Source organism: Phascolarctos cinereus, unplaced genomic scaffold (genome assembly GCF_003287225.1).
Source record: "Phascolarctos cinereus isolate Bilbo 61053 unplaced genomic scaffold, phaCin_HiC Scaffold_3;HRSCAF=262, whole genome shotgun sequence".
Classification (NCBI taxonomy): domain Eukaryota; kingdom Metazoa; phylum Chordata; class Mammalia; order Diprotodontia; family Phascolarctidae; genus Phascolarctos; species Phascolarctos cinereus.
Genome location: NW_027555736.1, coordinates 171411346 through 171483263, shown reverse-complemented (window position 1 = coordinate 171483263; position 71918 = coordinate 171411346). Strand labels below are relative to the sequence as shown.

Here is a 71918-nt window from a genome sequence, read left to right as displayed (position 1 = left end):
CTTCTCTCTTCTCAAAGACTGAGGCTGTATAGGAAAAAATGTGGAAATTTGTTCTTGCTATATCTTTGAAGTAAATATGCCTTTTGTAAAAGCTAATCAATGTTAAGTGGTTAAATGGAACTGGGGCTGACCATTGGCCCCTAACAATAAGGAACACAGGCAGTGGTGGCTCAAGCAAATGGCAATAGAGAAAAGACATTCCACAAATTGCTTAGGGTACCCTAGGACCATGACAGGCTAATGTGGCAGCCTGGCTGTAGGAGAGGTCAGAGCATACTGGTATCTATATTATCTCCATCTTATAAAATGTATTCTCCTTAAGGACAGGAACTATTTCATTTTTATCTTTGTATACCCAGGGCTTAGCATAGTATCTAGGACAAAGTAGGTGCTTAATAAATGCTTTTTTTTATGCATTGATATTTAAGGCAAAGGGAATTTTGGGGGATTCAATTATCTAGATAGTTCTCACTTTTTCTTTTGCATGGATAGATAAAGCCTAAAGAAATTCTTCTACTGAGTCACTGATTTTAGAGATCAAAGACTTGATGTAGACCTATCATTCCTAATGATTTCCAATTTGTGTGAATATATAAACAGCACTAAAAAAGTCTGTCATATAAGTACTCAATACCCTGTTCCCCCACAGGCTCTGTCATGACTATGGCACATGAAAAGCTATAAAGTCTGATAGAAACAAAAATCTTCCTATACCACATGGCAAGCCTGAACATTGAAGGTTGCTCTGATTAACTTCAACCAAATGTTTTGCGGGTTTTTGTTGTTTTGGGGTTTTTTTAAACAGTGCCTGTGTACCCAGGTCATCTACACAGACTTCACTCAGGCAGTTTCAATTCAACCTAATCTAGGTCACAGATAAGGAGCTGGAGCCAGACACCAAGATTCACACCGGCCATCTTACCAAGCCGGCTCTAGCAGCATTTGCTGGAAAAGAAAGGAAAAAAGCAAGATCAGTATTAAAGTCTGCTGCTCCTAATTGTTCCCCTCCTTTAATGCTTCCAAGCCTCTGAGGCAAAGAAGCCTTGCTCAAAATGGTTTTTCATTCATTGCTGCTACTGCTGCAGCTACCAGAGTAGTGGCATATTTAATTAATGGCCCAATAAGTAGAATTTATGCCCACTCTGTGAAGTGAAAACCACTTTAATCAGTCAGTCAACTGACTGTCAATCTGTCAACCAAACAGGTACAGCTCACTTAATGCATTAGTTGGGGGAAAATAGATGAATGGAGATGAACTTAAAAAAGAAATAGAAGTTATGATCCATGATGTCAGGAAGTTTAAAATGCTGTAAAGGAAATAGGACAAAAATGCCAGGAAAAATACTCATCATGAGAACACATAAAGAATACACAAAACAAATACAAACTAACACAGCTAACATAATTAATGGAAAGCGGTTGTATTTCGCCTTTTTGTATTTGTTTGTTTAACCTGATGAAGTGTGCCCCTTTGAGAAAAAGTTCCTACTTGAAGACCAAAATCAGTGAGTAACTTGGACAGTACAGGTTCCATGGAAGGAGGAATACTTGTTCAACAGCCCCCAGAATATGTTTGACTGCCCTGGTATAGTATAAAACAGAATATGTTACTCCAAGTCATGAGAAAGTGTGTAAAATTCTTTGTGAAAGAGGGACTCACCAGAATGACAGAGGGTTACCATAAAAGCATCCCCAAATGAAGTATTCTTCCAAGGGAAGTTTTATGGGTTATTCTGTATTTGTTCCTGGACTCCTGTCAGTTCTGAGCATCATGTGCTCAGATGTTGGGTCTCATACCCAATATCCATACTTAACACTGAGTGCTTTATGAAAGTTGGGGGCCTAATTACTCATAAGCCAAACTTAAATTTTAATTTGAAGATTCATCTGAATTAATTCTAGGTGGAGGCCATGAGCCATAGAAAGAAACTAATCCTCTTGGGAATCAAAATCTGAAAATTCAGCCTGGTCCTTATGAGCCCACAGTCCTTCGGTGGTAGGGGGCAGGTGAAAGGTTACATCTATGCATCTTATATTAACTTCTCTGTGAACACGTTGAATCTCCTTGTAGAATGTAAGGTCCTTCAGAGCAGGGACTGTCATACTTTTCCATTTATATCCTTGGTAACTAGCACAATGCCAGGAATTAAGTAGGCTCTTAAATACATAGTTATTGATCAGTTAATTTTGTGAATTTTAGGTGAGACAGTTGTATGATTGAATTCTGATCTTTTTCTGGTGATGAGAACACTATACCTATTTTTTATTTCTTTAGTTTTCCCTCAGGTAGAGGAAAGGGGAGATCTCTAAATGACTACAGAGCACCATAAGGAAATTTCCTGATTGAGAGTAAAACTAGGATTGGAAGCCCCACGACCTTAGTTCAAAGAGCCTGGGTGGGCTAATTCCAATATACTCAGCTTGGTCAGTGTTCTGAAAGGAAGCTATAATTCCTCAGTTAGGACCACAAGGCTGCTGACCCTTGGTACCTAGCCCAAAAAAACTATCATAGTCCAAGGTTAGCATGAAAAATCTTAGGTCAGAAAGAATCTCTTCTAACCATAATGGGACATCAAAAACGTTAAAGTCAAAAAATTCTGTTCTCCATGGCACTTGGTATTTATTTTGGAATTCAAGTCATTAATGTTACAGTGAAGATTCAAAACCTGTGTGACTTTGGGCAAACCATTTAATCTTTAAGTGATGCGCGGTTGAAGGCAATGATCTCTAAGGACCCTTTCAACCTCTAAATCCTATGATGTCTGGTAGACAGTCACATACACCCATGCCAATGAAATCAATACTCTAGTAGGTCCAACCAAGCAAGAAAGGTTTTAAGTAAAAGACGGTTATGGACCATATATCTATCATTCAAGGACCAGCCTCAATAAGATCCTTGAGATTCACTACTTGCTACCAAGTGATGACTTTTGAATTTAGCCACAACAAATTATGAAGACTATATGCACAAGCATGGGGGGTTTATCCTTTGTGTCGATTAAAGGAGGATCCAATACACACAAAAAAATTATGAAACTACTGAAGCCCTAGGCAGCACTGTTTGTTCTTGCCTCTTAGCCTGGGAGCACAGGACTATGAGTGAGGGGGCTATTCTTAAAGAACAGAAGGAGGGGGAAAAAATAGAATAGGAGGGAAAAAAAGCAGGGAGCCTACTCTTCTTCAGGCATTATAAATAGACTAAAGCAAGCTTACTTTTAGGCTTATTATTATTTCAAGGGTAAGAAAGACAATACCCCTCTACCACTACAAAAAAACAAAAACAAAAAAACACTTCTTCACAGCTTGTTTGAAATTCCTTTAACAAAAGCCAAAGCTTTTCAACCCACAATTAGAAATAAAAGGCTTTTTTTAAAGTAAATACCTAAGAGAATTTACAGGTTGATATTAATGTTGATGTGAACTTCAATGAAAGTGTAAATGGCGTCAGATCCTTTAATGTTCTGAGGGGATGAGATTGGAAAACAAGAGAGTACAAATTAAATGGATGAAGAAGGAGGAGGGGATGCTATCAAGCAGTGAAAAGGTGCTAAAAAGGAGAGCCTGGACACTACAACAAAGTCCTAACTTCACAGTTTTGTCCCCTGCCAGTTCCCTTTGTTTATCTTCACCTGTGTCAAGAATAACAGAAATCGGGGCAGCTAGGTGGCAAAGTAGATAGAGCTCCGGCCTTGGAGTCAGGAGGACCTGAGCTCAAATCCAGCCTCAGACCCTTGACACTTACTAGCTAGGTAACCCTGGACAAGTCATTTAACCTCCACTGCCTCACCAAAACAAACAAACAAACAAACACAGAATAACAGAAATCTTTCCTGATGTAGAACAGCATCTCAGATACAACTATAGTCTTTGGAACATGTAGTAAGCAGCCACTATCACAAGACTCCTACAGTTATATTCTAAGTTCTTATGCATCAATTCCTGCTCCTGCCTCCTCCTATTACCCCCAAAGTTCTCCTCCTCAGTGTTCTTATCTGTGACCATAAGGCCACCAATGTTCTAATCCATAAAAGCAATTATTTCTCTCCCATCTTCTGAACTAGGTTGCCTATACAAGGGAAAATGAAGCTGATGATTGAATTCTTTATTAGATGATAACATTTTGTCTGAACGCTGGACAAAAATCCCTACTATGGAACTATGACTAGTATGCGGGTCCCCAATTCTTGATGGAAAATGCAATGTTCATCAATATGACTGCACAAGGGGGCAGCGAGGTGGTACAGTGGATAGAGCACCGGCCCTGGATTCAGAAGGACCTGAGTTCAAATCAGGCCTCAGACACATAACACTTACTAGCTGTGTGACCCTGGGCAAGTCACTTAACTTGCCTAGCAAAAAAAAAAAAAAAAGAATGAGACAATATGACTGCACAAGCACAAATCCTTCCCCTTTGTCTCAGGCCTCCCAAATAGATTTAAAAAAAAAAGACAGATCTCAAAGTAGAGTATCAAAGCTGTAAGGTTGAGGAATCTCATTCAGTGTTGTCTGGACTCCAAGAGATCATGGGAAATCTCCATCCCGAAAAGTGAGGAGGCCAACCATGCATTCCAAGTTATTACTGAATAAGTTTATGGCTGTGAAGAGATTGGGGCAAAAGACTATGAGGATATCTCTAGTATGCATATATATATGGGGACCCCAAACACACCTGCGAAAGAATTGGACCATTACCCAGTCCTCTGCTACCACCTTGTGGTTGCACCCCACCAATTCACCCTGGCAACTAACCTCAGGTCCTAGGGCATTGACTAGGATATTTATTTGCCTTTATATAGTGCCTCTTTGGGGCAGCTAGGTGGCGAAGTGGATAGAGTATGGGGCTTGGAGTCAGAAAGACTCCTCCTGAGCTCAAATCTGGCCTCGGATATGTATTAGCTGTGTGACCCTGGACAAGTCACTTAACCCTATTTGCCTCAGTTGAATCATCTGTAAAATGAGCTAGTGAAAGATACGTCACGGCTGAACAACCAAGAAAGATGTCTTCTAGCTGTAAAGCTAAATCGTAAGCTAAATCTTACAATTTCTGATTTTACAGATGAGAGAACTGAAGCACAGATTGGTTGAGTCCATAATAACACAACCAATAAGTGTTAGAAGCAGGATTCAAATCCAGGTCTCTATTGATTCCAAGTCTAGTGTTCGTTTTACAGCACCAGTAAGAATAAGTTCACTCATCAGAACCTCAACCTGGAGTTTTTCCAAGCTAGGCTAGCTCAATCTAATGGAGCTAAGCATGAAGGGACATCATATGTAAGGTGACCTGGAATTTTTCAACACAACTACCATTTCAGGGTTGACTGGCTTCAGTAACGAAGTCAGAAAGACTGTGAAAAAATCCTTTGTGCCCCAATTTTTGGCTCAGAAAAAATATGGCAGCCATAATTTATAAGATATAGAACAGGGCGAGGAGGTACTCTACCATTGGAAAAAAAGAGAAGCTTAAGTGGAGGGCAGGGATGGAGGAAGAGTTTCATGCAGACTGGAAGCCACGTATGGCCCTCTAGGTCCTTGGACGTGGCCTTTCTACTGAGTCCAAGTTTTACAGAACAAATCCTTTTATTACAGGGATTTGTTCTGTGAAGTTTGGATTCAATCAAAGGGCTATGTGTGGCCTCGAGGTAGCAGGTTCCCCACCCAGTAAGGTAAACTACTTCAAAACATAGGACACAGAGAACTATTATCACAGAATAATAGAATCCCTGAGGTGGCGGGGCATCAGAGCCCACCTAGGTAGTTCAAGCTACACCAGAGTAGGAATTCTCTGGACTGAAGGCCAAAATGGAATGCTGGAATAGATAATCTCAATGATCCCTTCCAGTAATAAAAATTTGTTATCTACCATCTATGGAGTATTTTGGAAGACAAGCAACTAAGATAGAATAATTAGCAGATTTTAACAGGGCTACAAAGTCTTTTCATGGGAATTGCTACAATTTACTAAATGTCACTTAATTTAAAATCCAGTACTTTTAAGGTATTCAAAAACTACATTCCCTGAAAAATAATCCAAATCCCCTGCAAATATTATAATATAGAGCCATGCTTAACAAAGTTACATGCTTTTACTTTTCACCTTGAAGAGATATTCAGGATAGCATGAGCTACTTTTTCTCGAAATTCCACTATTTCAAATATACTAACTTGTTTGAGATGCCAACCGCATGGCAGTTAAAAATAGATTTAGTACCAGACCTCTTGAGGGAAGAACACCATTTGGATAAATACCTGCAGGGATAATGGCACCACTGTTACAGGTGAGCATGAGATTTGAGCTATTCCCTCAAAGCCTGCACTCCACTGTAGGAGAACCATTATTATCAAGGGAAGACTACTAGACACAAATTCAGAAGACCGAAATTTGAACCCTGCTCTCACACTTACTGGATGTGTGACTCTGGGCAACTTTAATTTTATGAACCTCTGTTTCCTCATCTGTAAAAGGAAGATAACATTTGTAACACTTAGCTCCTAGAACTGTTGTTATGGGTGCTTTGTAACCTGTAAAATGCTATATAAATGTGGGGGTGGGGGGAGGGGTTGTCATTGTTACTGGGAAAGAACAATGTGTTCAATCTACATTACAATATACAGTACAAAATATTATGAAATGTTAGGGGTTTTTTTTTGTTGAACCCTTCTTTTTGTCAGGGGCAAAATGAACACTCAGCTCTGAGCAAAATTCTTAGTTAAGAAGCCTGAATAGAACAAAAGCCTACTTATTGGACCTGGCAACTAATTCTAAGGACAACAAAAACAGCTTTTTGGCTATGTCCAGACCAGAAAGAAAATCACAGAAAGGCTATGACCACTGAATGTATGGGCCAGTTATAATCAAGGGCAGAGAGAGTACAAAGCTAGTCAACTCTTACTCTACTTCTGTTTTCTCTGCCAGAGGTAATACTCTTTTGACTGGGAAGTATAGAATTAAGATGGTTAACAGAGAACTGAAACCTGTGTTGAATCAAATGAGGAGATTGGTAAGAAGTGACTTGAAACCAGGGAAGAGATGGCAAGAGCCTTCAGCTGCCCTTAATGAGTTTAAGAAATTAGTCCTGAATGAACTCATTCCAGGGTACTAAACAAATTGACCAACATCATTGCTCAGCAAGACAGAGATCCCGGGGGGGGGGGGGGGGGGGGGGGGGGGGAATAAAGAAAATGGAAATGCCACAGCGCTATGGAAAGGCAAATGTTATTCTGATTTTCAATAAAGGAAAGAATATGTTAGAAGAGAATCCTGGTTCAAGCCTCACCCTGGCCAATTAAAGGCAAATTCAGGAAATAAGGCAAAAGTTTATATTGGCACACCAAGGCATCAAACAGTTGGAGTAGAGCCAGCCTCCCCCACCCCCACCCCATTACCCCCACCCTCAATTACAACTGTCAGCTGCTTTTATGTACAATGAGAAAAATAATTTACATATTAGGGTAAGACAATCTTGACTTGGTAGACCTAACAATGAGGAGGTAGGATTAGAGTCACCTTAGCTCCTCCCCATTACAGCATCATTGGAAAATGGAATTAGAGCTAAAGAGAGCAGAATAGCCTTCAAGAGATGGGATTAGTCCTATGTGCTGCACACTCTCCTACAGGCTAGCTGAACACAGTACCCAAAGATTAAAACATGGAGGTCACTGGGACTGACTCCATCCCAAAAGCTGCCTTTGTACAATTCCTTCTTTGTTCCAACTATACTTATGGTACAGTACCACAATCAGACCTATATTGTTCCTCTATCTTCAACTGTATTATCCTAATCTCTGCTGCTCATGCCAAATAGATTTGAGTAAGCAGTTAGTGGCTATAAGCTAGGGGGCTTAAACTTAGGAAACAAATGTAATATGGCAAAAAGTGTTAACAAAACTCACAATCACCTGTTTCCTTCAATGTCATAAAAATTGAACAAATAGTTAAAAGTCATAATCTCATATATCCCTTAAGGAGATAAACCTTGTTAAATAGGCTCTATTGGTAGACTAAGTCAGTTTACAAATTAAACCGCTTAGAGGGCTCACCATCTAGTAATTTGAGAAGGGAGATTTATAAATTATCGCCAAGGTCACTGAGAAAACTCAGTAAACATAAATACCATGAAACAAAACAAAACACAAAACCCTGAAGGAATACAATAGTAATCATCAATATTAAATAATATCAAGTCTCCTGGTAACCTAGTAACCCATTCCCAATGTTTATTTAATCGACACATTTCATCTGCAGTCCCAGATATGCCATGTAGTTGTCTGCTCCTTGGAAACACCTTTCCTTGGACATTATGGAATAGGCCTCGCTTGTTTTCAGGGCACCTCTGAAGAGGGCTCCTCCTAGTAGATCTCCTTCTCATGTTCTAAGTCACTTTCAGAGATTCCTAGGCAATTCTGCTAAAATCTGCCAGTAACAAGACTCAATACAATTTAGTACAACCTCCTAAACTTGAAATATTTGAATCTAAAGTCTATTGGTGCTAAGTTGGCACAAACATGTAACTTTAATACATACTGTTTACTAACAGATATAATTTCACAATTTTCATAAGTGATATCCAAACAATTCTTTTATCCATTTTAGAACAAAACATATCCCATTAAATATTTAACAAATTTTCAAACATTTTGACAGCTCAATTCATACTCTAACAGCATCCAGATTAAAAGACAAGTTACTGTTCTTTTTTTTATACTCTCTACATTTATTTATTTATTTGCTTGTTTGTTTTTATGCTCTTAAGTAAGAGTTTATTGACCAAAGCAAATATAGTTCTCTATATTCCCCCCCAAATCTGAAAAGTTATTTTTAAAAGCATTTCTAATATAATGGCTTCCCAAATTTCACAATAGGAAAATTTTTACAATGTTTCTATGTAATACTAATAACATACATAATATCATGTATTTAAAACATGAAACAAAACATTACCAGTCAGATGACATTAATTAGGTCAAATGCATTTCCAGATTTCCTTACATAGAAAATCATTCATCTTATCACCTTTGGCAGTCTATACCAATTTCATTCAATACTTACTGTATACTTAGTACCTACTGTACTAACACTTATATAGTGCTTACCATATGTCAGGCACTGTAATAAAACACTTTATAATTATGTCTGTTTGATCCTCACAATAACCTTGGGAGGTGGATACTATTATTATCTGCTTTATATTTTAGGAAATCAGTAAAACAGAGGTGAAGTAACTTGCTTAAGGTCACACAGCTAATAAATTTCTTAGATGTATTTGAACTCATGTTTTCCAGATCCATGTATTTTCCCAGTATATTATCTTAATGCCAAATAGCAAATATATTTTGCATTAAGTTCTGAGTTACCACAATCATCCTATTAGGAGAACAGATCTCATTGTAAATGAGACCACATTAAGGTTTACTGTCAGGAGAAACTGCAACCAAATAAAATCTGAATTTATAATCACTAATGGCAACATTCAAAATCTCAATTTTCCCAAAGTCCATTAGCTGCCACCAACACCTTAAATTTCTGGGCTCACTGTTTTCAGTTAGCTCACATGCAAAAGAAAAAATTGGTGGCATTCTCATCTCCTCCTAACCTTTAAAATTGCCCAATGAGTTAAATCAATTCCTTTGTTTCCTAACCTAACCCCATCCAGGTACTTTAAAAGAGTGAATAAAGTTCACACCTCACCTTTCTCCAACCCCTACTATTCTTTGCAGTTTTAACCCTAACAAGCAGGTGAAAGATAGGGAAAGGTTTCCTGTGGCTGGCTCACATTCCCATCCCCCACCTTTGGAGCTCACAGTTCTAAGGACTGGGATACACCCTTGGAATGGTCTTTCAAGAACAGAATACTGTCTACCTGAAAATACTAACAGGCAATTTCTCTAAAAGTTTCTCCAGTCTTTCTTATCTCAATGGAATCAAACCATTCTCAAACCTCTTCTTAAAATTTCTTGGGGGGGGGGAGCAGCTAGGTGGCATAGTGGATAGAACTACAGCCTTGGAGTCAGGAGGACCTGAGTCCAAATCCAGTCTCAGACACATGACACGTACTAGCTGTATGACCCTGGCAGGTCACTTGACCCCAATGGCTTCACTAACAAGCCAAAAAAAAAAAATTTCTCTCTGGGTCAGCTAGGTGGTGAAGTGAATAGAGCTCTGGCCCTGGAGTCAGGAGGACTAGAGTTCAAATCGGCCTCAGACACTTGATACCAGCTGTGTGACCCTGGGCAAGTTACTTAACCCCATTGCCTAGAAGAAACAACAACCAAAAAAAGCCAATTTTCTCTTCCTTTTCCTTTTATATCCCTGCAGTGGACTTTAATTAAAGCTTATCAACTTTGAAACTAACCTTTCATTTTACACTGATTCCTCGCTTCTCTTTACCTACATTATTTTCTTAAGTCCATCTCATCTTGCTTCTTAATCATATTCTAATCTAACATTTCATTGCATAGTCTATTTCAATTTAGGTGATTTTGCTACTAATTTACCTACACAATTGAATTATGTTGAATCATTTCACACTAGCTTCAGTTCTGCCTATTCTCTAAACGGCTAAAATCAACTTCTACTAGAACAACACATCTATCACCCTCCAGGAAAGGGAGAGAGGTAAGGTGCTGTTTGCCCTTAATTTTAATCCTAGCTGCAAAACTCCAAAATCCACTAAGGTGTTTGAGCAGTTACCATAATTTGAAAATTCATAGTGAAGATATCATATTTCAGTCACAATTTTAGTCTCTAATTAGTTTGTAATGCCATGAATTTCTACAAACCAGGAAAAAATTTCCTTCCTTTTCTTATCTGTGTTTATCTTTGCAATCTCCAACCTGGGCAAGGTTGGAGAGAACTGAAAGCCTAAGAAAAAGTCAATGAGAGGCCCTGATTAATATTACCAACAGCTGGGAGAGCTGTTTTTGGTCTCTACCTTTCCAAGTTCCCTTTCTGTGCTGCCTCATAGCAGTTTTTTATGGGGGATGAGATGTTCCCCTCCAAAGTCCTCTAACATAAAAGACCTTGTGCACACTAGAGAACTAAAGCCCCCTCAAGTCTACCTCACTGTCATCATCTCTTTCCTGGGGCCCACTAAATCTTTACTTCCTTCTCTAATTATTCCCTATAAAAGTGGTTTCTTAAGAGTGCCATGGACCCTCTCCCTTTCCCTCTCTCCTTCTCTCTCTCTCTCTCTCTCTCTCTCTCTCTCTCTCTCTCTCTCTCTCTCTCTCTCTCTCTCTCTCTCTCTCTCTCCCCCCCCCAGGCTCTAGTTCTTTTTTTAAATTTTTTTTAATTTAAATATTTTTTATTTTTTACATATGCTTTTGAGTTGAAAATTTTTCTCCCTTTTCCTCCCCCCCACCCTCCCCAAGACTGTGCACAATCTGATATAGGCTTTACATTTACATACCCATTAAACATATTTGCACATTAATGATGTTCTAAGTAAAAATTAAAACCAATAGGAGGAACCATCAGAAAGAGGAAACAGAATAGCAATTCAACTTCCATAGTTCTTTCTTTGGATATGGATAGCATTTTCCATCACCAGGCCTCTGGAGATGTCTTAGATCCTTGCATTGCTGAGAAGGATTAAGTTTATCAATATTAGTCATCTCACAAGGTGGCTGTTATTATGTACAATGTTTTCTTGGTTCTGCTCACTTCACTCAGTATCAGACCATACAAGTCTTTCCAGGTTTTTCTGAAGTCAGCCTGTTCATCATTTCTTATAGCACAATAGTATTCCATTACATTCATATACCACAACTTGCTCAGCCATTCCCCAATTGATGGGCATCCTCTCAATTTCCAATTCTTTGCCACCACAAAAAGAGCTGCTATGTATATTTTTGTACATGTGGGTCCTTTTCCCATTTGTTTGATCTCTTTGGGATATAGCCCTAGAAGTGCTATTGCTGGATCAAAGGGTATGCATATTTTTGTAGCCCTTTGGGCATAGTTCCAAATTGTTCTCCAAAATGGTTGGATCATTTCACAACTCCACCAACAATGTATTAGCGTTCCAATTTTCCCACAACCTCTCCAACATTTATCATTTTCCTGTTTTGTCATGTTGGCCAATCTGATAGGTGTGATGTGGTACCTCAGAGTTGTTTTGATTTGCATTTCTCTAATCAATAATGATTTAGAGCATTTTTTCATATGACTCTAGATGGCTTTAATTTCTTCATCTGAGAACTGTCTGATGAGGACTGTCTATATATGGTATCTAAAGCACATATTGCCTGTGTGAGTCTGAGCCTGGGCCTTTCCCCCTTGGCTGCCTCTTCTGTTTTAAGAATAGGTGAAAATTAGCAGGACACCTGGAACATACTGGCTGAACTTCAGGAAGTGTCCCCTTGCTGCTACTACAACTCTTCCAGGAGGAGAAGATGATCTTAAACATCCAGCATGGTTTGCCAAAAGATAGAGAGAGACCTTGAGGGTGCTTGCTGTCCAGAGAATGCAGAACTGAGTTTAAGGTGAACTTGAAATGCCAACTCAACAGACCCATTCAATGTCATGTTTTAAGTATCAGTCTCCCAAGAGAGAATAATAGTGGTTATGAGTTATTGCTTTCGAAGTCAGTTGGCATCTCAAAGTCTTTTGAGTAGTAAGCATTTCTTTTGTGTAGAGAAAATAAGTAGCTGTCCTATGCCTGCTCTAAATTATAGACTGAGAATCTTTCTACTCCCCCTTGTGGAGAAACCTTAAACATAAGTGAAACCTCAGGGGTGTGCCCCTGCACTCTAGAGGGAAAAATGTATACAAGACACTTTTAAGTTTGATCTACATTATCAACACTTTATTTAAGTCTAGACAATAAATCATGCCTTTATAGCATTTCACAATTTCTTCTCCTGATAAGTTGAACTAGCTCCAACACACTCCTGACTTTAATTCTCTCTAGGACTTTGGGTTAAGAGTTTAAAGAGCTAGAGAGTTCAATAAAGGGAGCTTGATTCCTTTCTTTAAAGGCCAGGTTCCCCGAGGACTAAATTCAGTCCATGTGTGAATCCAGAGCTAGTGGTCCCTTCAGAGGAAGTGGCCCCCCCCCCACACACACACACACAGATCCCTCTAGAATCAGTAGCAATTCTGTACTAAATAACTATTTAGAAAAAGAAGCAATGATCACTAAGGGCAATCATGGTTTCATCAACAAGGTCATACTAGACAATATTATACTATGGAGCTATAGTGTTGTCCAACCATTATGAAAAGCAATTTGGAATTATGCTTAACAAGTGACTATACTGTCTTGACTTTGTTCCAGAGAGTATACTGCTAGGCATTTGTTGCAAGGAGGTCAAAACAAAATGAAAGTTCCCATAATCACCAAAGATTCATAGAACCACTTTTTGCAGAAGAAAGAACTGAAAACAAAGTGAATATCCATCAATTGATGAAATCTGAAACAAATTATGACTGTAATGGCATATTATCATAACATAAGAAACAATTAATTCAAAGAATTCAAAGAAACACAAGAAGACATAGAGACTGCTGAAGTAAGCAGAACCAGAAAAATAATGAGCATAATGACCACAATAGAAATGGAAAGAACAAAAAAGAAAAAAGAAAGAACCTGAACACTGTAAATGGAAAAAGCAAACTTGGCCCCAAAGAAGACTGAGAAAATGTATTTCCCTGCCCTCTTTACAAAAGTGGGGGCTATGGGTATATAATACTGTGTATAGTATACTATCAATCAGATATAATTAATGTCTTAGTTGGTTTTGCTGATCTAATTTTTTTTCTCCTTTTTAATCTTAGTTACAAGAGACTGGGGATGGGTGGAGGGAAGAAACATTCAGAAAAGAAAGTGATGGAAAAACAAAAGATATCAATAAAAATAAAGATTTTTTAAAATAAGTCATGTTAGACTAACCTCACTTTCCTTCATGATATTAAAGATTACAGACTAACAGATGAGCGGAAGAATATATATATACATATGTACACACATACACATGCATATAGATAGATAGATAGATAGATAGATAGATAGATAGATAGATAGATAGATAGATAGATACACACACATGGATTTCAGCAAACCATTTTTAAAAGGCTTTCACAATATCCTTGTGGACAGGATGGAGGGACTAGATAATAATACAAATGGGCATATTTGGGGATTGATTAGGCAGGCTCAAAGCCTACAAAAGTTTGCTGGCCTTACATGAAAGGCTGGCAATGTAGCTAGACAGAGGGAAGACAGGGAAAACCCTTGATTTAATGTTGTTCCTGAAGATGTCCCCCTCCCATTCATTTGTATAGGAGAGCAAAAGAGATTGGGAGTTGAGAAACTCAGGAAGCTCCTTGAAACCTTGACAATTCATTGGAAGATTAACATCTAGAAAACAAAATTGAAAGACTTCAGAGATCTAATCAACGAAGTGTCTGATTATAACTTCAAAACACATATCTCACTTGTCATCAAGAAGCAGCAGAATATGGGTGTGGAATGAGACATATCTTGTCAACAACCCAATGTGCTGATTTGTTTTGCTTAACTATTTGTTACAAGGGAAGATGCAGGGAGGAAAGAGAGGAAAGGAGTCATTTGAACTTCACAGCAATGTTTTATTTTTTTAAAAGAGCAACAAATTTTAAAATGCTTTTAAAAGAGTAGGAAAACCACTGGTTTAGGAGTCAGAGGGCTCAGGGTTCAAATCCCACTTTTGATGCTTACTACCTATGTGACCCTGGGCAAGTAACTTAACCTCCTTTAACCTCAGCTTCCTCATCTCTAAAATGAGAGGTTTAGACTAGATGCCCCCTTCCAGCTCTGGATAGATGATCTATTATCTTAAGTTTAAAATAAAGAAAAACTTCCTAATAATTAGAGCTATCCAAAAGCATAATAGGCTACATGAGAAGAAAAGTCTTTCAAGCAAAAGCTGTATAGATGACTACTAGTCAGAGATATTAAAAAGAAAGGATTCTTGTTGAGGTATGAATTGGACTAAATGGTCTCTAAAGATCCTTCCAACTCTGAGATTCTCTGGTTCATTCAGTTGATCCTTCCTTACAATGTCTTAAAGAAGAGATATATGAAGCCACCTCCTCCTTTTGCAGAGGTTGGAGCCTAGGGGTGAGGAACATTACACATAATGTTGGATCTTTTTGATATGATGATCAATTTCACTGTTTTTTTTCTTTTTCTTCTTTTGCTTTTTTAAAAAAAAAGTTTTGTTATAAAGATTATAACAGAACTCTCTCTGGGAGAAGGGAGGAGATATATAGGGTAAATCTGTGACATAAAAACAGAAGATATCAATTTTTTTTAAAGCTACAAATAATATGTAGGATACATGGTACCCAAAATTTGTTTTATACCACATTAAGGAAAACCTTAATGACTTGGAAAATCCAAGGCAGCCAGGTAATGCAGTGGATGGAGGACTGAACATGGGGTCAGAAAAACCTGAGCTCAAATTTTGCCTAATTTATTAGCTGTGTGACCTTAGGCAAGTCACTCAGCTGAGTCTGCCTCAGTTTTCTCCTTTATAAAATGGGGATAAAAATAGCACCTTCCTTCTAGGCTGTTGAGAATGAAATGTTTTTAAAGATCTTTGCAAACCTTAAAGCACACAAAAATGCTAGTTATTATCTTCTGGAATTTCTTAATGTCATGAGGATCATTTCTGAGGTCTGTGGTTGTACTGTACTGCATTGTGTTGTTTTATTTATTCTGAGACTTTATTTGCCTCTTAAACTACTCTTCCATTTTCCAACTACCTATCTCTATGAGGACAGATTTTCTTTACACAGTTGTAAAGCATCTAGTAAGAGTGAGGAGGTCTAGAGGTTTAGGGGCACTGGGATCCCAAAATCACGACTCAGGGGTCCTGCCTGAATGAATTCGATCCAAGCATTCTTTCAACCAGAGACAAGGTTTATCAAAGATCCGCCATATTGGCCAGACTCATAAGGAATCTGAACATTTGTGAGGTATTGGCTAGGTTCTTAAGGAATCTGACCTTTCGGCTACTCTTAAGAATCTGAGCACCTTAATGGAGACAAGACGGATTTATATACAGAAAGGAGAGATCTAGGGATCCAAGGGAGAATGGAGTCTAGATAAGATTAAGGGTGGAAAGAGGCCTAGGTAGGACAAAGGAGGGCTAGTCTAAATTAAGGGTAACTGAGAATTGGGAGATTGGGCATAGTTGATAACTAAAGGCCAGTTGATGGGATTATAGCCTCAGGTGAAATCCAGAGATTTGGCTACCAGGGAAAGTCCTGGGTTTTTGCTTTTTGGAGTCCAGATCCCAACCCCATCAAGACAGGGAATGCAGAAGCAGATGGGAGAATCAAACCAGCCATCTTCTAAGCCAGACATTGAAAAGGTTTGCAAAAATATATAAAATAATGCCACTCTTCTCACTAATTTTTTTTGTTTTGGAAAATGGTTGTTTTTCAAAAAAGACCATTTGTGTTAATATGTAATGAGTTTATTAATATTAATGAAATAATGTTTTAAATTTGTTTTAATATCTAATTCAATAAACATTGATAGATACAATGCACATAAACAAAAACTTGTAGGGGGAAGGGTGCTAGGTCCAAAAACTCTGAGAACCGAAGAGTCACGCTGGGCAAAGCGCACACCTAGCCACTCACCCACCCCCGGGGTTTTCACACTCAAGAGCGCTTTGATGATTGTCTCTGCACGTCCAGAGTCTCCGGACACGCCCAAGGGAGGACAGAGATCAGGCGGATCCCACTACTCCCGGGGTTAAATCAAGAGGCTCCCCCAGGACTGTCTTCCAGAAAATCCAATACGCCGGGCAGCTGCTGCAACGCGGAGAGACAACCACTCCCGCCCCACAGACATTGGTCGTTGCCAAAGACGCCAGGCCAAAAGGAGAACCCCGCTTCTGGTCCGTAACCAAGACGACCGCCACCTGCCATATCCTCGTCCATCGAGTCTTCTTACCAGTATCAAAGATGGCCGCTCCCCTCTGTTTTGTATGATGACTCAGCCCATGGAGACTCCTCTGACTTCATGACCACAACTAAAAGGGCGGCCTCTCGCGTGAAGATTGCCGTCAGTGCGCAAGCGCAACATTGCTTCCTCTGCCCGAGAAGATGGCGGCGCGACGGATGTGTGGGAACTTTGCGGTTCTTCGCCTGTTACGGCCTCGGCGTCAGGTACAGCCCCTTTAGGTCAGGACACTGGCACGCTGCCTAAAACTGGGCAAGCCCAACCTGTGCTGAGAGCTTTGGTGACTTAGGACCCCTGAATAGGGGCGGTATCTAGCTGCTTAGTCTCTCCATGGAGGGGTTAGAAGGTCGTGACCTCCGACCTCCTTGGTGGTTCGGTTTCTTGGAAAGAATCAGACATGAAAGGCAGGAGACCAGAATTTTCAGTCCTGCCACTGCTACTCTTGCAGGGTGACCTTGAGCAAATTACTTAATGTTTCTGAGCCCATGTTTTCTCCCCTGTAAAATGAGAGTAATGATAATTATGCTTTGCTTGTTTCACGGCAGGGTCCTTTGAGGACCAGATGTGTTAACAGTGTATTAAAAGTGCTTTAAAAACTGTAAAGCATACAAATATAAAAATCAATAATATTAATTATTTTTATTTATATATTATATGTTTTGTTTATTGTGTATATATTATATTTATGAATATATAATTAAATAAAATATTTTTATTTGTTATTTATAATAAATAATTGTCACTAATGTTAATATCATAGGGATAGGGACCTCCAACCCACAGCACCAATTATGTATGGCCTGTCTGCAATGAATAATGGGTTATCTTTTTGTCATTTCCCTGCTTCAGTTTCACAGTGTCTCCCTGCACTCATACTGGCTTCATGGACCACAATGGAAACAACCATCTGGCACCTGCATGTTCCCAACCAGACAGAGGTGGAAAGTGTTTGCCGGTGTCTACAGCCTAGGCCCAACCCCACGGTGCCTCAGCACATCCACTGCCCTGTTTGCAGAAAGCCAGGTAAGAGACTAAAGTGTCTGAAATATCATCAAAGAAATAGTAACACAATAGATGAGACCTTCGTTGAAGAATAGCAAAAGAAGAAAAGAAAAGAATTCTGGTACATGAATGGAATGGCATAGAATGTTTTGAGAAGCAGTGGATAGAATTAATATAGGAGATATGGAAGACTTATGTGAACCGATACAAAGTGAAGTAAGCAGAAACAGGAAAATAATATACACAATGATTATGAAAACGTAAATGGAAAGAACAACAAATGATCAAAACTTAGTGTTATGAAATTTTAATAATGAAGTTTGGCCCCAAAGAGGAGATATAAAAATATACTAACCTCCCTTTGCAAAAGTCATAGGAGTATATTGAGATCTAGAAGTGACCTGACAGAGGACTGTTATTGAATACTATGTGTGATGTTGAATTTGGTTGATATGTTGGTTAGTTTTTGTCTTTTATTCTTTGAGAGAGAGAGATAGCACTCTGGGAGTGGAAAAAGAAAAATTACTTTTAGTCGGTGATGTAAAAATAATAATAGCTGGCATTTATATAGTGCTTTGAGATTTACAAAGCAATTTACATGTCATCTCATTTGATCAAAACAAAAGAGATTGAACCTTTTAAAAACAGAAGTCAAGGTTATGTGGGATGGTAGAGCATGGTATGAGTGTCAAAGAACATTAACATTAGAAAGGACCTTAGAGAACATTCAGCTCAATCCTCTTATTTTATAGAAGCATATGAAGTAGATGTGTTTTGTTTTGCTTTTTAACACCTGGATTTGAGTTTTGGCTTTGATGATTATCATTAGGTTATTTCACCCCTTTAAGACACAGTTTCCCCATCTGGAAAAGGGGAATGGTGATACAGGCCCCACATTCCTCACAGGTTTATGGTGAGGAAAGTGCTTTGTAAATTAACAAATTACTGACGAAATAATTGTAGGAATTCAGCTTGGAGGAGTGGCCTGGGTTTTCCATAAAAGAAAATGAACTGTAGTTATAACAAGAAAGATTTAGGTTTTATATATAACGTGGGGAAAAAAGTTTACAGATTCTTACTTACTAGATGACTTAGGTACTGATAAGACCACCCCCCACCCCTTATCTTAGAGATTCTGTGCAAATTATGGACAGTATTGGAAGAATGGGGAGTTAGAGAATCAAGTGGATAAAGGTGTTATCTCATAATATGAAGGCAGAAGGAGAGACCCCTGGAGATTTCTTGTTATTTTATTTTTTATATCATTTCATTATTATTCATATTACTTCATTTTTTATATCACTTATGATTCCTTGTCTCACACATCCCCCAACAAGCCCCTGAAAAGCAGTGTCAAGCAAAACAAATCAATGTGTTGGTTTGATCATGTCTGAAACATAAAACAGATGGATTGCTCAAAATCTACTGTCTACCACCTCTCTATCTAGAGAGATGGCTAATTACTTTCCCACGAGGCTCTTCACCATACTGTATTTCTTTTCTTTTAACAGGTGCAGACCTCTCCCATTCTTCCTACAACCCCTTCTCCAACATCAGTGACAGAAGTGGCTCCAGGTGGAGCTGCTGATGTAGTCCAGGCTGCTGCAGAGCAGAGCCTCAGTGATCTGGGGCTGGGAGGCTACACCCCAGTGGGACTGGTGCAGAACCTTCTGGAGTTTGTGCATGTTGATCTGGGCCTACCATGGTGGGGAGCCATTGTTACATGTAAGGGGAACCAGACTTTGGAAGTTGGGGAAGCAGAGCTTGGGATAGGGGCTTACAGGCAAAAGCAGATTAGAATGGTAGAGCCTGATTAAGCAGGGTCTTGTGGATCACAACCTCAAGTGAGGAACAAGATGGTAGGGCTTCAGGAGAAGCGACTTAGGTAAGAATACAGACTCTAGAGATTTAAATGCACTGTTTCTCAAAGTGGCTTTTTTAAATCAGTGTGTGATCTGCAATTCATAAAGGATCCTTAGGCCCAAAGATTGTGGCGAGAGGTAAGTAGGATAGAAAGAATTCAGATAGTAAAAAGCATTCTTAGGGAAGGGCTTTTGAATATTTGAATGTAGGAGAGTGTTAGAACAAAATGCCCTGAAACTATTATCATGATCACTTGGACCAGAGAATCCAAATTGCTAGGAAGCCGGTCATGCAGAATGGGTAGGGAAACAAGAAGGTATTAAAACAGGAAGCCATCAGTAAATGCTCCTCTCTCACTCTAGCAATGACTGAACTCAGATTTCCAGATACCTACCTACCTTGCAAAAATTAATATTAGGCTTCCTGATTGAACAGCAGAGCTTTGGAAGTAACTAAGTCCAGATACTTTCTCTGTCCTATGCCTTTCATATGAGTTATGGTGGAAGTAGGTTAGGATGAGGTGGTTCTTCCTGTAGGGACCTAATTAGGCTATATACAAATTCCCATCTGTCTTTGGTTTGTGTTTCCTAGGCACTGTTGTTGCAAGATTCCTAATTTTCCCCCTCATTGTGAAAGGCCAACAGGAGGCAGTAAAGATCAATAACCACATGCCAGAGATCCACAAATTTACCACTCGGATGAACGAGGCCAAGTTGTCAGGGGACAAATTTGAATGTGAGTCAGTGAAGGGTTAAGGGTGGGGAAAAAGCACCTTTGGACTCTACCTGGCATTTTGCTGTGGAAATGTAAGCAGCCTCAGCAGAGTCACTGAAGGCCTTATGGAGCATTGTTGGAGTTGGGGCAAGTCCTGGATGCTCATTCACTCCCAGTAAATTTGAAATTTGAAGGTTGGGAAATGTGTGAGTTAAGTGGTAAGGGAGATATTTCCCTGCTCTTGGCAGCCCATTGTTAACTTTCCCCACCTCTTCTGGTCAGTTTCCAGGGCCTTTTCAGACCTACAGCTCTACCAAAAGAAACATGGTGTGAACCCTGTGAGAGGATTCATTATTCCCCTAGCCCAGGTGAGTAGCTGTACTGTTTTTCTAGGCTCCTGGGACTCCATCCTCTTAAGATTCTATACAGGCTTCTCCTTAATACATTGTGGGACTCCCATCAAGAGGCAACAAGGAGTTATTCCTCCAGCTGACATCTGTCTACCCTGTGCTCTAGGCTCCTGTCTTCATCTCCTTCTTCATTGCACTGAGAGAGATGGCCTATCACCCTGTGCCCAGCATGCAGAGTGGGGGTCTCTGGTGGTTTCAGGATCTCACAGCAGCTGACCCTATCTATGCACTGCCCTTGTTAGTCACAGCATCGATGTGGGCAATCCTGGAGGTAAGCTTGGATTCTCCTGGGAAACTGGTTTTCCAAGTACAGGTACAAACTAAACTCTGAGAAACCAGAGTAAACTGTAAAGCTAAAAAAAATTCTTAGGACCTAAGAGTAGGAGTTGGAGATAAGAGGAGTAGGAATGTGACTCATGAGTTCAGCCATGGACCTCTCAATACAAGCCTACCCCTACACCCCTGTTATACCTTTATTGTGTTTGATGAAAAGATGACATCAGGCAGACTGTTTAGGGTTATGGTTGGTTTCATTGGAATGGTCAGCCAACTCTAGTCAGCTCCCTAATGTTAACAGTGGTGTGTGGTTGTAACATGTTATAGGATTATTCCTCCAGAAGTATGGTAGGGCATGAAAGTAGATGTAGCTTTTTTCATGTTGATTTCCTTCCTCTTCTTATCTTTCACTTCTTTCCTTTTCATGTCTCTGCTTTTTTTTCTGTCTTCCCTTGCCTCCCTCTTTTCCATTGGCTGTTTCCTTATTGATAGCTTGGTGCTGAGACTGGTGTCAACAATCCCAACCTGCGTATGATGAAAACCGTCTTCCGGGTGCTACCTGTGGTCGTCCTGCCCTTCACCATCCATTTCCCTACGGTATGTCAGACTGAAGAGGCTGTGTCCTTCTCTGCCTGCCCTAAACTCTGGTCTGTTGCCTCATACACTAGAGAGAGAGAGAGAGCTCCTAAAAGTCCTATGCTCTGTTTCCAGGCTGTGTTCATATACTGGTTCTCTTCCAACCTCTTCTCACTGGCCCAAGTGGGATTCCTTCAGATCCCAGCTGTACGCACTTGGCTGTGCATTCCAAAGCGAATCATACATGAGCCAAGCCAGTTGCCTACACAGGAGGGCCTCATTAAGAGCCTCAAAACAGGTATGGCTTGTGTTCTAGGGAAAGGGTATCGCTGGAGGGAAGTGATTAGAGGAGAGAACTAAATGCTGACTCTTAGCTTATTGCTTCCCCCACAGGCTGGAAAAATGCCCAGACAGCTCACCAGCTGAAGGAGCGGGAGCATCGCATGCGGGATCACCTGCAGCTGGCAGCTCGAGGTGAATTGTTTTTCTTGATTTGCTGGGATTTTAGACCATATCTTGGCCTCTGCTTCTCTTTTCTCTCTCCCTGCTTAGCTGTTTTCTCTCTTCTTCCCCAGGCCCCTTACGACAGACCTTCACCCACAATCCCCTGCTACAGCCTGAAGGAAAACAGTCTTCTCCCATCACTACCAGCAGCAAACCAAAGTCACAGAAGCCCTGGAGGGATACTCTTGGATGACCGGTATATTTAGCATTAACATACCAGAGAACTTTCATTACCAAGAGCCTCAAGAGTTCCTGAGAGCAAGATCTGGACAGCGACTCCCTACCCTGATCCTAGGAGCAGTGGGAATGTGATGACATTCAGTGCCACAGACTCTTGATAGACCAACACACAAAGTGGGTATGGGAAGGTCTTCAGTGGTATATGCATAGCAAGCATCTGAGCCATGTTCTCTTCTCTGGGAAGGTAATAAACTTCTGTATTCATATGATATTTCCTGATTCTTCCTCAGTAGTGAACAGGCTAAAGAGTAATATTTGACAGAGCATAGGAAATCAAAGCAGCGAAACTGGGCCAAATCCAGCCTTTGTTATCACATTAAAAAAAAAAACTTCCCAGCCCATATTTATGTTTATTCCATATACATTCATATAAAGTCTTTCCAGCCAAATAGTCACCTTGACTTGAAGTATATGTCTGAATTGGTTGGGAAAGGCAGTATAGTCTGTGTAGGTAAACTTTCACCCCAACTCTGAGAGATAATTCACTCAAATTCCACATTTATTACAAATAAGGAAATGGACTCATGGTCACACAGCTTATTAGGCTCAGAGCTAGGATGAAAACCAAGCTCTTCTGTTTCTAGGTACAGCAGCCTTCCCAATACCTCACACTTCCATTATCTCTACCTATGACACATATATATTTTTCAGATAATGGGTCTAAATAAATATTAATGAGAGTAAATTTTTTTTTGACACTTGAGTTGTAGGTCCCACTACCTGATAGCATTTGCATGTTTGACCTCAGTGGAGGTAGAAATCAGTTTTTTAATCAACATTTTAGCATTCAATAATTTATAAGTCCCATTTGAAACAATTTCATCTGACTGTACAAAACAACATGGGCTTAAGGTTGGAAGGAAAGGAGTACCTGGGGAATGATTCCAGAGCATCAAGATTTTTTTTCACATCTGTATCACAATCTGAAAATCAGAGCCAAGGCTATCCCCAGAGAAAACCTGACAGTGCAAATAAAGAGGCCACTGTCATCTCTTTTATTGTTATCCAAGAAGATCCTACAAGTGCCCTTTGCCCCTTTAGTAGGTTCCTCCCTGATGCAGATAGGAGGCCAGGAGCATTGCTAAGCCTCCGATGGGAAAGAGGGATGGGAAGGTGGTGCAGAATTCAGCTAGTTAGTATTCTGGGCACCTGTCCCTGCTCCTCCTCCTCATCCTCCTGAGGACCTGCTAATAGAGAAACCAAGCCCAAGGCATGCTTCTTCCCACCCCCAACCTTCCATTTAAAAACCTGGAACTAGAAGTAACAAAAAAAATAAATTATTCTCAACTTCTCTTAAAGAATTCAACTTCTCTTAAAGAATAAGTTCAAGTTTCCTAAGCTGTCCCAAAGCCAGGTCTGGACTTGGTAGGTTGTCTTCAAGAAAGGATCCTATCCCTCTGGCCCTGGAAGGTAGGAAAAGGAAATTCCCTGCCCTTAATGTCTCATTGGGGAGAAGTCAGGTTGTTGATTAGTTGGACTTGGGGTCCTGTTGCTTAGGTGTCTCTCCCATATCTTCCAAATCCATCTCTGTGGCAACTGACATGCACAGGACTTGGATGTATTTTGTGGCCAGTGCTGCAAGGAAGAGAGAGAATAAGTCATAAAAGAGGAGGGATTATGTGGGGGTTGGAGGAGGAGGAACCAGGACGATCACATCAAAGGGCAGTCAGTAACTTCCCTGAAGGCCAGAGAATTAGAAGTGAGACATTCATCTTATAGAACAAGAGGACAAACTTCAAAATCAGAGTCAGTGGTCCCCCAGGACTCACCCACAGTCCTTCGGAGGCAGTATGGCCGTTTGTGTTCCGGCATTCTGACGAAGAAGAAGTAAAAGGGCAGGCCTGAGAGGGCAATGCCAATGCCAATAAGGGAGTTGATAGTATCACTGTAAAGAGGGACAGCCACCAGGAAGATGGTACAAAGGCAGAAGATGATGGGGAAGACCAAACTGAGCTGCAAATGGAAAGTAGAATATAACTTGAGATTAGACAGCCTAAAGTTCCCATCACAACCTTGTGTCCTGAGGAAGATGGGGATGTCTATCACCCAGCAAGGTCATCAATGTTTTCCTTTTTTTTAAAATTTTTATTATCCTTGTCTGAATCCTTGAGTTTCCCTCCCATGAGGTTTCTTGTGTCTAGATTGCCACCTGCCTCTGAACAATGCTGGAAAATCTGTCCCTCTGGTTCAAAATTCTCTTATTAGCATTCTGGATGTTTCATAGAAACAAGATTAATGAATCACCTTGAGGGGTCGGTATCGGTCAGGTTCCTTCCAGCGTAAGTAAAGCTGCCCCACGATGGAGAGACCCACAAAGAACCAGTAGCTGAAGCTGTAGTAGTTGATGAGCTGGAAGATGTCCTCCACACACAAGTAGACGAGTGCCATGGCTCCCTGTGATACACAAACCCTGGAGCTCCCAAGAACCAGACCCAACCTCCCCCAGGACAGTGCTGTCAATACTCCCTCCATTAACAACCAACCCTTCACTTAGGGGAACACTTACATTGAACAGCAGAGATGGCACTGGAGTAAACCTTTCAACATGAATCATGCAGATAGCATCAGGGAGGTGGCCTTCTCGTGAGCCCACAAAAAAGAGCCTGTTTCAGGTAGGAGAGAGGAGGCTGAGGTGGGATAAAAATCGAAACCTATAGATTGCCATCAGCGTACAAGACAGCCGGAAGCTGAATAGTGGTAATCAGGATGGCAAAGTTGCAAAAGCTAAGAGGTTTATCACAAGGCCCAAAGAAGACTGTAGCAGGCTGGGCCCCCTAAGTCCTTCCATCTCTCTGTCCCTTGCAGTTTTCCTCAGTAACTATGGTATCTCAAAAGAACATCCAGTCTCACCGGGAAGCAGCCACGATGGAAGCATTGAGACCCCCAAAACAGGATAAGGCAACAGCCAAGGGAATTGTCCAGTTGAACACTCCAAAAATTCTGTCAGCAAAAGTCTGCATGGGGTGAGGAAAAAAGTAGGAAAAAAGGTAGTGGGAAAAGAGAATGTTTATTATATGAAAATCAAGGTATTGTTCCACCCCACCGCAGGAACCTCATGCTTTCTCCCTAAATCTGAGGTAACCCCTCCCCAACTGTACTTCTGAGGTCCTCCATCAAGGCTTACAGGGACCTATCTACCCTCCTCGCCCTCTTGATGGCCACAATCCTTTACCACAGCAACAGCATCACTGTCCATGATGTCCTTCATGCTCAGCACAGTGTAATAGGCCACATTGGTCAAAATGTAGATAATGGTGACGATGGGCATAGAAATGCCAATGGAGAGGGGCAAGTTCCTACAGTCAGAGAAGAAAGTATAGAAGTTAGTCCCATCCCCCTGTACATGATTAATCTCCCAATATCCTCAGGCTTCTCCCCCAACCACTTCAGTCTTTCCCAGGAACAGCAGGATGGCTTGCCTTTGTATCTGAGATTCTCTGGTAGTAAAAGACCATTCATTCAGCAAGCATTTATTTTTTTTATTTATTTATTTTTTAGGCAATTGGGGTTAAGGGACTTGCCCAGGGTCACACAGCTAGTGTCAGGTGTTTGAGGCTGGATTTGAACTCAGGTCCTCCTGACTTCAGGGCTGGTGCTTTATCCACTGTGCCACCTAGCTGCCTCCCCCCCCAGCAAGCATTTATTAAGCACCTATATATCGGGCTCTGGGCTAGGTACTAAGGATACAAGAACAGTCCCTGCCTTCAAGGAGCTTACACTCTCCTAGAGAGAAGTTCTGTATATAGCACTTTATAACCATAAAGCCCTGTATAAATGTCATGAGGACCTAATTCTGTTCTAATAATTCTAAATGTATTCACGATTAAAGAGCATGATTAAAGGTGCCATTAAACCTCCACTACAGATAGAGAATTGATGGACTCTATAGTACAGGTTGAAACAGTTTTTCTCTATTTTTCTTGTGCCTTTTTTTTTTTGCAACATGACTAAAGTGGAAATATGTTTTGCATGGCTTCATATGTATAATGGGTATTGTATTTCTTGCCTTCTCAAAGGGTAGAGAAGGGGTGGAGGGAGGGAAGGAATTTGGAACTGAGGATAAAAAAATTAAGGAAGCAGTGCTACTACTAAAGAAAGAAAAACCCTTTGCTATACATAAATGAGATGGAAGAGTCGCTCATAAGAAAAGAAAATGTGGTTAATAGAGAAAGGGCCAGACTACAAGATAACAGCGCAGGAAGGTAGAAGCCATTTACCCAGAGCCTAATGTGTCCAATCTGCTAATAAGAATACCTTCCCCAGGGCACAAAACAGAAGACATTTCCTAACAATCTGGATTGTGAAGCCTTAGTACACATAATATAGGAAGGCTCTAAAATGTCCTATGGAGAGCTATTAAGAACAGGAGAGAGAGCCATCCATCCTAACCAGTTTACATACTCCTCTAACTAGCATTTAGGGGATTGACTAAATGGTCTTTCAAGGTCCCTTCTAGACCAACAAGGCCATTGAGGACACTCCTTAAATGTCAGACGGCATTTCTTAGTCATTCCAGTTCTGTCCAGCAGGTGGAAACATCATTCCAGCCTGAATCCAGCTTGTTTTCCACTAACTGCTGCCTAATCAGGCTCTTATCTTTCATTAAAAGGCCACCTTGTTGGTTTCTCAAAAAATAATATGATCTAATTTGCATATATTATTTTGCATGAGAACCATGTTATTCACAACTCCAAAATGTTCAAAAGCGTGCCTATCCTCTGCTTATTTCCTTCCTCCTCTGCACCTCCAGCTTGTTTCATCAGGTTGGCCACTAATTCATTCACCATTTTTGACTGAAATATTGACTGTTCAGACTTGGGGCAAATTGGGAGGTTTTCAGTACTACTGCTACTAGGCATATTTTCCAGAGATTAAAGAAAGAAGAAAAGGTTTTATATGTACAAAAATACATAAAGCAGCTACTAATTTTCCTATTACTGCCAAGAGTACCACCATCTTCCTAGCTACCCAGGCGTGAAACCTAGGTGTCATCTTAAACTCCTGACTCTCACCCTACCCACCCCCACATATATCCAATCTGTTGCAAAGTCCTATACCTTCATGCCAACTCTCATATATGCCTCCTTCTCTGACATGGTCACTACCCTGGAGGCCCTCATCACCTGATGCCAGTACTACTGCAGTAGCCTACTGGTTGGTTTCCCTGACTCAGATCTCTCCCTATTCCAGTCTATCCTCCATTCAGCTGTCAAATTGATCTTTTGAAACCTGAGATCTGATCATGTCACTCCTTCCCACACACACACCTCATTCTACAAACTCCGGTAACTGCCTATTACCTCCAGAATCAAATCCTCTCTTTTTTAAAGCCCTTCATAACTTGGCCCCTTCTTACCTTTCCAGTCTTCTTACACCTTACTCTCCTCGACATACTCAATGATACACAAAACATTTTATCTCACAACTGGATTTTCACCAGCAGACTCTCAAACCTGATACTCTGTCCCTCCTCATCTCCATGTTCTGGCTTTCCTGGCTTTCTTCAAGTCCCATCTTCTACAAGAAGCCTTTTCTATTCTTCCTTAATTTTAGTGCCTTCCCTCTGAGAGTGTTTCCAGTTTATTCTGTTTATTTTATTTGTATATATGTAGCTGTTTACATATTATCTCCTCCATTAGACTATGAGTTTCTTAAGACTAGGACTTTTTTTTTCCTTCCTCTGTATCCTTTCTTGTGGTAGGAAAGAACCAGAAACTAAAGGGTTGCCCATCATTTGGGGAATGGATGAACAAATTATGGTATATGAATGTGCTCTAAGAAGTGATGAAAGGATGCTCAGTTCGCTACAGTGAAACCTGTAATCTAGGATGATACTAACTACTCCTTGGTTATCACCATTAGTAAAGATGACTCCTGTCTGCCTAGGTGCCTAGCCACAGAAATGCCAAGCTAAATACTGTAGCAGTTCAAAAGAAAACAGGAGCAACAATAACTTACAGTGCTGTAAAATGAGGGTAATAATAAAATCTACCTCATGGGGTTGTTCTGGGGATCCTACAAGATAATGTACATAAAGTACTTTATAAACCTTAACAATATTATATATCAATCAACAAGCATTAATTAAATGCCTGCTATATGTCAGGGTCTATGCTAGGCCCTAAGGAAAGATAAATAAAACAGTCCAGGCCCTCTAGGAGCTTACATTGTTTTTCTCTTTTTTTTCTTTCTTTCTTTTTTTTTGGGGGGGGCTAAGCAATGGGGTTAAGTGACTTGCCCAAGGTCACACAGCTACTAAGTGTCAAGTGTCTAGTCTGAGGCCGGATTTGAATTCTGGTACTCCTGAATCCAGGGCCGGTGCTCTGTCCATTGCACCACCTAGCTGCCCCATAGAGCTTACATTCTTATAAAGGAAGACAAATGTACGCAGAATTATATATTAAAATATGTACAAATTTTTTACAAAAAGAAATGATGAAAGGAGCAATTTCTCTGAAACCTGGTAAGAACTGATGCAGTGAAGTAAGCAGAATCAAGAGAACAATTTATGCAACAACATTGTAAAAGCATTTCAAAAGACTTGTGAATTCTGATCAACACAATGACTAGCTATAATTCTAGAGGGACAGTAATGAAGAATGTTATGCACCTCCTGATAGAGAATTGATAGACTAAATATGCAGAATGAGACATACATTTTGGACATGACCAATATGGGGACTTGCTTTGCTTGACTACATTTGTTACAAGAGTTTTGTGTAATTTTGTTTTTATTCCCCAGTGGGACTTAGGAAGGAGGCAAGAGAATATTAATGTTTCTTCATTTTTTAAAATAAAATTTAATTTTTATAATATTCAAGGTTTTCAAACAAATAGATTAATTCAATATGGGCATAAATTTGGAAAATAAGGAAAGTATTCTGGAGCCTATAGAAGAAATACACATGTAAGGTCTGTAAGAGTTTGTATACACCCTAAATATCTTAAAAGTAGCAGGGCAAAGAGTAGATAAAAATACCTATAAAGGCAAATGCATAGGAAAGTGTAATTATGAAGTCTGTGGTAGAGTACCCACCTTTCAGGATTCTTGATCTCCTCAGTGACATAGTTGAGAGTGTCCCAGCCCGAGTAGGAAAAAAGAGCAGAATACAGTGCCAAAGCAATATTTCCCATCGAAAACGAAGACCCCTCAAATGAATTCTCAAGGTTAGTTGCATGTCCTACAATCCAGAAAATTTTGTAGAGTTGGAATATTAAGACAGTCCAACAACTTCAAGGTGATTCAGAATAGAAGTTGAAAGAATCAAGACAATGCAGGTAAACATGAATTCCTAAGATCTTCAGAAACTTATGAAAGACAATAACTGGCAAAGGTCAGGAAGGGGACAGCTGACAATCTCCTAGGATCCCAGATTTAGAATTGAAAGGGACATAGGCCAACCTCCTTGTTTTTCAGATGAGGAACCAAAGACCTGGAGTTGTGACATGACTTATCTAAAACCATGCATCTAGTAAGCAGCAAAGCCGAGATTCAAAACCAGGTCTTCTAAATCCAAATCTAATGCTCTTTTCACTACAACATGCTGCTGGGTCAGAAGGAAAGGAAAGATAGGGGACGATCTGGAGCGGATCAGCTTCATTCGATGGTGTCCAACTCAGAAACAGGGCCCTCTAAACTGTACATAAGGATCCCCATATTGACTTAGAAAACCACATAGTAATATTACCTGTGCTTTATTGTATTTATTTATTTTATTAACTTATCTCCCAAATTCATTTTAATCTGGTTCAAAGGGCACTTAGGAGTGTTGTGGGCTTCATACAGCCCTTAGCCTCACATTTAACATGTCTGGTCTAAGGGACTAGTGGGGATGCTGAGGGTGAGAGGCCACAACAAAACAGAAAGGTGGAGATATGCACTAAGGTCCTAAAGTGGTGTTTATATTTGCATTTATTTGCATTTGTGGTCTTTTTTCAGGACCAGCCAGTAGGGGTAGATACCATCTAGATAAGAAAGAGGAGTTCACCATATCTACCTGAAAGATCTAGCATTTAAATGAGCACACACACCTGTACCATCTGAAAATGGGCAGGGAAGAGATTCAGTGAAGCACATTTTTACCTTTGCCTATTCCCAAGGGTAGCAAAATCCTAGTGTGTAGCAAGGTGCTTAGGGCCCCTGAAAAGTGCATGGACCCAACCAAGCACATTCCACACCCTCCCCTTTGCCAAGAATAGCCTTGCCTCTTACCCTGGCCTATTTTGACAATGCCAGCAATGATGACTGCAATCAGAGCCAGTACTTTAGCATAGGTGAAAATGTCCTGTACCATTGTTCCCCACTTGACATAAGCACAGTTAATGAAGGTTAAGAGACCTGGAAAAAAAATCCTGGTTAATGACCATATCAAAGGAGGAAAGGGGTGGAGCCGTTGATTTCCAAGCAGTTACCTTTGAGTGGAGGTATCTATAGGACCAAGAGCTACTGAAGGGCTTTGGCTCTGACTTGGGTGCCAGACGGTCTTGATCATTATCACCCCAAAAATTAGCTGAGCTTGTGTGCACAACCCTGATCTGGAGACCACTGAGTTACCCAGTAAGGAGCTATGTCCTTGCCCTCACGGAATTTACCATCTAAATCAAGGACCGATTACCAAACTGATACCAGATACACTCAGATATCTCATCAGATAACTTGGGAGGATGACTGTACCTCATTGGTAGACGCAGCTAGCTAGGGCAATGGATACAGTGTTAGACCTGAGTTCAAATCCAGTCTTGGACACTTTTATTAGCTGAGTAACCCTGAGCAAATCCCTTACCCTATGCTTACTTCAGTTTCTTCATCTGTAATTGAAATAATAATAATACTCACCTCCTAGAGTTGTTACAAAAATTAAATGAGATATTTCTAAAGTGATTTGCAGACCTCAAAGTGATGTATATAAATGCTAGCTTTAATTATTAGTATGCCTAAACTCACATTCACAGAAGAGGGCAAAAGATGGTGGAAAGAGATTAGTGATGATGTGCCTAGCCCACAGATCCAGAGAAAAAAGGTTTTGTTGCTTCTCCCCTCCTCCAGCTACATCTCTGAGCAGTCTGTTCAGACTCTTTTATGTTGCTGCTGAATTATTTTAACCTTGATCCTTTCCCTGAGAATAGTCTTGTTGTGACTTATCCACTGTCTGAGCCGACAGGTCAGGACGTGTGACCAAGGATTAGTATCTAAGCTAGACTTCCTGTGCCTGCCAGTCCCATTGCTTATTTTTCTGTTGAAAGAGACACTTGGCGCTGAGAGGGGCCACCGAGAATAGGTAGGGGCTTTATCTCTGGTCCAACAATCATCTCAGTGGGAACAACTACAAATATTCCTCAGGCAATTCCCTGGATGTAACTCTAGAATCTTAGCATGAGTGAATCTGGTAACAACTGCAGAAGTCTAATGCCTCATTTTTATAGATGAGAAAACTCAGAGAAGGAGTGAATTACTTAAGTCTCTGGCAGACTCCACCCTCTGACCCAGGTCTCTCTGCCCAGGCGCTTTCCACTGCACCACACTGCCTTCCTCACTACTTCCTGTGGCTTTGTTAAATCTCATAGGTCACCCCTCAGATGAAAGAGAGTCAAGGAAGGGGAGAAGCCCACACATTGTCCACAGGCAAGTTGGCTCCAGTAATACAGGATGTGGGAGGAAAGAAAGGTGGAAAAAGCAGATCTGAAGCCCAGCTAAATGCTTCTTAGAATTTGTTCCAGCCCCAACCCTCCCCTTCCTTGTGTTCTCTTTCTCGTTCTTTCCATCTCTAACACAGGGTAGATACATTCCCCTCTGGAGACAAACTTTAGCCATCTTACTATCTTCTTATGGACTCCCTTTCTCTGTGGGTTTCAAAGGAAAAGACAAAGTCCATCTATCATACAAGTGATAAAACTGAGTCACACTGGTAGACTTGTCAGCTCCAGGCCCCAGGTCAGCTGAAAATTCTAAGACTTTAATAGCTGTCCCTTGCTCAGTTCAAGGCTTCAGTTTTTTCAATATATCAAATGAGGTATGGATTAGACGGCCTCTAAGCTCCCCTCCAACTCTAAATCTATCATCCTAGGATTATGCTCCAGTCTTCCCATCTCCATTTTTCTGTCCAGTTCAGAACTCTGCGACACTATGACCAAATGACCAAAATAACCAAAATGACCAAAAAGTAATTTGTTCAGTCATGTATGACTCTTCCTGACCCCATTTGGGATTTTTCTTGGACAAGATGCTGGATTGGTTTGCCATTTCCTTCTCCAGCTCACTTTACTGATGAGGAAACAGACTGTGTGCCTAGAGTCACACAGCTAGCAAATGTTTGAGAAAGGATTTGAACTTAAGTCGTCCTTGACTCAAGTCCCAGAGCTGTACCCACTGTACCACCCAGTCAGTAGTGACTCCTCTCCCCCCATATCTGAAAGGGGGAAGTTTAGCTCTACAAAGGAAGAATCCTCTGTTCTCCCACACTGCCAAATCCTTCCACTGATTTTTACTGTTCTAAATCTCTGCCCAATTTCAGCAAGGCTCATTTCTGTTCCATATAGAAAGGAAAAAACACTACAATAAACAATCGAACCTTATCATAAGGCTAGGCCAAAATGCAATTACAGCACCAGACCTCAGAAGTGCCAAGTTAATCATTAAGGCACACACAGGCATACACAATCAAGCTAGCTCCCCACTAAATGAACAGGGTTTTTCTATCTTACCCTTCAGCTCACTGATCTCTTCCAGCTTTTTGCAGCTCTCTGGACTTCCCAACACTCAATACACCCAATTTACCACTCAGCCACTCTCATTCAGATTGCCAGAAGATTCTCAATCCCACCTTTCCTGATTCTTCATTTCCCCTATCCTCCTGACCACCACCACTCTGGCCTCCTTTACCTACTTTTGCCTCTCCCTCTCTCCCCTTCAGAAGACACTGCAATGTACCAACATTTATAGCTCTTCTGTCCTTCTTAACGAATGCACTGGATTATAGTCTATATACCCCAAACTATACAAAACTCTCTGGACTACCCTGGAGCATGGATCCTAATTGCGATGGATTCAAGGGACTGGCCCATTCTACCTACAGTACAAATGAAGAAGCACTAACTTTGGAAGCAAAAAGCTTGGGTTCAATCTCACCACTACATATGGGGCCTTAGGCAAGTCACAACCTCCCGAGATCTGTTTCCTTATCTGTAAAATAAGGAGGTTGGACTAGCTTAAATGTGGTATAGTAGACAGAATGCTGGACTTGAAGTCAGGAAGAACTGGGTTTGAACCCTGCCTCAGGTCCCTTCCAAATCTATGCTCTATCTCTGAAACTAAGAGATCTACAAACAATCCTCTTCCATTAAAATGAAGGTATGCTTTTTGCACAGTTCAATCTCCACAATCCCCTACTCTCCACTCTATTCTCTGGCTTCATCAGTAAACTGATCCTCTCTGCAGCATTCCTCCAATTCTCTATTCCTCTGTCTTCAGAACTCTTAATTTTGCAGGTTTTGCCCTTCATGAATTGATATATTTAATGGAAACTCAGAGGAGATGGTGTGTCAGCTTCATGACCCAAACTCCTCAGTGTTATCTCATTAAATAAGTTTATTCAGTCATGTTACTTTGATGTAAGGTGTCTAATTTGATCTCTTTGTTCAACACATTAGACTCTTTTTAAAGTGAGAAAGGAATCCTGTGAAATAAGGTGTGAAAGAGAGAGGACATATCGTGGTACACCTGACCTCTCTTAGCTCAGCTTCCTCTGGGCCCTCATGGCTATGGGAGCAGGAAATGAGTAGGAGAGTGCTGACTGGACTCTTTTCCTACCCCTCCCCAGGGTAGATACAGCTGATAGGTGGCCCCAGAGCTTTGGCCAAGATCATTGCTCTTAAAGTGGAACTCATGCTTTGAAGGCAAAGCCAAAGGAGGGAAACACTTGCAGAACAGAAGATACACACTGGACTAATCCCAGAGCAAACTTGATCCCATATTCTCACTCCTGTTTGCCAGTTCAATTCTTCCTCAAACCTGGAGGTGCAAGTCCAGACCAAAGGGTGTCTGGGGAGTACACTCTGGTCCAGAGAATTTCCTAGAGATCCAGTCTTATCTTGGGCCTTTCTTGGTCCAAGGAGGTCAAGTCATTTCTAGCACCAACATATTCAAACCTACTTCAGAATGGATCAGCAGACTCTGCCTTCAAGGCCCTTTTCTGAAGCAGAATCAAGCTGCAACTTCTAGGGCCACTCAACCAAAGTAGAACTCCCAGACTTCCAGCAGTTTAGCTCTGTGCCCCTGAGCATGAGCCTAAAAGTAAACTATCCCTAAGGGAAGACCTTAACCTGCCATTCAAAAAGAACTGCTACAAAACCACCCCATGAAACCTGGGCTTCTTGTGGATATGTGAATGGAGAAGTATTCCATGCAGAGGAGTTAGATGAGCTAAAAGAATCACTGGATTGGAAATGAACCTAAAGAAGCATCCCCTAGCTCAGTTTCACTTTAAAGTAGGACTTTTAGGAACTACCTCTTCTATTAAGTACTGGGACATAAATAAATAGGCATTTTGCACACAGAAAGACATGGAAAAGTGGGTAATGGCTTCTAGAGTACTCTAGAAAATTCCCAAATGTCAGCTGGGGCAAAGGCTATTTTATCCTGAGGAGACAACCCTTCAATCACCTCAGTAGGAAGACCATATTTTCCCTCGTTCCTCAAACCCAATGGTCCCTTTGTAGAAATGAAGCCATGTCACCCAAACTGTTGACTCAAAAATAACTAGTCCTGGGGCAGCTAGGTGGTGCAATGGATAGAGCACCGGCCTTGAATTCAGGAGTACCTGAGCTCAAATCTGGCCTCAGACACTTAACACTTACTAGCTGTGTGACTCTGGCCAAGTCACTTAATCCCAATTGCCTTGCAAAAAAAAAAAACCTAGTCCTAATTTATTGGTCAGAATATAGTTTGCCTGCTAATCATTTAATGGCCACATGAATAGAAATGCCCCCATCTTCTGTTCTTTTCCCCTTGGGTACTTCAATGCTTGACCAGAAAAACTACTGAGTGGGCTAGTACTGGTCTTTCCTATAGCTCTTGGTGCTTTTGACCTCAGCACCGTCTTTTCTGCCGCCTTACTTGCTGTGTGCCAGTTCAATCTTCTCCTACTGCCCACTTATCCTAAGACTCTTCCCTAATCTCTCCTTTTTTTTTTTTTGAGACAATTGATGGTTAAACGATTTGCCCAGAGTCACACAGCCAGTAAGGTCAATTATCTGAGTCTAGATTTGCAATCAGGTCCTCCTGACTCCAGGCTCAGTGCTCTGTCCACTGCACCACCTAGCTGCCCCACTAATATCTTTTAGAGGCCTTCTTTCAACTACTCTAAGGGCATAAAAAAAGAAAAAAAACCTCAAAGATGAGTCTCAAGGAGAACTGGTACAATGAGAAACACCCTGAGTTTGGAATCTAGAAGATCGGGGTTCAGATCCTGCAGCTGGCACCTATGACCTTGTGTGACCTTCTGGCCTCAGGTTCTTCATCTGTAAAATGGAGGTAGTCAGACTAGACGACCTCTAAGTCTCTTCCAGCTCTAAATCTATAATCTGATCTACCTAAAACTTTGTACCTCTCCACTGTCTCCACTTCCTCCACCCACTTACTACCCCTTGATGCCTTCATCCAAAAATCTCTCTAGAAGATGGTGTTCTCTATTTCTGATTCTAATGTTGGTACTACCAGACATTTGAGGATTTTCTAGAGCAACCTAGAAGCCATTACCCACTTTGCTCTGTGTGTGTGTGTGTGTGTGTGTGTGTGTGTGTGTGTGTGTGTGTGTAATGTCCAAGTGCCGATGTCCAAGCACTTAATGGTGGTCCCCAAAAGACTTTTTTGGTTCAAAGTAGATCTGTAGCTAGAGGATGTTTCCTTTAGGGTCTTACCTAAGTCCATATGGACCACTAAACTGGGCCCAGGGGTTCTGGTTCACCTTATCTCTAACCAAGATTGTTGGTCTGGTTCAATATGAGACATAGAATTTAACCTTCTTCACTTACCTCTGGTTACCCAGTTTCCCAACACATGAGAAAATTCTTATGGGAACACTCTTGGAAAAGGTAACTGTCTTCTCAGTGAAGGCCAGTTCAAAGGGCAGAGGCCATCTGGGGGCCCCATGAGGCAGCTGTTCTGCCTCATTAGTCTTGTATCCATGAGGTTAGTGGTTCTGGCACAAGGTAAAACTGCATGACACCACATGCCCAAGTTCGCCTAGAGCACAGAGATCAGAAGGGCCAAGGCATAGCCTTTTCAGGTCCTCTGACAGTCTTGTTCAGTCCTCTTACTAAGCTGAATACAGCTACATTCCTCCTAAGAAGATAGGTTTCACCCTGTGGAAAGGATATTGACTGGGTCTGGAGTCAAAAGACCTAAATTCATATCTTACACCTCTGATGATTACTACCGTTGAGATCCTGGACAGGTCTCTCAACCCATCTGAGCCTTAGTTTCCTCATCTGTAAAATATGGAGGCAAGACTAGATGACCTCAAAGGTCCCCACTAGCTCTAGAACTATGATCCGAAGAGTAGCTGAGCACCAAGAGGGTTTAAAGTCTCTCAGATAAGTGTTGTGATGTGATGAGGCAATTCTCCAAGTCGATGGGACAGCATTTTCACGTGAACCCTGGCTCACCAACCTGAGATATCTCTTCACAAGAAGATACAAAAATTCTAGTGTAGCTCCCCATAGTAAAGTGCTCTGTACACAGTGGGAACTGAATAAAAGTTGGCTGACTGGTAAAGGTGAGGAAACAAGGCACTGATGGGTGGGGAACCTGCCTGCAGCCTCAAGGCCATACAAGGCCCTTTAACTTGAGGACCTAGAAGGACACATGTGGCCTTGAGGCCGCAGGCAGGTTTCCCACCCCTTCCACTAGTACCTGAAAAGGTACTCTCAAGGAAAAGTAGCAAAATCTGATAAGAGGGATTGACATATTTAAACTAAGCAGTGTGGGCAAGGTATAACAGGGTCCAGGGCTACCGGATTGTCCCCAAAGAGACCCAGAACAATGAAATCAGAGTTAAGGAAAGGACAAAGGAATTAGATATGTGGTCACCTGGGTTCTACCTGACCTCTATGCCTGAGTCATTGAGTTTAAGACCATAACACCATTGACTTAGAGTCAAGGAACTTTTTGTGTCCCAACCTCTTCATTTTGCAGCTAAGGAAACTGAGATCCAGTGAAGTTAAAGTGACTTGCCCAGTATCATAAGGCAGTAAAGGGTAAGAGCTAGGATTTGAACACAGGACCTCTGACTGCAAATTTAGCAGTTGTTCTACTGTAACATGTAGCCTCCATTTCCCTGGGGTATCAATTTCTTCCTCTATAAATTGGGAAGAATTCACTAGCATCCTTCCTCCATTCAGGCCCTATATAAAACTATAGCGTATGCTCTGAATATCACCAAAAGAAGAGGACATAGAAGTTGACAGTATTCCATAGTTATTATAACCATGCCAAGGACAGTGATTGCTGCTCAGGCATTATAGTCCCTGGCTCCATTCAGGGTCACTGGATAGAAGGTGGCATTCATAATGACTCTAATCTCCCCTGTGGAGTTCTCAGCCTTGTTCCAGAGTGAGCTATAAAGCAGAGGTGTCAAACTGCCCAGGCGCTGAACCAGATTAAGATATAATTGGGAAATGTTTAACAAAATGAATAAAAATACAATAAAACATAGATAATGTTAATTTGTGGTTTGAGAATATTAATTTATGGTTTCCTAAGTCAATAGGAGGCTGATCAGCAGGGATCTGTTTCTATTTGAGTTTGGCATTTTTGCTATCAAGGCTAGGATGCTGGGCTTGGAGTCAGGATGACCCAGGCTCACATCCACCTTTAGTTGCAAGCCTACTAACTTTGGATCATGGACAAGTTACAGTTTCTGTCAGCCTCAGTTACTTTTTTTCCCCTTTTTTTGGAGGCAATCAGAGGTAAGAAACTTGCCCAGGGTCACACAGCTAGTACGTGTCTGAGGTCAAATTTGAACTCCTGACTCCAGGGCAGGTGCTCTATCCACTCCACCACCTAGCTGCCCCAGCCTCAGTTTCTCCATCTGTACAATGAACATAATAATATCTATAATACCACCTAAGGTTGTGAGAATCAAATGATATCATACTAGAAAAGTGCTTTGCAAATCTTAAAGTGCTCCATAACGGAAAGTTTTTTACTAATATTCTGTTTAAGGCTAGTTCTGAGAAGCTGGCAGAGACCACTTTAAAAGGGACAGTTCATGCATCTCTCAAGAGACAGAAGCAAAGCAGTAGCTTAGAGGAGAGAGGATTCTTCCCAACTTCAAACTCCATCCTTTCCCATCAGGAGAATTGTACCCCAATTCTTTTTCTATGTTCCTTCTGTCCCCTACTCCTGTTCCATTGTGCTTTATTTCTACTAAATAGTTGGTAAGTACGAGAGCCAGTCATTTCTACTAAGTAGTTGGTAGATACAAGAACCAGGCATGCTGACTGCAACAAAAATTCATAGCTGAAGGCCTGAAAGCGGAAGAAGCAGGCAGAAAAAAAAAACCTCTAAAAAGGTCATATAAGAACTCAAGAGGCAAGTAGTCAGGAGCTATTTTGTGCAATCACAGTCTGAATCATCAAGAAAAAAATGACATCATGATCAGTATACTCTGTTTCAGAAAGCAAAAGGCTCTAACACAGTTCAGAAATATTCAAATTAAAATAAGAAGTTTGAGAGCTTTAAAGGGTAAGTTTCTGTCATATGGAAAATAAATTTAGGTGAGATGGTTCATTCCCTGACAATGTCAAAGAAATGAAGCTTTGCTAAATGCATAAATTCGAGAGGGAAAAGCACTGAGTCACAGGACCAGAGTTTGAAACCTGGCTCTATCCCTTACTACCTATGTGACCTTCAGCAGACAGCTCATTTTACATCCCTAGCTTTCAGATTCCTCATTTGCAAATAAAGGCATTGAATTCAATGACCTTTAAGCTCTCTCCCTGTGACTTTCCCTGCTGTATTCCATTAAATACTCAAATAAACCTTCCCTTCAGTAAACCAACCTGCCACCTCTCCGCTAAAAGAAACAAAGGAAACAACAGATTCCATTTAAGGCTTTTACACTAGAAACACCCCACTCCCCAAGAATACAAGAGACAGCCCTTCAATTATCCTCTGGCCGTTGTACTCACTTACAGAGGACACCCAGTCAGAGACAGAAGACACATGGAGAGAGGTGCACCCACAGCATCATAAGACCCAAACACAGAAAAGCTCAAAACTTTGGGCAAAAGCAAAAGCAGAGAGAACTTGGAAGTATAGAGTGGATAGGATAGGAAAGTTAAAAGAGAAGCAGATAAAGGAACAGAAACAATAGTGGTCTTGCAGAACCTTGCATTCCTGCCTGCCTCCGAGGTCAACCATGGCAGCTGTCCTAAACAAGGCACCATTTCTTTACTTCCTAGCAACGGGGATCAGGTTGGGAGAAATGCCTCAGTTATCCAGGCATTTCATATGTCCCAGACTGGGATGGTATTTCTCAGAGGCATAGGGAATTGGGAACAGAAAGATTAGTGGAATTTCCTCCCTGCCCCCCAACCAATGTAGTACCAACGGTATAGTAGCAGTACCACTTGGATCAATTTCAAAGATCTAGGATTTACAGCAGATCACAACTATCATACAGGACCTAAATTTTGTTTTGTATGTCATTGATCCCTCGAACAGTCTAGTGAACCTATGCACCCCTTCTCAGGATTGTGTTTTTAAATTCATTAAAATAAAATATACAAGATTTCAAAGGAAACCAGTTTATATTGAAATAAAGATGTAGGGTTTGGTTTGGTTTGATTTTTGTCCATCCAAGTTCATGGACTCCCTGAACTTTGTGGTTAGAGAGCTACCTGGTATTCAGAGCAGTCAAGTGATAACTAATTAAGTGTCAAAGGCAGGATTTGAAGTAGGGTCTTTCTGACTGCAAATCCAGCATTCTACCCCCTCTACCATAATGCTTCTCCATGGGAAGGGAAGAGGGAAGGTGAACAGTTAAGAAGGATAACTCTGTTCCTACCCTATGCTTTGCTCCCTCACCATTTCCCTGTTCTCTCAGTTCCAAGTCTCAGCTCTGCTACAGCCCCCTCCTTTCCATCCCAAATTCCCCTTCCCCAAATGCACTCACAGATACAGGCAGCTGCAATCAGACGTCCAGCAACATACGGAGCAAAACAGCTGGGGAAGATCGGTTGTACCAAATAGTTGGCAAAGGTGATAGCAATGATGGCCTGGCTGGTGGGCTCAATGATAAAGAGGGAAGTCCAGAGTCGGATGAAGGCCAACAAGCTCCCGAAGGCCTCGAGGATATAGGCATAGCTAGCCCCAGACTTCTTGATGGTAGTCCCCAGCTCAGCATAGCAAAGGGCTCCAAAAACAGAGAAGAGGCCCCCAACAGCCCAGATAACGAGAGAGAGACCAAAGGAAGAGCTATACATGAGTACACCTTTGGGTGAAACAAAGATACCAGAGCCAATCATGTTCCCCACAATCAGGCACACGCCATTGAGCAGGGAGATCTCCTTCTTCAATTTTATCTGTTCGGGTCCTGACTTGGACTCCTTGGACAAGGAGGGCACATCTTCATCGTGCTGGGCTGCCACTTCATACTTGGTGCTGTCAACCATTGTAGGAAAGAAAGTCTTCAACAGCTCCCTAGCATCTCCCTCTGAGGAAGAAAGAAAATGATCCTGAAGGAATAGGCTGTATGACCACCCCCTTACAAAAGCCGGAGTTGTCACCATCACTCTTCTTCCTCATTCCCAGGGTTTCCCCTCCTACCTCCTATCAACCCCCTCTAAGGATGAACTAAGGTGAACTAAGGTTCACCACATGGACTCTACATTGGCTTGACTGAATCTTTGAGAGTAGCAAGCATTTCTCAAGTTCCTACTATGTGCCCAAGTACAGAAGATACAAAGGGGAGACAGGCCATGCCCTCAAAGAGTTTACATTCCACAGAAGAGAAAACATCCCATCTCCTGGGAGGAAGCAACTTTCCACCACTGAGATCAGAAGATCATAGCTTTAAAGCTAGACAGGACCTCGGAGGTCACCTGGTCTAACCTCTTCATTTAACAGAAGAAAGTTAAGGCCCAAGGGAGATTGGGTTATTTGCCCAAGTGACACAGGTAATAAATAACAGGAGCCAGGACTTGTACCCAAGTCCTCTGGATTCAAACCCAGTGTTGTTTACACTGTGGCACACAATTTCCTGTAGAATACACCATAGAAATTACTTAACAGAGAGAAAGAATGCTGGACACCACCACCACCCCTACCCCCCCACCACTGAATCTCTTGTGGGGAGGAGTGGGTAAACAGGAAGACAACGATAATAATGCCTACAGCTGTTAGGACTGGAGTCCTAATAGCCTAGCCCTTCACCCAGTGCTGGGATACAAGGCTAACAGTCCTGCCAAGACATTTCAAAGGACTGTTACACAATATTAAACACCAACCTAACGCACAGCCCCTTCTGTCTCCATATGGAAGAAGGACCCCTAGCCTTGGTGATCTAAGCCTGGATGGTATAGGTTTCATGGCGCTCATGATAAAATGGAAGTTCCATTAATAATCCTATAATCTGCTCTGGGATCAAGGAGAATCTCTTGCAAATCAGAATTCATATCAGGCTGAAATCTCCCCCAATCAGCTAAGTTATCACCTGAAAGAGAAAATGGATCCACATCCAGAGAAAGAACTATGGAGTCTGACTGCAGATGGAAACATACTATTTTCACCTTTTTTTGGTTTGGTTTTTTTATTTTTCTTTCTCTTGGTTTTTCCCTTTTGTTCTGATTCTTCTTTCACAACAAGACTAATGTGGAAATAGGTTTAATATGTATAACTCATATCAAATTGCTTGCTGTCTTGGGGAGGGGAGAGGGAAGGGAGGGCGGGGAAAAAATTTGGAACTCAAAATCTTATAAAAGTGAATGTTGAAAACTTCCTTTACATGTAATTGGAAAAAATAAAATGCTAGTAAAAAATAAATAAAATAAAATAAATCAATAACCTGCCTACAGAAAAAGAGAGCGCGAAATAATGGCCATAGTCATCAAGGGAGGTCCGAGAATGATGGCATGATGGCTTCCTTGCCCGTATGCTACTATCTAGCACTTAGCACAGCGCCTGGCACATAGTAGACACTTAATAAATATTTACTGATTGATCAATTGATTGATTGATGTCACTCACAAGGGAGCCCATCACTTATAAAATATGAATGGGTGGGCATGAGAAAAAGAAGAATGATCCCAGTGGAGAGATAAACCTAAAAATGAACAGAGATACCTAGAGAACCCTAGGGGACACAGCTTCTCAACCAACAGGACTCATGTTAAGAAAGTAAGGGTATAAAGAGGTTAAGTGACTTGCCCCAAGGTAACTCAGTTTAAGAAGTAGCTGAGAGATATTCTCTGAATCCAAATCCAATATTCTTTCCACTAAACCACACAGCAGTGCTATCAGGACCAATTAGCGGAAAAGGACTCATTTGAATCTAATGGGGAGTGAGAGGGGGAAAATAAGAAGGCAATGACACATACCTAAAGGCAAGAGAGACAGCTGGAGGGAGGAACACATAGCTGGGAATACCCAAGGCAGGAGACAGCTGAGGGGAAGACAGGTGGAGAGATCACTGGGGCAAGGGAGCATTGAGACAAAAGGGAGCTAAAGCCTGAAGAACAGAAATTAGGAGAGGAAAGTTAGGTATCAGGAGGGGGAAAGTCTAGAAAGTAAGACTTACACTTTTGTCCTGGATATAGCAGCCCCTGGCAGCAGCAGTAGGGCTGAAGATCCAGCTAGAGTTGTAGATCTCTTCTCTTGGAGTTTTCAGCCTGTGGTAAAGAGGAAGACTGGGCAAACACGTATGGATTTAACTCAAGGAGGGGGAGGAGGAGGGGGAGATGGAGAAAGAGGGAAGGAGGAGGGGGAAAGAGGGAAGTTGTTATTAAGCAAGAGTCTAGGTCCAAGGTTCACAGGCCCTTCACATCTGCAAAAGGGGCTGGCTAGGAGCTCTTCCATCAGCAATTTCTGAGATAAGGAGGCCTCTCAGGAATCTCCTTTGTCAGCTCAGTTCTGAGACAGGAGGCTGAAGGGGAGGGACAGGCAATAGGGTGCCACTTCCTCTCGCCCCCCAAAATATGCAATCCCCTAGCCTGGTTGCAGAAAGTTAGCTAAGGTGAAAGAAAGTAGGGCAGCAAATATAAAGAATGAGTTCCAATTATCTCTGTCCTCCTTGCACATCTTCTCCTACCCCTGACTTTCCTCTTTTCCCGCCACAGATTTTTCTTTAAGTAGAAAAAGCTGTGTAGTCACATAAGTTTGAGATAGTCAGCCTAGAAATATTAGAGGAAGTGTCAGAGATGTCACTGTATCTCTGTGACATTGCTCAGTGGAGTGGCTTGCTTCCCCCTGCAATACTTCAGACCACAGTGGAAAACTCTGCAGACTTCCCCTTGGCTGACTGAAGCTGGCTCCAGTTTAGACCATTACCCCAAAGCTGAGTCACAAGCCATCTCACTACAAACAAGTTCAAGAAATGGCCCCCTGATCCCAACTTGCCCCACCCCACAAGGGCAACCACATGCCCTTTCAACCTGAAGTATTCCTTAATCTCCATCTCAAGAAAGCACACCAAGACATTTGAGGTAAACAAGGAGACTGCTGACACACTTGCCGGAGCTTGTACTCTGCGTGAACTGAGAGAATGTGAGTTCAAGCCCCACTTATACTCTTTCCTAGCTATACAACCTTGGGCAAGTCATTTCAACTCTCTGAGCCTCAGTTTCCTCTTTTATCAAATGAGGGTATTGGACTATATCATTTCCAAGATCCCTTCCAACTCTGAAATCTATGCCTCTTACCTTCTTGGGGCTTTCCTCCAAAGCTCTAGAAACTTGTGCAAAATAATAATAATAAAACAATTACATTTATATAGCACCTTTAAAGTTCACAAAGCTCTTTACCTAGTTATCTTAGTTACATAGTTATCATAAAGCTACTAGTTGGATAGAGCTCTGTATAGAGTGAAGAATATTTGAATTCAAATACAGCCTCAGACACTTAGTAATTTGTGTGACTCTGGGCACATCATTTCACTTCTGTCTGTCTCAGTTTTTCATCTTTAACATGAGGATAATAATAGCACCTCCTTCCCAGGATTATTGTAAGGAGCAAATGAGATAATATTTGAAAAGTGTTTTGCAAACTCTAAGGAACTAAATGCTCATTACTAACATCTCATTTGATTAAAAAACAAGAGCTCTAGGGGCAGCTAGGTGGAGCAATGGATAGAGCACTGGCCCTGGAATCAGGAGTTCAAATCCAGCCTCAGATACTTGCTGCTTACTAGCTGCGTGACCCTGGGCAAGTCACTTAACCCCATTACCTAGCCAAAAAAAATCAAACAAAAAAATAAATAAGAGGTCTCACAAGGACTTAGCCAAAATAGCAGAAGTTTATGCCACATTTATCCTCAGCCTTAAATCTACTCCTGCTGCCCCATCTCTTTTATTAATATAGAGAACTTCACCCCACCCTAAGTGGCTGAGGGAATAGAGCACTGGGCCTGGAGTCAGGAAGAACTGAGTTCAAATGCAGCCTTAGACCTTTACTAACTGTGATCCTGGACAAGTCACTCACTCCCTGTTTGCCTCAGTTTCCTCATCTGTAAAATGAGAATAATACTAGCACCTATCTTGCAGGTTGTTGTGAGAGACAAATGAGATAATAATTGTAAAGTGCCTGGCACATAGTAAGCACTATTATTAAATCTCAATTCTATGTCCCTTGTCACACTAATTAATTCTCATTCATTGCAAACAGACTCAGAAATTAGAGTGATGAAAATCCTCATTAGACACCTTTTCACCCATAATTTTTCAAAGTTCTCAGGCAGACTTTCTGGGAGTTCATATGAACATAAAACTTAGGTCTAGAAGGAAGAGATCCTAGATACCATCTTTTTTTGCAACCCCTTCATTTTACTGATGAGTGTATCGAGGCCCTGAAAGGCAGAATAACTTGTCCAAAGTCATATGGGTGGTAAGCAGCAGAAACAGGATTCAAAACCAGGTCCCGGCACTCCATAACCAAACAAGACACTTCTGCCATGGAAGACAGTGGGCTTCAAGGAGGTGTGCTCATTTCCCATTCTTCTGATCCTCCCCTTTACCTTCTGCAAAGGTGCATTCTAGATCAAATAATGGAGTGGAACTACATAAAGGATAAGGAAATGTTAGAAAATCTGGGAAGACAAATGTATATAGTTTGATGTCTAAGGAAAAGCCACAAGCCCTTTCTTCCTAGGGCCCCTTGGCAGGATAATTCCATGCTCGGTATCTCCATTACAGCACACAACATCCCCTAGCGGACACATGGGGAAGTGGCAAAGACTGAATCTACTTGCTTTATTGCTAAATTGGACAAACCAAGTCAGCCAGGGAGCACCATCAGTCAGCTAGAGAAAAAATACCCTCTCTCTGTCTTCAGCCACCATTCACACGGCATACAAGAGTTCAGTGTACACCCAGCATAGAGCATTCATTCTCCCCTAAATCACTCTGCTACCATGACCAACTGTGGCTGTCTCTCAAGCTGCCTCCTCAGCTTTCAACACCTGAAGTAGCCTGGATGGAGGCAGCAAAATCCCTGCTTCGACCGATGGCTTTGTTCTAGTCTACCTGAGGTTTCCCATAATAACTTTTCCCCCTGTATACACTCCTCCCTAACTACCTCTGAAATGCAGCCATTTGGGGGGCTCTGAGCAAAGTAGTAAACAAGCAGGACTCACTTCCTTTTTTTGGACAGGGAGTGAGGGAAATTCCAGGTTGGAAATGAGCCCCCATAAAGTGTGGGTAATGAAAACCGACTGACTCACAAAATACAGCAAATGATAGAGCTGGTCACAAATGGCCAATTCTCAAGGGTTAACCCCTGCAGCATACTTCCTCTGGGAAACCAGGACAAAATACCCCTGAGTCGTAGATCCCCAGCCCACAGAGTAAATGTTAGGACACACTTCCTCCCTGAGAGAACCCGGGTGCCCTGCCTCCCTGTTTCCTGGCACTAACTGGTTTGCACTGCCTTCCATAACAACAGAAAGCAAATAGAAAACATGCACTTTCTCATCAGGCTAAAGCCCCCATAACCCCTAAGCATGCAACCCTGCTCCACCCCCACCACAGTTACTTTGTTTTCTAGACTTACTGTAGCTGACAAAGACAGTCTATTTTTAAAATGAAATACAAAACATGTTTTGCTCCTGTGGCCCAGGGTTCCCATTAATATGGGGTTAATGTCCCTGAGAGGGGGGCTCTGCAGGTGATCTGAGGGTAAGGCTGTCCTCCCTTACTTTTAAGTTTCGCCCTTCCTTTCTTCTGTTTTCCCTCTCTCCCACTTCCCTTTCTCTCTCACCTCTTACCTGTCCTGTGGTACTTGGGCAGGTGCAGGGGAAGAAGGGGCCACCAGTCACCTCGGGCAGCAGGTGGGGGGAGGGGTGCAGGTGTTAGCAAAGGGAGGTTAGAGAGAAGGCTAAAGCTTCGGCAGTCGCCAACTTGTGAGAAGAAGCTGAGAAGCCGGGGGTGGTGGGGGACCGAAATGAAAAACAGGAAAACACATGTGTGACTCTGACCGGCAGGGAGGAGGGGCCAGGGGATGGGCTGAAGCTGGCACAGCCCAGTCAGACTCAGGGTATCTCAAGAGGTGTCAAGAATGGCACCTTCTATCCCCCAGGACTTATCCATGAAAGGAAGTCTGATGTGCCGGATAGAAAGCTTGGCTTCACGGTCCGGAAAATTTGGGTTCAGGTCTGTCATCTGACATGCACCAATTGTGTGTGACCATAGGCAGCTTCACCTCTCAATAACCCCAGGCAGCTCTACGATGGTAACTTTCAGGTGAGTCGTCAATCCGATTTGGTGGAGGGAGTTTTCATTCTGGAATCTCCCTGCACTGAAGAAATCACAGGTCTCTTTCCACCAACCTCCCCTCTGGCAGACTGGAAAATAACTAAGCCATGGCTCCCCCTCTCTTCATATCTGATTCATTCAATTTCCTTGCTCTTGGGCATCTAATGAAGACCTAGGGTTTCAGAGAGTTTGGCCTGCCTTTCTAGCAGTTCACCCTTTATTCCACCTCTTACCCATTCTCTACCCATTGAATAGCCTATCCTCCCCTAAATCTTCATTGTTCAGAGCAGAGTATAATTAAATGGCTAAAACACTAAGTTAAAGCATCAGGGCACCTAGAGGATCCCAGGATAGGACACCCCAGTCAGGGGTGGGGAACCTGAGGCCAAGGCCCCATGTGGCCTTCTAGGTCCTCAAGTGCAGCCCTTGGTCTGAATCCAAACTTCACAGAACAAATCCCCTTAATAAAAGGATTTGTTCTGTAAAACTTGGACTCAGTCAAAAGGCTGCACTTGAGGACCTAGAAGACCACATGTGGCCTTGAGGCTGCAGATTCCCCACCCCTGCCCCAGATCAAGAAAACCCATTTGGAAGAATATCAGTCAAGTACACAAGACTCCATGCCAATCTCATCAACTAGGAGCCATTGTGGTTCCCTGGAGAGCTGTGATCTTCCCATCTTCATGAATTTCACTAGGTGAAATTCAAATCACTCAACAAGGAAACATTTACTAAGTGCTTAATATGTGCCAGGCACTGTGCTGAGTACTTTATAAATATTACTAAAAATAAATATATATTATTTCATTTGATCCTGACAATAACCCTGGGAGGAAGGTGCTATTATTATCTTCATTTTACCCATGAGGAAACTGAGGCAGATAGCCATTAAGTAACCTGCCCAGGGTCACACAGTAAGTGTCTGAGGTTAAATTTGAACTCAGGCCTTCTGACTCCAGGCCCAGAACTCAATCTTCTGGGCCACCTAGCTGCCTCTAACTTCCCTCATGTGGGAGAAAAATAAGAACATAAATAAATGTAAAATGGTTTGGTTTTGTTTGGTTTTTTTAAAAGTAATTTTAGGGAAGGGCACTACCAAATGGGAAAATCAGAAAAAAGCCTCTTATAGGAGTATGAGTTCAGCCTTGCAGGAATCTAGGGATTCTACAAGGTGAGGAAGGAGTTATTGAGGGCTTGGGGGACAGCCTGGACAAAGGCATAAAGGAGATGGATTGTCAAGTATGGGTGACAACAAATAGACCAGCTCGGCTGGAATGTAGAGCATGTAAAAGACAGTAATGTACAGTGAGCCTGTGAAGGGGCACCTGAACATCATGAAATACTGTTGCCCCATAAAAATGTAAATGACAAATGAACAGTAGCCTGGGAAGACTAATACGAACTGATACGAAGGGAAGCAAGCAGAACCAGGAAAACAATATACGAAATGATTGTAATAATGTAGATGGAAAGAAAAACAATAAAACAATCGAAATCAAATGCCATGAAGGACCAAGATTGGACCCAAAGGAGAGATGTGAGGATTCTTTGCAGAGGTGTGCATACAGTGAGCGAGCACTTATTAAAGCATTGTGCTAAGCACTTTCACAAATGTCATTTGGTCTTCACAACAACTCTGGGGGGTAGGTGCTATTATTTTCTGTTTTACAATTAAGGAAACTGAAGCAGTCAGAGTTTAAGTGACTTACCCAGGGTCACACCGGTAGGCCAGAAGAGAGGTCACATTTGAACTCAGTTCTTCCTGAGTCCAGGCCCAGTGCTCTATCTCTTGCACCACCTAGCTGCCTTTTATAATATCAGATTGGGTAGATGTGTTTGGTTAATTTTGTTGAATTGTCTTTCTTTTTCCTCCTCTCCTTTATTCTTTGTTAAAAGGAATGGTTCTCTGAGGCAAAAGCAGGGAAACATTAGGAAGTACAAGCGATGTAAAAACAAAATATACAATATTTTAAAAAACAAATTTAAAAATAAGCAGAAGTCAGATTATAAAGGGCTTTATATATTCCAAATCAAGCAGGTGGGATTTTTATTCTGGGGGCATTTGAAAGCCCTTTAGGCAGTTGAGTGACATGTCATGGTCAGATAGATGATTTAGGTCCAAACATCTACTTGACAGCTGTGGAGGGTAAGTCACTGGAGAAAGGAAAGGCCAAAGGCAGAAAGCCTAATGTGGAGACTACTGCAATAGTCCACGCAAAAGATGATGAGGGGGCAGCGAGGTGGTACAGTGGATACAGCACCAGCCCTGAAGTCAGGGGGACCTGAGTTCAAATCCGGCCTCAGACCAAACACTTGCCACTTACTAGCTGTGTGACCCTGGGCAAGTCACTTAACCCCAATTGCCTAAAAAAAAAAAGTGATGAGGTCCAGAACAATAGTGTTAGCTCTATTAGTGGAGAGAAGGGGTGGAGACATGGTGAGACATGGTGGAGGTAGAAACGTCAGGATTTGGCAACCAATTAGATATAGGTGGTAAAAAAGAGGGGAGAGTTAAGGATAATTCCCAAGTCTTCAAACTTGGATGCCTGGAAGAATGGTTAGTTAGTCAATAAGCATTAGGTTTTGTATTAGGTACTTACACAGTACAAGGCAGAGTAGCTAGGCATTGGGAGATACAAAGACAGGCAAAGAGCTCAAAGAGCTTACATTCTAATGAGCAAGACAACATACCAACAGCTCTGTATATACAAGATGCGTACAGAGTAGATCAAAGATAATCTCTGAGGGAAGACTCTAGCAATGGAGGGATCAGGAAAAAGCTTCCTGCAGAAAGTAGTGCTATCAACAGGGATATAACAATTAGGAGGAAGGAAGGATAGAGTCAGGGGTTGGGGAGAGATAAGACATGTTGAATTTTAGAGACCTCATAGGACATCCAGCTGGAAATGTCCAATAGACTGTTGGAGCTCAGGAGAGAGACTAAGGCCGAAAGTATGGATCTGGGAATCATTTTGAAAAGAAATGATAGGGGCAGCTAGGTGGAGCAATGGATAGAGCTCCAGCCTTGGAGTCAGGAGGACCCGAGTTCAAATCCAGCCTCAGACACTTGACACTTACTAGCTATGTGACCTTGGGCAAGTCACTTAACCCCCCTTGCCAAGAAAGAAAGAAAGAAAGAAAGAAAGAAAGAAAGAAAAAGAAGAAAAGAAAAAGAAAGAAGAAGAAAGAAAGAAAGAAGAGAAGAAGAAAGAAGAAAGAAAGAAAAGAGATGATAGTTGGGAGCTGTGAGATCATCATGAGAGAAAGTGTAGAGAGAAGAAAATTAAGCCCAGGACATAGCCCTGGGCTGTCTATGCCTATACATAGGAGCTGGTGCATGGATGATAATCTAGTAAAGGGGACTGAGAAGAAACACCCAGACATAAAGGAGAGGTCAACATCCTGAAAACCCGTGGAGGAGAGAGTATCCAAGAGAAGGAGGTGGTCAACAGTGCCAAAAACTTCACCACCCCAGAGAGTTCAAGGGGAGTGAGAATTTAGAAAAGGTTGTTGGATTCAAGAGATCACTGACACCTTTGGAGAGAGCAGTTTCAGCTGAGTGATAAGCTAGAAAGGCAGACTGCAAAGGGTTAATGAGTGAGAGAAAAGGAATTGGAGGGAAAGAATCCTAACCTTGAGAAATTACTGCTGGGCCCTTAAGGGCTGGGGTACCATACCTCTCCTTATGTACGCAGGCAGTTTGGTATAGATTCAGTTTCGGGAAGCCTGACCTCTAAGGAAAGTGGAGTGAGGCTCTCGGTTCTCACATTCACTGGCTCATTAAGCCCCACCTGGAGGCCCCCCGCAGGGGAAAAATTGCTTAAGGTTGAAGTTATAGCTTACAAGTCCAGAGTTTCCTTAAAAAGGGTCAGTTTAAAAAAAAAGTACTCAACGTATAATATGAATCAGGTATGAGACAGGTAATTAGTTCTACACACAAAATTAACGTTAACACAGTATACTCATAAGTGCATGGTAACAGAATTCAGTAACATAACTACTGTCATGATCTGCTAGAAGAATGATACATGAAACAGTCTGTGACATTTTGTGGGGCTAAGACTGTCTTTTGCCTTTCTTTGAACCCCAGTGCTTAGCACAGTGCCTGGCACGTTGTAGGCACTTAATGACTGACTGGCATTGTCATGTTACATTTCACTTCAGCTCTGTTCTATCACTCCACTCCAAACCCAAATCTACTCTGAACTTCCAAAGTCAACTACTACTTTTGCATCTGCCAAGACCTCAAATTCCTCATGAGTTCCCCAAACTTCAGACCTTTTGAACTCACCCAAATAAAACAGGCCTCCAAGCATGGACACATCCACTTTAAGAAACATATTCAGTCACCTACTCAAGGAAAAAAAAAATACAAAGCAGAAGAGAGAGCCTGGGGCCTAGACAAAAGCATGTCTAGTGGAGTCCCATATGGGGAGTAATGGAGGGTGGAGAAACACATATCACTCATTCCCCACTCCCTTTACTGGAATCTAAAGACAGATAGAGTGTACTGCTTGCCACATAGAAGAGTCACAGCTAAAGAGACCCAGCTCAAAGTTTTCTATTCTTTTAAGGGGACAAAACAGGGAAAAGACCAAGGGACCTCTCAGGGGGTTTATTGCTGTTGCTGTTTTTCTAACCATGCCACAGTAAAATACAATGTTCTTTCACAGCTGGACCACCAGGGAGCCAGAAGGAGGCCCCAAAGTATTCTCACCCAGTCCACCACAACTAAGAAGGACACTTCTAAGCACGGTCTATAGGGGGATGGGTAAGGAATGTCCCTTGAGAGGGTGTAGGCAGCTTTTTCTTTGTAGGAGTTCAAATGAAAAAGCAAGGAGAGATAGAAGGGCTAAGGAGGGGTGGGGAAGGATTTGGGGTTTTTAAAGAGAGGAGACATTTGGGCACTTGGGCTGCAGGGAAGGTGCCAGTAAAAAGGAAGAGACTGGAAATTAGAGGGCATCCAAATCAAGATAGAGAAGCTTGGTTTTAAAAATTTTTGTCTCCTCAAGATGTAGTCCCAGACTGCAGATGCTCCATCCTGAATAAAGCCAAACTGAGGGTGGTGTTTAAGCATCATTGCCCCACAAAAGGCTCTCTCACAGTGGTATATAATGACTTTTGGTCCAGGGCTATGAACCTGGCATAAACATAGGGGATAAAGTTGCTTCTATCTTTCTCTAGCACAGAGGTTCTTAACCTTTTTTTTGGTCTGGTGAAAACTCTGGATCCCTTCTCACAATAATGTTTGTTGCCTACATCCATAATTGAAGAAAATACTAAATTTCAGTTAGAAGTTAGCGAAAATAAGGATGTAAATTTTTTTTCCATCTAAGTTCACACCCTGAAATCTGTTCATGGACCTCGAGTTAAGAACCCCGCTCGAGCATTAGCATAGATTGTGTTTGCCACTCAAGCAGGCACAATATCCTGGGTCTTGCAAAATTAATTAATTAATATACATACACACATATATACATACATATATATTTGTGTGTGTGCATTTTTATAATACAAAGATGGCCTCATGATTAAGGCCCCCAAGTAAAGTTCTGAGAAGCACACACATCTTTCTTTTCCAAGACCCAGAATATTGTTGTGCCTGGATTGTTAGTACTGTTTTGGTCTATGGCTAGATTTCAAGGTTTGAACTTAGATGGAAAAAAAAAAATTTACATGTTTTCACTAACTTCTAACTGAAATTTAGTATTTTCTTCAATTATGAATGTAAGCAACAAACATTATTGTGAGAAGGAATCCATAGGCTTCACCAGACCAAAGAAAGTTTAAGAACCCCTGTGCTAGAGAGAGACAGAAGCAATCTTATTTTTACTGTGTGTATGTGTACCTATAAATGTAAATATAAGCATATATGCATATATAAATATATGCATGTGTGTATGTATATGTAATATATATGTGTGTATGTGTGCATATCTAGATAGATAGACAGAGATAGACAGATAGAGATAGATATACAAGACAGAGAGCTGTATACAACATTCCAATCTCCAGGCCGCCATGCCTGGAATGCTCTCCCTCCCCCACTTCTGCTCTGAAGAATCCCCAGTTCCTTTTAAGGCTCAGCTCAAGTGGCACATCTTACAAGAAGCATTTCCTTTTTCAGTTCTTAGGTTCTTCTCATATTCACGCATAAAAATTATTTTTTATTTATTTTGTTTTTACTTATCTATGTACATGGGGTCCCACCCCCCCAACCCCTGCCCTAGTAAAATGTGAGCTCCTGGAGAAGACTGGTTTAAGGTTTGGCTTTGTCTCCCTAGTGTCTAACAGCACACTGCTGGGCACATAGTAGGCACTTAGTGAACATGTGCTGAATTCCTTTAATGGAATATGAGAAATGATATTTTGTGGATAGAGGGGGGAGGGAATAAGTATTTATTAAATGCCTGTTATGTGCAAGGTATTGTACTAAGCACTTTATACAAGTATTGTCTCATTTGATCCTCACAACAACCCTGGGAGGTAGGTACTATTATGCCCCCTTTTACAATTCAGGAAACTGAAGCAGAGATTAAGTGACTTGCCCATGGTTGCACAGCTGTTAAGTCTCTGAGGTCACATTTAAACTCAGTTCTTCTTGACTCTGGCCCATTATCACCTAGCTGTCTCCCTAGAGAGAAGGCCTTGGGGTCTGGAGGATCTGGGTTCAAGTCCTGCCTCTGACTATACTAGCTATATAACCATGGATGGGCAAGTCACCTAATCACTCAGTGTCACAGGCAAATAATTAAAGACAGATTCTCAAACTCATTTTTTCTCTTTTGCTGAGCAAATGAAGCATATGGATTACAGCCACAAGGAACTGAGGCACACTGAATATTTTAGGTTGGCAAAAAAGGGTTCCCCAGTAATTGGGCCTCAAGATGCCTTACCTTGGCCTTGGGATTCCCGTGCTCTCTCCTTCCCCTCTACCACCCCCTAAGTGACCTCCCCAGGAGGAGTCAGCTTTGCCATTCAGAAGACAGAGCTGCTGTTGTAACCCTCCCGGGAGAACTGTCAGGCAGCAAGCTGCAACTGGGACTGGAAAATTTGGAACCCTCAGGATGTGGGAAGGAATTTCACAGCATACCTAGTGAAGTGTCTTTCAGTTTACCCAGTAACTGACAAATTACAGATCTACATCAATGGAAAGATATTCCACACTGGGAATTTCCACACACAGATGAAATCACAAATCCACACCCTCTTACTCTCTCATCCCCATACAACAACAAAAAAAAAAATGAAATAGATTTTAATAGACAAGGAAAGACTTGTTACTGATGTGGCAGTTATCCCTGAATCAGCTGACTGTGTACAAGCCAAATCATCAACTTGTCAGAGCTAAGATTGGAATTAGTTAAAAAAAAAAAAAGAAGAAATGATGAGAAAAAAGACAGTGAATCACTGAAATAATTCAGTCTTAAGCTATTTAAACAATTCACAAGTGAAAATGGGAAACAGACAATAGAAATTACAATGACACTGATTATAATTTTATAAACAAACCTAGCCAATATAAATTAATTGCCACAACAAGAAGACCAAAAGAGCCCCGCAAGCACCTTAGTCAACAACTGACTTAATTGTCAACAGAAAGAGATGGATCTCTCCATCGATGACAACAGAGTTAGCATATAAACTAATTTACAAAATATCTTACAAAAAAAAAAAAGATGTTGGGTAATCATGAGCAGTGCCATCCCATACAGCAGAGAAAAGCAGCGGAGGGTAAAACCAATTTAAAGAAGGCTTGGTGAGGCATCCAGCTAAGCAAAGTCATCCCAAGGGCATTTAAGGACTAAAAGAGGACGATAGATAGATAGATAGATAGATAGATAGATAGATAGATAGATAGATAGATAGATAGATAAATGAATAAGAAAAATGGCAAAGCTGAGAAAAAATTAGGACAGGCTAGTTGGACCCTAACATCACAATCCCAGGTATGCTTCTAGGGAAGGTAAAAAATAGCTAAAAAGAATAAAGGTAGTTAGATTGGGCTAAATGTATACTAAGGATATCTGTTCTGGGAGGTGACACTGTTGAGGGATAATATATGAAGTATGTGAAGAAACTGAAAGTGTGGGGAATATCTCAGACTCTACTAATATAAAAAAAAATCAACAACTACCAACCTATAGTCATACTCACTGATGTATAAAAAATATTTTATGAGAATAACTCATTTCCTAATCATGGGCATTCTTAATGTGGCTATTAGCAGGGAATAAGCAGGCTCTCACAAACGAAATTAAGCAATAGACTACATCTTTACTATATCACAGTTTACTGAAAGACGTACAGAATACAACATCCCATCATGTTTCATATTTATTAATTATGCACTTTTTTTTTTTAGGCAATTGGGGTTAAGTGACTTGCCCAGAGTCACACAGCTAGTAAGTGTCAAGTGTTTGGTCTGAGTTCAGATTTGAACTCAAGTTCTCCTGACATCAGGGCTGGTGCTCTATCCACTGCACCACCTAGCTGCCCATATTTGTTGATTATGAAGAAGTATTTGATTTAGAGTACAACACTACCTTAGAGGCTCTTTTTCAACAAGTTATCTCCCAACCATATGTTAAAATCATTCAAAATTCCTTGAAAGATATAACAACGTCAGGTGAGGCATAAAGCAAGTGAATAGATGCTCACTGAAATTGTTTGCTACTGTGATGGAAGCGATCCAGAGCAGAGTAAAAGTCAAAGAAGGAAACCCTGAAAACAATGAGATCTTCCAGATACTCACTTACAGATGATAGCTGATTGCATGAGGCCCTATAATGTTGCAGAGCGTCCTAGAAGACACTGGTAATCAGTCAAGACTTTGATCGGATTATCTACACAAGAAAGACCAAGTGGATGAAGAATGTCTGTTGTCCAAATTACAACATATTTGGACTGACAGGCTATAGAGCTTTTTTTTTTTTAATTAGCCCTTCTATCTGGGACAGACAATACAGATAGACAACAAATTGGACAAAATGGAGTTGAATAGAAGAGGAGTAAGCTGGATTGTCTTTGGAAAATAGAAGGTTCCTTTAATAACCTTTCCATGAAAGCAAAGGCACATTTTTATAAAGCCAAAATTCTGTTAGTCTTACTCCATAACCATGAAGTTGTGTAGAATGCAACAGTCTCCATAAAATTAAAACATTACACAGAAAGCAATGGAAAGGTGCATGGTGGGCATGCACATACTGCAACAGAAAACAAAGAACTTAAAAGAAAAAGGAGCCAAGGAAGTTATAAAGGAATTGTATGATAGGAAGAATAGATGGACCAGTGAGAGAAATTATTATTTCTCTCCTATATTAATAGCCAATTATTGAATTAGGACTAAGGTTTTTTTTCTCCTTTCTTTCCTCATTTAGAAATCAGCCCCCGAAGTTCAGGCAGCCTTTGAAGCAGGACTCACTATGAGATGAAATTGTGGATAAAACTGACTCAACTGGAAAACTCAGATCTGATCAAAAGGCAAAAAAATTTAGGTGAACTGATAGATTCCAGCCCATTGTGTTTTTCTCAGACAGCTTTGGGTAAAAGTGGACTCCCCCTTTTGTCTAGATTACCCTGGGCAGGGTGATATGGGTAAGATAAGTCTCTTTGACCAAGACTAAGTGATCAGAGTCATGTCCCCGAGACTCTCATTAGAATAGGCCCACCTCTCATTATAATATTCATTCTTCTCATTACTTGTTAACCAAGCAGTCAGAGTTGATTTTCACCCTCAGGAACAGCCACTCTTCCAAGGGCATATGAGCACTGAATGGGTTCCATGAGGGGTTTTTGGCATTCGAGAGTGCCACTGACCCTTTTTATTAATTATTACTAGCATGATTAATAAAATTATTAATTACCCAGAAACTATGTTTCTCAGACTTTTTATACGTCACAGCCAGCAGCATAATGGGGAGACGAATATCAAGTAAATAGCCAGAGTGCTCCATTGGTACCTTCTCCATGTTAGAAGAAAATGAGGAAGACTTCGAACCTGGTTGGGGAACTCCTAGATCAAAACTCACAACAGGATATGGACAAGAGTCACCCAATATGGACAGTTATAGATGGCTTGTGGCATATGGAGTGGGGGACAACTAGGAGGGGTCCTGGGGTCAGGAAGACTTGAGTTGAAATCTAGCCTCAGATACTTACTAGATGTGTGACCTGAGCAAGTCATTTAAGTTCTATCCGTCTCAGTTTCCTCAACTGTAAAATGGGGGTAATAATAGCACTATCTCCCAGGGTGGTTCAGATTCAAATGATATTTGTAAAACACTTAGCACAGTGATTGGCATATAGTAGACACTATATAAATGCAGCTGACGTTTTGATATATATATACATATAAATGTATATATGTGTGTGTATACACACGTACACATACATATATACATATATGTATATATGTGTGTGTATACACACGTACACATACATACGCACACACGCACACACACACACAGAGGCTAGACCTGTGATTTCTCCTTCACTGAATCAGATAGGTGATTCTTCTGTAGCTGAGTATTGAAAATTTACCTGGGAGCATTAAGGTTTTCTCATATTCACACGAGTATGTGTCAGAAACAGGATTGGAACACAGCTCTTCCTGACTGCAAGGCTCTTTCTCATACATATTTTGTTGTTGCTCCCAGGGAAGTGCTTTAATGTCTTTCTTCCCTTCTCCCACTGATAGGAGGTACTGAAGGTATTATCCTCATTTTACACATAAGGAAAATGAGACAGAGAACAGATGGGACCCTGGAGATGCCACACAGGCCTTAAGGTTCCATAGAGGGTTTTTATGGAAACTCAGTTGGATCCAAGAAATTGGAATAGGGATTTTTATTCTAAAAATAAAACTATCATGTCCTTTCCACCCCCTGAAATTCTTTCTTCTTCTCTTATTTTTCTTTCTTCCTTATTTTCTCTCCATAGGATTTCAAATGGGCTGTTATTTGACTAGCTTGACTGTTCTCTGAATCTAGTTTCTTGGTGATATGTTGAATTATTACTTAGTTTTTGGTTTTTAGCTTTGATTTTGATAACCTGGTATCTCCTGCTCCTCCCCATTATATAGTTCAAAGCTCTTATCTTTTCCCATAATTTCTTCTCTCTTTGTGCCCATCTATTTCACCCTGTCCTAAAACTTTCACCAAATTCCTCCCTGGAACAAGTTCACCAGTTTCCTCTATTCCACATCTCCTTAGTGTCCTCACCTTTTCCCCTCCTATCTTTCAAGACTTCCTATTTTCTCCAACTCTTGCTTCTGTATCATTTTCCATTGCCTTATCACCTATCTAATTCTCTTCCCTCCCCTCCTCCCTACTCTTAACACCTACCTCTGGAATCTGCCAACAAGTTCTGCTGTGCCTACCTAAAAAGATCAGTTCCTTGTTGCCATGAAGACCATTGTCCAAAGAACAAAAGCTGTATGCCTTGTTGGGATCTTTACCCAGAATCTTAACTTTCTGCCTTTCTCTCTCAACTCCAACTCCTGTCTTCAGAGCTTCCCCCCAGTCCCCAGGCCCTCCCTGGAACACAGTAACATTGGAAGAATCTAGTGGTCTTGGTGAGGAAATGGAAGGGAGTGGAGGAATGCCCAAGAGGACTTTAATGGATTTAGATAGCATTCTTCCCTGATGCCCCTCCAAAATTCTAAGGTGCCTTGCTCCTAGTAAGGGTTTAATAAATGGTTACTGAATTCATTATTATGGCTAAGCCACTCAAGAGCTGGCTTGAGGGGTAGAGGAGTGCAGTTAGAATAGAGATAAGGGTCTCATTAAGGATCTGCCATAGTTATGGAAAGGGACTAGTGAGCTGGGAGGACAGAAGTTGCTTTTGTACCCTCAGGTCCTTGTTTTGAGTCTATCTAAAAATTATCCTCAATTACTAGCTGTGACCCTGAGCAAGACACTTAACCCTAATTGTCTCCAAAAAAATTAAGCTCAAGACTTACATGAACTGATGCAAAGTGAAATGAGCAGAACCAGGAGAACATTGTACATAGTAACAGCAACATTGTTTGATGATCAGCTATGAATGACTTAGCTCTTCGAGATGATCCAAGACAATTCCAAAGGCCTCATGATGGAAAATGCTATCCACAGCCAGAGAAAGAACTTATGGTATCTGAATGCAGATCAAAGCATACTATTTTCACTGTGTGTGTGTGTGTGTGTGTGTGTGTATGGTGGGGTTTTTTTTTTGGTCTGTTTCTTCTTTCATAACATGACTAATATGGAAATGCTTTACATGATCACATATATATAACCTACATCAAATTGCTTACTGTTTTAAGGAGGTGGGAGGGAGAAAAACGTGGAACTCAAAAATTTTTTTAATGAATGTTAAAAATTGTCTTTACATGTAATTGGAAAAAAAATTCTATCAAAAAAATTATCCTCCTCCAACTCCCGGCCCTGTCAATCACCTTTCTCTCTCTCTTTTTCTTAATTTTGCCCCCTCCCCCAGGTTACCTGACAAATTCATTATTCTTCCCTCTAGTCTTGTCTCCATGGGCACAAAGCCCATATTCTCTGGAGTGGGCAGAGGAGGTGGCTGTCACCCAAAGCAGACTAGTGGGAGTCGGGGCTGAGAGGAATATTTTGCTGGAACTCAGGACACTGGCCAGCGAGAGCCAGGGAATCTGAGGCGTCTCTACAGAATGCCGGAGGTGCCCCTTGAAAAGTGCCCCATCCCTCCCACGCCCAGTCTTCTTCAGCTAGTCCCTCCGCCCCCGCGGAGCAGCGATTGCATCAGCTTAGGAATCCCCAGATCTAGCTTTCTCTGCCAGGTAGGGAAGGGGACACTGTGCCTTTAGTCGTCGCTGGGAGGCAGCAGTGAAGCAAGTGTTAGTACCAAAGAAGCGCTGCAGCTCTCACTAGCCTGAAGCGCTTTCCAGGCGTAAAATCTGAAGCAGCACATAAGCCAATTAGCTGAGAAAAAAACAAGATCTGAAAGTATTTAAGCTAATTGTACTATTAAATGGAAGAAGGGTTCAAATACCATTCCTGACACTCACTAGCTGTGTGGCCAAGGACTACTCCGCTAACCTCTTTCAGGCTCAGTTTCCTTGTTTGGCTAATACCTTCAGTACTCCACCTCACAGGATTGAGGTCCAAATGAGATACCGCACATAAAGAAATGTAAATTTCTATTCATCAATGTAGTCCTGGTTTTTGAAAGTATCGAAAGATCCTCACACATTCCTTCATTTACTGAAGAAATATTTATTTATAATTTTTTTTGGTGGTAGTGGAGGCGTATCAATGGGGAGCTCCCAGTATGAAAACTCTCTTCAGGCAGACAGACAACTGTTACGTAATTTATAGTTTTAGGGAGTTGTCTGGAGTGCCAGTGGTTTATAACTTCACTAAAGTTTATAACTTAATCTCTTTAAGGCTTGCACTGTGCTTTATATATAATGGGCAGTGGCTGAGACATGGAGTAATGAACTTTGAGAGCCTTGCATATGAGGATCCCAAAGTATTTTATAGGTATATAATTGCAGTGGCAGCCAGTTGCATAGGGACTAATAGGCAGTAGAACTCAGGTTTTCAAAGCTTGAAGGCCTGCTTTCTATGTACTATACCATATTGCTTAAAGCACAATAGAAATGTCAGCTTTTGGGGCAGCTAGGTGGTGCAGTGGGCAGAGCACCAGCTGTGGAGTCAGGAGGACCCAAATTCAAATCTAGCCTCAGACATTAGCTATGTGACCCTGGGAAAGTCACTTAAGCCTTCCCAGCAAAAATCAGCTATTATCAATGAGGGCAATCTGGCCTAGTGGATTGCAAATAGTATATAGACAGCACACCTTGGAGTCAAGAAAACCCAGGACCCAAGTCTTCCACTGGTACCCCAGGTAACTCCTTAAAACCATAAATTACATAGGAGTTGCCTGTCTGCCTGAAGAGAGTTTTCAGACTGGGAGCCCCCCATTGACAAAATCATAGGTTCAGACTTCACCACCACCACCAAAAAAAAAATTGTTTATCAATAAATATTTCTTCCATAAATGAAGGAATGTGAGGATCCTTTCAATACTTTCAAAAAACAGATTATAATTCTGAATAGAAACTTACATTTCTTTATGTGCATTATCTCATTTGGACCTCACAATCCTGTGAGGTGGGTACTGAAAGTATTATTATGCTCATTTTACACATAAGGAAACTAAGGCTGAAAATTTTTAGTTGACTTGCTCAGCTGGTATCAGAGGTAGGATTTGAATTCTAGTTTTCCTGACTCCAAATTGTCAGTTTGTCATCATTAAATTATGAGCTCCTTGAGGGCAGGGACTGTTTTTTACTTTCATTGCATCCCCAACACGTAGCACAGTGCATGGTGTATAGAAGGTGCTTAATAAATGCTCATTGACTTTTTGTTCTATTCACTAAGGAAAATTCTTTCAGTTATCGATGTTTTCCTCCCATCCACTAGAGGGCTCCAGGCCTTCACTAGAGGCATGAGTTCATTTCCACTTTGAAAATGGTTCACTTAGAGCTTGATGAACATTTGTGCACCAGTAAAGGGAGGGGGGTGGCACCTAGGGGTACAGTTGGATGAAAGAGAAGGAAAATGTTTACATTAAATTAAGGATGCAAATGAGGTATAGATAATAGACAAGCTAATATTTTATTGTTCTGTGGTTTGTTTTACTGAAGGAACATGAGGATCCTTTCAATACTTTCAAAAACCAGATTATAATTCTGAATAGAAACTTACATCCACATCACTGATTGCAGTTAAGTGAAACAGATGTAATTGATTCTTGGGTGCTGCCGAGGGGAAGGAACAGAAAGAACATGACAGAATGCAAAAGAAGAAACAGCCTAACAGTTTCCAGTAAAGCATTATGGACTCTAGACAGCCCACTCCCTACAATCTCTCACCTAAATCCCTTGAACAATCAATTATTCAATCAATAAACATTTATTAAGTGCCTACAGTGTGCCAGAATGGAAGAGAAGGAAAAAGGGGGCAGCATGGCCCACCCAAAGTCAGTTTTACTCATTTCACCTATTTATCAGCAGAACCATAAAGTGGTTGGTTGCACATGGTAGAGCTTTTGCCCTCTATGACCTGACAGTCTTAAGGAGTAGGAACAAATGTAAAGAATGAAAAGATATCAAAATAAAAAACATGAACGAGCAACAAAGGATGAAGACAATCTACTAGAGGGAGTGGGGAACCTATCACAGAATAAATCTCCTTAATAAAAGTATTTGTTCTGTTAAACTTGGACTGAGTCAAAAGGCCACATCCGAGGATCTAGAAGGCTACATGTGGCCTCAAGGTCACAGGGTCCCCACCCCTGCAAGACTGTAAATTCTTTTAAGGGCAAGAAACATATTTTTCTATCTCCCCTCACATAAACACACACACACACACACACACACACACACACACAGCATCTAAGCAAAGTGTCTTGCATAAAGTCTATGCTCAAATAATCAGTATACAACTATAATGATATTTATATGCTATATACTATAACAATATAGTATATAAGCATATACTATATTATATAATAATAATATTCAGCATACAAATTAAGAGTAGAAATTTGTATACTGATTATTATTATACAAGCTGCATATACAATATACAAGCTGAATAGAATGGAGTTAATCGAGTCCCTACTATTAGCCAAGTACAGTGCTAAGCCCTGGGGATTCAAAGAGAGGTCAAAGACAGACTTTACCCTCAAGGAGTTCCTACTCTAATGAAAACAACAGAGCATAAACAAGGTATGAATTACTGATTATATATAAACAAGATATCATCTACATATTCCTGAGAAATAGTCAACAGAGAAAAGGCACTACTATTAAGTGTGGGAGTGGGGAAAGGCTTCTTGCAGAAGGAATTTAGCTGAGACTTGAAGAAGTCAGGGAAGCTAGAGGTGGAGATAAGGAAGGAGAACAACCTGAGCAAGTGAAAACACTTTAGAGTCAGGAGGGGGGGGGTGTAAGGTGTAAGTCGGCTAGAAAGGTAAGAAGTGGCCATATTATGGAAGGCTTTTTTATATTTGATCCTGGAAGCAATAGAAAGGCCTTGCAGTTTACTGAATAGAAGTCAGACATGGACAACTTGCATTTTAGAAAGATTAATTTGATGACTACGTGGAGGATGGATTGAAATGGGAGACCAATCAACAGGCTATTGCAGTAGTCCAGGAGGGAGGCAATGAGGGCTTGCCCTAGGGCTGTGGGCAGTATTAGAGAGAAGATGTCATATATATATGTAAGAAATGCTATGAAGGTAAAATCAATAGACCATGGCAACAGAATGGATATGGGATGGGTGAGAGTGGAGGCCAGGATGACACCTAGGCTGAGAACCTAGGTAACTGGTAAGATGGTGATCCCTCCATAGTAATAGAATTGTTAGGGTCAGCTAGGTGGATAGAGCATGGGCCCTGGAATCAGGAGGATCTAAATGCAAATCCAGCTTCAGACACGTGATCCTCACTAGCTGAGTGACCCTGGGCAAGTCACTTAACCCAGGTTGCCTCGCCAAAAAAAAAAAAAAATTAGTTAGCAAGAGGGGAAGGCTTGGGTGGGGTGAGAGGAGAAAGATCACAAGTTCAGTTTTAGACATGTAGAGCTTAAGAGTCTATAAGACATCCATTTTGAGATGTCCAGGAAATTGGAGATGTGAGACTGGAGGTCAAATAAGAGGAATATAAGTGGAACAAATAAATCTAATAATCATTTGCATAGAGATGGTAGCTGAATCTATGGGAGCTTCCAACTGAAATAGTATGGAAGGAGAAAAGAAGAAGATCCAGGATAGAAACTTGGAAGACTTCTACTGTTAGGACATGAATGAAGATCTAGCAAATGAGACTGAGAAGTCGTGGTCAGATAAGAGGAGAATGAGGAGGAGGAGGAGGAGAGAGAGAGAGAGAGAGAGAGAGAGAGAGAGAGAGAGAGAGAGAGAGAGAGAGAGAGAGAGAGAGAGAGAGAGAGAGAATCATAAAAACCTAGAGAGAACAGAGTTATTAAGGAGAAAAGGGTGATGAACGGTTATAAGAGGCTGCAGAGAGGTCAAAAAGAATGAGAACTGAGAAAAAGCCATTATATTTGGACATTAAGAGATCACTGGTGGCTTTGAAGAGTTTCAACTGAATGATAAGGTTGGAAGATTGCAGAGAGTTAAGAAGAGAGCAAGAGGCTAGGAAATAGAGGCATTTGTAGACTGCCTTCTCAAGTTTAGCCACAAAAAGAAGAAAAGGTAAAGGATTATGGCTAGCAGGAATAGATTAAGTGAAGGGTTGGGGTTTTTTTTTAGGTAATTGGGGTTAAGTGACTTGCCCAGGGTCACACAGCTAGTGTCAAGTATTTGGTCTGAGGCCAGATTTGAACTCAGGTCCTCCTGACTTCAGGGCAGTGCTCTATCCACTGCACCACCTAGCTGCCCCCTTAAGTGAAAGTTTTTGAGGATGAGGGTGGTTTTTGAAGACATGGGCATATTTATAGGCAGTAGGGAAGCAGCCAGTGAACGAGGAGAGATTGAAGATAGTGAGAGAATACAGATGATAGAAGGAGCAATATGCCGGAGAAGGCAATACATGAAGAGGAATTTGCCTTGACAAGGAGAAGGACTATCTCTCTTCACGTGAGGTAGAGGACCAAAGATGAAATTATGTTATTCACTTCCTAATGGAGAGCTGACAGATTAGAGATGCAGAATAAGACATACATTTTTTGACACGGATAGACAATAAGAATTTGTTTTCCTCAACACATGTACTTCTAACAAGGGCTGGGTTTTTTTTCCTTTTAAATTGAGAGGGATGGGAGAAAGAAAAAAATAAAATGGGGGAAAAGCATTGAATATAGTTGAAATCCAGGAATGTAGCTATGAGACTTTCACTCTATAAAAGGAATGGCAAAGAGAAGCAGTCTACTCCCTTTGGATCATTCCATTGAGATAAAGCAGAGGGAACCAAAATCTAAAAAAAGAAAAAAGCCACAAAAGTATTTTTTCCAATTTCTTCACCCACATCAAACCAAAAGTCACTGACTTTGGGATCCTAGGAAATAATGACCTAAAGCGGATTCTGGATGGCAGGTTAAATCTCAATAATGGACTCAGTCCTATAACCATTCAACTAAACCTCATTTCCTCTATTAGTTTGGTAAGGGCTTTGAGACTAAAGGACACCTGGCTTAAAAGAGTGAAGCTACTTTCTCATGAAGTCAGATGGTAATAAAGTCACTGAGTGCCTTTGTTTCGAGATTCCCAAGAATGTGTATAATGCTTGCTCTTTCTCCCGAAATCCAATCCTATATTTTTTGCTATTTTCAAGACTCCTGCTGCCACATCAGAATGTCATAGAATTGCCTTGTCTTCTCTCTGAAGACCTCTTCACTCCCAGCTTCTCCACCTCTTAAAAAAAAACACTGTCCTGTTTTCTCTCCAAAGCCTACAATATTTAGGCAGGCTTGATGCCTAATTAAAGATAAAGCTTCACAAGGGCAGGTACTTCTTTGTTTTTGTCTTAGCTTTTCCCAGCACCCAACACAGATCCTCATACGAAAAAGGTGTTTCTTGAATTAGGATCATAGCATAACTCATTTTAGGCCTAGGGAAAATATAATGCTCCCCCAGGTCCACATGGTTCTCACCTCTGCTACTTTATGGAATTTATATTAAATGAAAAATGAGAAATATAATAATAATCACTCTGAGTACCAGGTTAGGAAAACACTTAATATTCTGGCAGAAGTTTGGCTCTCTGCCTTAATTAACATTTATAGCTATCTCTGGATAAGCCCTGACCTCTTCATGGTTAATGAAAAATTCAGGATACCAGAAATGTTAGGATAAAGAGGAAAGTCTATTGCATATGTTAATAGATAGGCCCTGGAAGGGAGGAGAAGTTATACAAAGAGCAGACCTTTTCTTGGAATTTCTCTCAGTCCTTGAGGAGTTGGGTACAACTGGTGTCAGCTGGTGTCAACTACTCCAAGATGCCTAGAGGGCTGATGACCTTCCTTGATCTCTCCCTTCTTGGCCACAGCCCAATCAGATTTTCTCTTTCTCCTTCAGTTGACTGTCCCTGGGCTGTGGGCTCTTTCAAGCTCAGCTCTGGATGTCTCCACTCCTTCCTCTGCTCTTCCAAATCCTCAGAATCTGTTTCTCAACTCCTGCTTTCCTAAAAGCTCTTCAGGGTGTGACCAAGCTTCTCCATCCAATAGGAGAAATCTTCTCACCATAACCAGTTTTGATTGATTGATTCAACCAGGAAGCATTCCCAGGTAAGAAGTCGATAATCAATGGGCCCCCACCTTTACAAAAGAACCACAAATTTAAAGCTGGAAAGGACCCCAGAGGTCATCTAGTGCAACCCTTCATTTTACGGGTGAGAAAACAAACTCGGATAAGTGGAAAAGTTGGAATTCAAACCCCAGTCCACTACCAAATCCAATGGGTTGTTGTTCTATACAGACATACACTGGATCACAGATGTTGAATTGAACTGAATTGCCCTATACATCCAATTAGTTTCTAAATATTTCTGCTTCACTTAAAGAAGAAAAAAATTTCCCTGCCCTCATGAAGTTTGCAACTTCACAGCAGACATAGACAAAATTCAATAAACTCATGCAATGTCCCCTATATCTATAATACTCAGATAGGAACTAGTGAGGTAAAAATTTAATCCCACCCTCAAAGAGGTCACATCCTATAAACCTACAGGTAATTATAATAATAATATAATATATAATAATTATAATAAATTATATAATGTGGTAAGTGGATTAGGAAGTACAAAACAAAATGCTATATCAGGCTAGAAGAGATAAGTGCTTTAGTAAAGAGAAGAAGGTAATCAAGGAAGTCTTGAAGAAGAGACATTGAAGTTAGACCCACAGTACCAGGACTGAAGGGGACTTTCCCACATGGCCAAATTTCTGGTGTTCCCCTGAGCTATAATCCCATCAACTAGCCTTTCATTGTGGCTATGCCCAATCTCCTAGTTCTGTTACCCTTAACCTAGGTTCGCTCTCCTTTGTTTTACCTCCCTATGGCCACTTCCCACCCTTAATCCTATCTAGGCTCCATTCTCCCTTGGCCATGGTCCAGGTCCCTGGCTTTCTATTACCTCACAGTTCCTCCCACCCACCCCAGACTACTTGGCCACTCCTACATCCCTCCCAAGGTCTTTCTGTGTATAAGGTCCAACTTGTCTCCATTAAGATGCTCAGATTCTTATAATCTAGCCACTGCTCAGATTTTTACAATCTAGCCAATAGTTCACAGAGCTCAGATTCCTTAGAGTCTGACTAATTTGGCGGATCTTTAATAAACCTTGTCTTTGGCTGAAAGAAGGCTTGGGTAGACCCATGTGTCATGATCTCGGGGTCCCAGCACCCCTAAATCTCTAGACCTCATCAGGACCATCAACCCAAACCACTACTGCTATTCTACCATCAAGGGTGTATTAGAGGGATATTTGAGTTGAGTCTGCACTACCAGGTTGTCACTGTGGGCATCCTGTTCTACTCACCTGCCTTCATCAGCAGAACTCCTCCATCTAGTGCTAGCTGCCTGACTCATTCATTCCCCATTGGTTAGGAAATTTCAAACCCCTTTCACTCTCCCCACTTAGAAAGTAAAAGTGAATCCCAAACTCTCATCCACAACAACCTGGACACTCCCCTCCCCATCCCCAGTGCCCTCCTCCATAACTACTAGCCTTTTGCACTGTTCCTTCTGGAACTCCCATTCTACAAATTTCCCTTCATTTTAGATCTCTTCTTCTCATGCTTCTTCCACCTTCTAGCCATCACTGAGACCTGGGCCTCACTAAGTTGTCTCCAATAACATGGAATTCCAGACCTTACTTTCGGGTACTGGTTACACCATTACTTATATCCCCCAATTCACTAGTCCCAAAGGCATTGTCAAAATACTTCTTGCCCTCTGTTTCCACTTCCAGATAATTTCTCTTCCACCATCACTCAGCAACTTTTTCTTTTTTGAGGTTCACTCTATATAAATTTTTCATCCAATCCAGATGCTGGTAGCAACTATATTCCAGGACATTCTCCCTCCTTTTTCAGTGAGTTCAGTGCCTGGCTCATGGTATTCCTCTCGCCCCCAGTTGCTGCCTTCATAATAGGAAACTTCAACCTAGATTTTGATTTTCCCCCAAATACCTTAACCTCCCCCAGTTCCTCTTCTCCTCAATTCCTTTTTCTATAGGAATGGTCACACCTTTGATCTTAATAAGAGCTTCATTTCCATGATCAAGAATTCTCAGATCCTTTTAATCAATCACAATCTCCTACCATTCTATCACTTCCAATGCCTTATTCCTGATCAGCCTATTGTTTGTACTCATTTCATCCTATAATCTCTCCCTTCCCCAGTATTTCAAGTGGAAGTTAGCTAATCACTTGTCAGGAATGTTGTAGAAGGGACATCATTGCTACTTACCATTCACTAGATCTTTACTCTTGACCCCAGTCTCTCCAAACTCCTCCAGGACCTCACTACAGCAATTACCTCCTCTTTCTCCTGCATTAAGAATTTTCTTTCTTGATGAACTCATAGGATAGCAGCAGCTCAGAAAACAGACTGGACTTTTCCTTTATAGAGAAAAAAAAAAAGAGTCCCAACTCTGACATATATTGGTGATATCTCATAATTTTCTCCACTTCTCCAGAGTCTAACAGAGATGGGCTAAAATAAGGGTCAATGAAGTCAGATTGGAATGTTTGAACCCTGTTGCTTAACAGTCAATTCAGGAGCTGCAAAACTCTCTTCCCTATACCTGCTCAGACCATGAAGCCATACCCTGCCAGGCCAGGTGGTTATCTGTAGGGCTATAATTTGGGGGAATAGGAGAGTAGAAATAGAAGATGCAAAGGCAAAATCATTTTAAAGGGTTTTTTAATAAGTATAAATATGTATTATATGTATATATATATATATATATATATTACATACACATCTAAATGTCTATATTATATATACATATATATATCCTATCTTAATACAAGCATTTCTTTCTACTTGAAGTCATCTCATGTAAAGGGCAAACAAGAACTTGTTTATAACAAAACTTTTGGAGCGGTTGTTGCCTCATATAGAAGTTTCTGGAAGAACAAATTCAGGCAAGCAAAGGACTAATAGGATTTTATTCAGCACATCATCTATTAAGGTAACCTATATGTTTCTAAGCTGATAGATAACAGGGAACAAAGAGAGTATCCATTATACCTGATCCTGGGTTCTTGTTTATTGATGACTGATTGATTTGTGGCCCATTTATATACCTGAGCTATGTGCTCAGACTTAAATTTAAAAGAGGAACTAGAGGCAATAGTGGTAAGCTTGGGCCATCAAAAGGTCTCTAGGATTGGGTCTGCAAGATACAGAGCCTGATAGTATGAAATACACAGACATGAGAACAGGCACTGAGAGTAAAAATGCCAGGATGTCTATAGCCAGAGACCAAACAGATAGGTGATGATCTAGGGCTTATGGATGAAGAAATCACACATGTTGTCAGCAGTGTCCTCTGATGGAATCTACATAATAAGTATTTTGTATGTAATCCCAGTGCTTAGCACAATGCCTAGCACATAGTAAGAGCTATATAAATACATAGAATGTATTTAATAAATATTCTGTCTATCTATCTAACCCCAACATATGGTGTTAGATATTTCTAAAGCAAAGCAATCCTTTTTCTTCTCCCTAATTTTTTAGCCCACTCTCCATAACACTTATTTCAAACATTCTCTCCTCAAGCTCCCAACAGTATGCAGGGGCAGAGAATCTGTGTTAGCCAATGCAGTACATCAAACTTATTGCATGGATTTTGTTGTATGAAACTTTGAACTATGTACTTACTTGCATGTGGCTCATGTATCTGGGATATTTGCCTGTGAGTACATATGTGTAAATCAATGGATACTTGGGTGTGAACTAAGAAGTTTTATCTGCATATCCAATGTGTCTTGCAGGGACTGAAAATTTATAACTGATGGGAATACTATTAAGAAAGGAAAGGATTGATTGTGGTAAGTCTACGAGAATGCAGGACCAAGGCCCCCAATTCTGCCTCTTGGCCCTCTAGCGCTTCCCTAAATCTTCAAGGTAATATGAATAGTCCAGGTGTGATCTGTTGGGAAAATAATGAACAGAGGGTTTCCTCATAACTTCCTAGCTTGCTGATAGGGAAGGTATTAAATGAGGGCTTAAGACAAATAGTGGCCTCTACATTTATTTTATTCTAATATTTATTGTTGTCTCCAAGTCATAGATTTCTGTTTGGTCCATTCTAGTTTTCAGGGAACCCATTTCTTGAACAAAATTTGCCACTTTATCTTCCAAGCTATTTATCCTTCCAATTCTTTCCTCTAGAGATTTTATCTCATTTTTTTATTTCCTGCTTTATTTCTTTTCAAGTGTTTATGTAGTCCTTATGGAACATTTTTTTTCTTTGAGTCTCTGCTTACAGTTGTTATGAAATTACTGGTTCATTCTTTGGCGAAAACTCTAGATGTGCAATAATTTTTTTATACTAGTTGGTATTTGATTTACTCATGTCTCCAACTTTTAGTTCCTGAATTGGGTCTTTATGCCAAGAATAGGCTCCATCCTTTGCTACACTTTAAAGTGGTCAGCCCTGCTTGGACTGACCTACAGTCTCCCGAGTTTCTTCTATACTGACCTCTGCCTCCCAGGGTCCCCTGTTCCATCTTTGAGGTTTAGAGCACTGGATCTTCTAGGTCTTCTCTGGCATCTCAGGGCAGAATGTTAGGGAGCTAAGATGTCCTGGGCCTTAGCTCTTCTAGTCTGAGCACTACAGTGCCATGATGATGGCTGCCTGTTTTCTAGCACCTCCAAAATACCTACCCTGGGGCTTTTTGACTACCCTAGGGCTTCTTCAGGGCAGCCTCCCTTCCTGATGCCTCAGGCCACAGAGCTTCCAATGCTACAAGCAAGCCTGCACTGGTACTGGCTGACCGTGTATGGAATTCTGGGGTAGAAGAAGTCACTATAGCTTCTCATTAGATTTCTTTGTCATTATTTAGAACCAAGAGGTCTGCCTCTTATCCCCAACACTGAACTGGAATAGCGGAGTGACTACAGAGGTAAATGGTTAAAATTAATTATCCAAAATAAAAGGAAACTGAGGACAAAGTTATCAAGCATCTATGATTTAATTTGCATATCAAATCAAATCACCTAACTTCTCAGATATCAGAGACCAGGAGTGATTTACAGACCTGATTTTTGTAATAGAAAAGGGGAATTTTAAAAAATACAGAAACTTGTTTTGAACATAATTCAATTGGACAAGGCAGGTCACCTGACCAGCTAGCTTCTTCCAGCCTTTCTTAATCCTACTCCAAAAACTGTGGGGGTCTTCCCCACCCAGA

The 71918-nt window shown here is 41.2% G+C and overlaps 2 protein-coding genes across 5 annotated transcripts; one reads left to right on the top strand and one right to left on the bottom strand.

The window, feature by feature from the left end:
• The first annotated feature begins 17085 nt into the window (after positions 1 to 17085).
• On the top strand, positions 17086 to 22751 carry OXA1L (OXA1L mitochondrial inner membrane insertase). Of its 2 annotated transcripts, none has more exons than XM_021008220.2 (10): positions 17086 to 17161; positions 17805 to 17978; positions 19469 to 19682; positions 20412 to 20555; positions 20817 to 20902; positions 21051 to 21215; positions 21713 to 21817; positions 21932 to 22094; positions 22190 to 22270; positions 22372 to 22751. In XM_021008220.2, exons 1-10 carry the CDS (start codon positions 17099 to 17101, stop codon positions 22491 to 22493), a joined length of 1317 nt encoding a protein of 438 aa, XP_020863879.1. In that variant the 5' UTR covers positions 17086 to 17098; the 3' UTR covers positions 22494 to 22751. The 2 variants fall into 2 exon arrangements, with proteins under 2 accessions (XP_020863879.1, XP_020863951.1); XM_021008292.1 differs by having other exon boundaries at positions 17087 to 17176.
• A 119-nt stretch (positions 22752 to 22870) lies between these two features.
• SLC7A7 (solute carrier family 7 member 7) lies at positions 22871 to 47201 on the bottom strand. Of its 3 annotated transcripts, none has more exons than XM_021008098.2 (11): positions 47007 to 47201; positions 43336 to 43426; positions 40714 to 41253; positions 30753 to 30878; positions 29577 to 29721; positions 25713 to 25836; positions 25391 to 25494; positions 25047 to 25143; positions 24785 to 24934; positions 24310 to 24493; positions 22871 to 24115 (listed from the first exon to the last, which is right to left on the bottom strand). In XM_021008098.2, the coding sequence occupies exons 3-11, from the start codon at positions 41210 to 41212 to the stop codon at positions 24009 to 24011; spliced, it is 1536 nt and encodes a 511-aa protein (XP_020863757.1). In that variant the 5' UTR covers positions 41213 to 41253; positions 43336 to 43426; positions 47007 to 47201; the 3' UTR covers positions 22871 to 24008. The 3 variants fall into 3 exon arrangements, with proteins under 3 accessions (XP_020863757.1, XP_020863686.1, XP_078007421.1); XM_021008027.2 differs by having other exon boundaries at positions 47014 to 47201; XM_078151295.1 differs by lacking the exon at positions 43336 to 43426 and having other exon boundaries at positions 47014 to 47201.
• Positions 47202 to 71918: the final 24717 nt, after the last annotated feature.

Coding starts and splice junctions, on each gene's coding strand:
- OXA1L (XM_021008220.2), top strand. CDS start 17,099: ATGGCGGCGCGACGGATGTGTGGGAACTTTGCGGTTCTTCGCCTGTTA. Junction 19,683..20,411: donor GTGGGGAGCCATTGTTACAT/GTAAGGGGAACC, acceptor TGTGTTTCCTAG/GCACTGTTGTTGCAAGATTC. Junction 21,818..21,931: donor TCACCATCCATTTCCCTACG/GTATGTCAGACT, acceptor CTCTGTTTCCAG/GCTGTGTTCATATACTGGTT.
- SLC7A7 (XM_021008098.2), bottom strand. CDS start 41,212: ATGGTTGACAGCACCAAGTATGAAGTGGCAGCCCAGCACGATGAAGAT. Junction 25,495..25,712: donor ACAGTGATGCTGTTGCTGTG/GTAAAGGATTGT, acceptor CACCCCATGCAG/ACTTTTGCTGACAGAATTTT. Junction 24,935..25,046: donor TGCCATCTCTGCTGTTCAAT/GTAAGTGTTCCC, acceptor TGTGTATCACAG/GGAGCCATGGCACTCGTCTA.